The following is a 68,728-nucleotide window of genomic DNA, read 5'->3' on the forward strand; positions in this document are numbered from 1 at the left end:
AAAAATACTCGAAAAGTACTCGGGTAGGACTCCTAAGCTCGTATCTGGTTAGGATTTTTATGTAACCCTGTCCTCCTAGACTACCTCCTAGACTATATAAGGGCGAGTAGGGACCCTCCTCCAAATAGGAGCATGAGGGACTGTGGCAGAACCAACCTGAATTATACCGGCTCAAGTACGCGAGTCCACTCCAGAGGGCTCCAACGTACTTCAAACGGTATAATCCCTTAGCTTGTCGGGTAGCGTCCCGATAAACCACCGATACACAGGATCAAATAAGATTACCTCACACGAAGGTGAGTCCAGAGATACAGTCACCATCATATTTTACATCACAGGGAAATACATTACAAGAGTTTCCAACAGTAGTACGAAGTTTCAAACTTAGAGAAAACATTACAAACTGTTAAAGTTATGGTTTTTGGCAGCGGAAAACATACGCGATGATTTACAACACGTCGTCAAGACGGATGTCATGCTAAACCCGGGCACGACATCACTCGGCATCATCAGCATTGGCCGGGGACGGATCCCATTCCACGGACCAATCATCTGGAAGAGCACAGGGCCAAGACAAGGGAAGAGTAGGGTCTTCAAAGACTTTACCTGAAAAACAAGTAACTAGCAAGACTGAGTATACTAATACTCAGCAAGGCTTACCCGTCTCATGGTATACTTAGCCATGTAACTAGACTTATGGAAGTTTATAATGGTTCTGGGTTTAATTTCAGCTGAAAAGCAATAAAGAGTAGATCCTTAATTTCAACTTTTAGTTTTCAGGTTCTATGTGATTATCCATTCTAGATAAGCACTTATAACTAAGCAAGCATGGTATATCCTTTAGCCAAACATCATCTTTGATAACCGTAAAGTTACTCTTGTACTCTATGTGGTAAAGGGATCAAGCAGTCTCAATCTTCGGGAGAAGCGGATGATTTTGAATCAAATTTTCAACCTTGCAAGGATAAGCCTAACTCACACGCTTGGAACACTAAAGGGTCGTTCCGAAGCAACCGTTTGCCTTTCATTCCGACTCGTGGACAGGTCCACCACAAGCGACTGCAGGACCATACGCACTTCTAAAGTGCAGGACGTACGCCTATAGCGTGACTACATGTCCGTACTCCTGGTTGCCCTTGCAACACGTATTCCCACACGTCGAAATAAGTAACCGGAAGAAGCAAGACAAGTGGTGGGAGGTATGTCCACTCCTCGGGCCGATTGGTTACTAGGCTTACCGCTTACCATATTTCGCGGCATGTGGTTAGTACTTTCAAACACTTAACCCGCACTACCACACGCTGCGACCTTATCAAGTTTAACAACACAGACGGGGTATCATCTCAACCATGATACCTCACAAAACTCCCGTCCATCCTCCTTATAGTGATAACAGGAATGTAAACATTACAATTCCTATATCACGCGAGTGACAGGAAATCACCCGACTTCTACCGGTCCTATTAGCATAGCGGCTAGTCGAACTCAAGTTCTAGTGTTCAATACATTGGTTCCTGGAATTATGCAACTAGGGTTCCAAGCAATTCCTAAGAACGCAATGCAAAGATAGATATAAATAATATAGGTTGCAGTATAAATAAAGTAGGGTTTATGTCCGGGGCTTGCCTTTACTGGTGGGGCTGGAGTCAGGGATGTTAGTATTATTATCTTCCGAACTTTGGTTCGGGGCTTTCGATATTCCCTTGGTGACGTTCATTTGGTCTTTAGAAACATCCTCTGCAGACTCTTAGGAGATCTCGTAGGTACCGTTGCGGAAGTAGTCATATCTACATGCAATGCAAAATTACATTCAAAGTGTGCATATGAAACTATCTTACTTTACAATAAAGTTGCAATTCAACATTCATACTACTCACATAACAACCAGAAAGATCTGAACTAAACTTAGACAGAGCTTTAGGAGGACAACTAATTGGAATCGGCTACTGGTTGAAGATTATGACAGAGCCGATTAGAAACAACAGGGGTTTAGCTGATAGAATTGGTAAAGAAGGGAACCATCTACACAGTATTAGGAAATCTGCTGATTTCTATTCGGAAGAGAATCAGCATGAGTAGTTTCTGGATATGAGCAGAAGAGATTAGCCGATTTGAGTTCACCTGGGGTCAAATCAGCTAACATGGAGAGGAACGTTGAAGATACAGTGCTTCAAGTACAGAAAAAGGAAGGATCTTGCCGATTGGATTATCAGCATGTCTTTGGTCTATCTAATTGGTTGGTGTATTGGTCTTGGCCTTAACCGATGAGGATGCATCAAGTTTAGCCGATTGATGTGCTTTGGTTGTGCTTAACACAGGCATGTCTACTATGCTATCTTACTGATCTAGGGTTGTGTACTTTGGCCTGGGTAGCCGATTGATAAGTGCATCGGGTTCCTAAATGATCGATGAAAGCATCGATTACTTTAGCAGAGGGGTGATGCCTAAAGCCGATGTGTCTTAACTGAGATGTGCTGAAGTGTTATCCTAGGTAACCAGGTGTGGTTGTATCGACTTGATTACGTCAGCACAACAATTGAGTGACGTACAGCCGATTGGAGTGGGGTTAAGGGCATGTGATCGATAGATATATAGCCGACATCTCAGCCGATAAATCGGCTGACAGAAGTGTGTGGATAAGGATGGGAAAACTAAGGATTGACCGGCCATAACCGATATGGAAAACAACTAGAATCGGCTTGGATCGGCCGATAGCAAGAACCCTAAGATCATCTGTGCATCTCTGATACATCGACTATGTGCAGCCGATGTAGGACAGAACAAAAGAATTGTATCGGCAGTAGCCGATATTAGAAAGATAACAACCGTATCAGCTAACCAGCCGATGACAGAAGCATATCAAAAGAAATGCATCGGCTGACAGCTGTTACACAGAAACATCATAGATTCAAAGGAAACGGATGCTTAGCGGCTGAACTGATAGCCGTTGCTAAAGCATAGCTGCAGAGATGTATTGGGTAAGCAGCAGATACACACGGACTAACAAGGATCCCTATACGAAAAGGACCTTAAGGAAACGGCAATCAAAACAAGGACAAGGTCTTGAGGGCAGGGATACGAGTACTCGTGTGAAAAGATTGACTAGATATCACACAGTTCTACTTAAGACATACATCCTATAATTACTTTTCAGCTATAACACATGCATATAACACAAGGTACAAATAAAGCATTCATTCCCTAATATTTAACTTAGACCACAAATTAAAGACTTTCCACTCAAAATCACAACATAAACTTGTAGATTTTGACCTAAGGATTTAAACAAAACTAATTTTGTATTTTTATGAACTTCTTACGAAATTCTATGAAATGTAGAAGTTCACTGATTTGAAATAAAGAAAGCTCTAGAAATTTTACAGAGAACATCCTAGAACCTTCTAAAACGAAGCAATTAAGTCCCTGGTTGGGAAAAATAGAGAACAGGAAGATAACGATGATATTCCGGCAAAGAGGGTCGCCGGCATTAGGGAGATTTAGTGGGTCAGGGCAAACCTTGGGGTAGCCTTGGTTGTGGAGAAGAACGGGTGAAAAGTGAATTCCCGTGGCGAACAAGATCGGCGATGAGAAGTGCTCGACAGTGACGAGGTTCCGTGGGTGACGAAGAAGCTTGCCAGGGGATTGTAGTGGGTGAAGAATAGCTGGAGAGATATTCCTCACGGTGACCCATGACGACGATAGTCGGCTTTACCACGGCGACGATGTTTCAGCGAAGGGATCCGAAGAAGCTCGATAAGAGGGTTCACGAGCTTTCTTGAGGTGTTGTGGTCTTGCTTGAACGATCGGCGAGGAATAGGAGCTGCTGGATGTCGTGGACTCATGGGACAAGACGATGGAGCCGAATTGGTTTGCTATGCCAACTCCTCCGCGAACCTCAGGGTTTTCCTGCTCACAGACTAAGCCTCCACTGCTCACGCGCGTGTGCTGCAAAAACACGGTCGGCACACCCATGTAGCCTCCTGCAGGATCGCCGCACCCGGTCGCATCTCTTGTGCACTGTTCCTGTACTGCTCTCACACCACTGGCTCTCAACCTGTTCGCGTGTGGCCTGTTGCCTTGCACGCGCACTCGCCTGCGGAATCGAGCCGAGCCGGCCACTGGCAAAACACTTCTGCTCGCACTTGCGAACGCGCCGGTTCAATTCCGCTCAGACCTCCAGGTCCTGTAACTCCGTTGTCTCTCTTCCCGGCTCGCCGCGACATAACCGCCCCTCCGCCTCCGCGAGGGCCATAGTCTGCCTGCATCAGGTCACCTCCATGTTCTCCACAAGCAGCTCACAGTGCCGCCTGACCTCGTCCGCTGCTTTCTCCTCAACAGCCTCCGACGTCCTCCACGCACGGTCCCGCCACTCCCATGCGGATCCGCTTGCAGCCGCCGCGCTGTAGCTCCTCCCGCACCGCGCGTGACTTCCCTGCACACCGACCCGGTCGCGGCCTGAGCGCGTCCAGCGGAGACACCGCTATGCGCTGCACGCCGTTGCCCTGCACGTTGTCGCCCTGCACGTCATCGCTCTGCACGTCGTTGCCCTGCACAGCCCCTCCTGCTGCCGGACCCGCGTTCGCTCCGGCCTTGCCGCGCCACACCTGCGCGCTGCTCTGCATCACTGCCACTAGCTCGGGGAAAGGTGGCCCCGGTCGTCGCTGGCCCCGAGCCCTGCACACCGCCGACATTGCGCCCCGGGCTCGCCCAGCCTGCACGCCGCAACTCCCACGCTGCCGGCCCGCTCCAGCACCGCCCGCGAGCCGCTCCTGCGCCGCCAGAATCGCGCCGCTCCAGTGCCCGCTCTTGCGCCGCGCTTGCTCCAACGCCTGCTCCTGCGCTGCGCCTGCTCCAGCCCACACCTGCGCCTGCACACGCCGCCAGCACCGCCTGTGTGCTGTTGCCGCTCGCGCGCCTGTGCCGCGTGCCGTCCGCGTCTGCGCCGCCCGCTCGGCGCCCGCTCGCGCGCACCTCCGGCCTTGCGCACGCCGAGCCTGTTGCGCCCGAGCCGCGCCTGCGCCGCCCGCCGCGCGCCCCGCACCAGCGCCTGCCGCCAGCTCCCGCGGCCCGAGCCCGCTCGCGCCTGCGCCCGCGAGCCGCTTGCCCACGCAGCGCCTCCGCTCGCCCGCGCGCCTCCGCTTGCCCCAGCTCGCGTGCGCCGCGCGCTGCTCCTCCTGCGCGCGCCTACTGCGGCCGCCCGCGCTCACGCGCTCGCTCTGGCGCCTGCCGAGCCGCCTGTGCTGAGGAAGGGAAGCAGGGAGAGAGAATCAAACGGAGAGAGAGGAAAATAGAGGAGGAAGGGAAATAGGATTTCCCAAGGACTTATGCGCAAATTTAGAAAATTGCAGGGACATTTCTGTAAAGTAAAATTTCTCATTAATCTAAAACCCTAATGAAGAAATGCACAAAACGAAAGTTGGAGAGTTTTTCAAACTCTACAACATTGCTTTAGGGCCCAAATTCAAAAACTCAAAACTTATATCTTTTCACGTGAAATTTTGAACAAAAGTTGGATTTGAATTACTTTTGTCCTAAAGAGTGTAACTTTATAATATTTAGGACGTAAATGCAAGAATTTATGACACGTCATGATGACGGGATAGGCACGTCATAATGATTGGATAGACATGTCATAATGACTTGCACCTTTTACACTTTAGTCCTAAGTAATTTTGAAAATTACTTTTGTAATTCAAATACTTGCATAAAAGGTCTTGTACTTTCATAAAATTACATAAACACCCTTATTTTCACAACTTTACCCAAAATTTTTACACACTTCAACACATACATTTCAAATGAAACTTTTGGATAAATATATATATATTTTTTACAGGGAATAAAGTAAGAAAAATATGTTTGTAAAACCACCCTTCACTTATTTTGAAATTACCTCCTATCCAATTACATTTTGCAAAAACAACCCTAGTTTTTCCATAATTACAAAAGTACCCTTTTTACTTGCACTTTAAATTTTCAAAAGCTTCACATAAACACACACAAGCTTTACACTAACAAGCACATACTTCACACTAACAAATATTGCGCCTAGTTTACAAGTACATGAACTGTCACAGGGACAACTCGTGCCTCATGCAGGAGATCACCCGATCACCACCTAAGGTAATACAAACCACACAGGATGTAGGGTATTACGCTCTCGGTGGTCCAAACCTGTCTAAACTTTGTGTTCCTTGCACCTTCAAGTTCCTGATCTTGGTGACACCCTACCTACAAACTCACCACCTCGGGGGTATTGCCTTAGATATTGACATTGTGTCTGTTATTTGGAAGGGGTCCCTGCCCACCCTTATATAGTTTGGGAGGACATGGTTACATCGATGTCCTAGTCGGATACGAGCCCAGGAGTCCTACCCGAGTACTTTTCGGGTAGTTTCCTTATGTTCCGACTAGTTCTACTACTGTTCAAGTAGTTACAATGGATGTAGGGTGTAGGCCATGTCCCATCCCTTATCGTAGAATATGTACGCTATGTGCACATTCCCGTGGGCCCGGGTCTGAAAGCTCGAGGTCCGGATCGGACGAGAAGGTCGGGATGACCCGAATCGCTGCTTGAGCAGGTCGGGCGAGGGCCGCTAGGGCTCATCTGCATTTTCTTCCCTGGCTCTGTTTGACGCGAGGCAGCCTCGAGTCCTCCACGGACCGGCCTTCGAATCTCGATCGCTCGGGTTCCCAAGTCCGGACCCATAGGCATGCGCCTTTTCGGATCTCAGGGTATTCCAAAAACCAAATGATTAAATGCGAATATCGAATGTGGACGTGGCCTGTTGAAGCTTACCCGGGAAGTGGGAGCACCAGTATAGTTTTTTAGGGATGCACTCCGGAGGCGATCCCACCACGTCACAGTAGGCAATGGGGCGCTTGGTCCGCCATGATTTTTGAGATCGACGGGAGTAACTGCACCTGGTACTTTCATTGTTTTGATTTAATTCGAATTGGAAGGGGGAGAATTCGAACCTTTTCCTCTTCCTGCGGAGGTTGAGGGGTCGTGTGCTGTGTGGCGCCAGGGACTCATTATAAGGCTCCACCATCCCGGCCAGACGCTCTCACCAGCGAAAGTGAGCTTTTCCGTTCAGAAGAGAGGGAGCGGTTCTCATGTTTTCCTTGCCCTTTTTGCGAGATGGTGGGAGAGAAGCGCTCGGCGGACGAGGGCTCTAATGCCCCACCTCGGGGGCCGCTGTACCTCGGGAGATCATGCACCGTCAGGGGTAAGCGTTGTTCACCCTATCACTGTGCTCTTGGTCGTGATTGGAGATGTTTGGTTTCACGTTTGTGTAGGGCTATCTCGACGGGTCCTTGAGACTTCATCGCCGCGTGCGGAGCGGTTGGAGAAAGCTCCACAGCCGCGGCGTCAGCGTCACTGGTGTCATCCTCTTCCTCTGAGTCTGAGTCGCATCAGCGTAGGGAGATGCCAGACATTGTTCGCGAGGCGTCCGAGGCTAAGGGCCGGTACTCGGATGCGACACGAAAGATTGGCAAGCTGGAGTCTGACCTCACCGCCGTCCAGGCCATCCTTCATGCTTCGGAGGAGGAGGCGCCTTCGTCCTTGGCCGAGGCCGTAGATGCCCACGTGCGGGCAGCAGGTGTGTCCCGTATGCCGAGGCCTTCCATTTGTTTTTATTTCCAAAGTGGTTGTAGCGTATCTCCGTGTTTTAGGTTTGGAGGAGTAGGTGGCCGCTTCTCGTCTTGAGGCGGTTGATCTGTGCAGCCACTTGAATGACCTAGAAGGCCACCACGAGGCTCTTGCCTGCGCGGCTCTTAACGCAGTGCAGGTGGTGAGGCCGGAGGGGCAGCAGCTACCCGACTGTCTCCGGTTGCTGCCGTGCGAGGTCAAGGGCGTGGTGGCGTTAGGCATTCGCGGGGGGCCACCAGCGTGCTGGCCTCGGCGCAGGTTTGGTCCGGCTGGGATTTAGGCCGGCTGGAGCCCAGGTTCTCAGCAGAGACCAACCCCCAGGAGCGGAGGGCGCTTGTCATTGTGTTTGCTAGAGTTGCTGCTGCCATCGCAGTGGAGGTCGACATCGATGACATCCTCACGAGGGGTGCTGATCCGGGCCAAGACGGTGTCTAGGGGGGCCTTGCGGTTGATGTAGCAGCGGTCGTGTCAATCTTGGAGATAGTTTGTACATATATTTTGAACAATGTATGGGGGGACTTGAAGGTCCCCCGAGTGAACAATTCTAGATGTTTGGAATCGTCCTTGTTTTAATGATGTTTGGGAGGCTCGTGCCGCCTGCTTATTAGATGTCGTTATTGATCGGTGGTGTGGCCCAAAGAGACTTACTTGGGAAGTTAGAGCGTTGCCTCGCTTCTCGCGCCCATCCCACGATCGTGATGGGCCCCCACGCCGCATGCCATGGCCTGTCGGTTGGGCTTCCGCATGGCGCCCCTTTAAAAGGGGAAGGGCCGGAGGTCACCGTCCTCCTCATCTCGCCCTTGCCTCGTTCCAATCTGCCGGAGCCAGCCCCTTTCCGTTGTTCCGCTAGCGCCGCCGCCCCCCGACCCTTCTCCGCTCTCACGTGGAGAGAGAGAGAGAGAGAGAGAGATGAAGGTCGTTCTGCTTCCCTCTCCCATAGCCGTGATGTCGCTCTAGAGGCTGTCGACCATGGAGGAATCGCAGCTCGAGGACTTCACAACGAAGGGGCTGCTACCACCAAAGGTGGTGGCGCACTGGAGGGCTCCACCGGCGGAGCACGAGGAGCCGCATCGTGAGGACGACGAGATCGTAATCTTCCTCGCATTCCACGAGCACGGCCTCGGGTACCCGACGCATCCGTTCCTGCTCGGTCTGCTGAACGAGTGGGAGGTGGAGCTGCAACACCTCAACCCGAATGGGGTGCTGCACATCGTGGGATTCGTCACTCTCTGCGAGGGCTTTCTCAGGATAGATCCACATGTGAATCTATTCCGAGCCTTCTTCCACGCTCGAGGCCTGTTAGTGAAAGGAGGCCCGGAGCTCGCGCCGGTTGAGGGCTTCGGCTTGCAGAAGAAGCCTCGCAAGTTGGGGGACTACCCGGTGTACACCCCCGCGGATTCGAACCGGGGGAGGCACGAGGAATGGTTCTACATCAGGAACCCTGCGGAGGCGTCGTTCCCGGCATTCATGGGGGTGCCACATGAAGAAGGATAGCTGGACACGGGGCCCCTTACTCCGGAGAAGGCTCGCGTGGGGGTCCTTGAGAAGGCGCTGCGCGACCGCATCATGAAGAAGGGCCTCAACGGGGTGCGTCTTTTCGGCACCATACACTACCGCCGCATCATCCCGTTGGCCGTTAGGATGACCAAGATGTGGGAGCACACCGGTATCACGGATCCCGACGGGGTGTCGACGGCAGTGGTGCCTAATGATGAGGTGTGGTCGTGGCTCGATATGGTGCTGAAGGTGGGGAATCAGCGGACCGTCGGTGGTTCGCGAGCCTTTGACAACGTTCAACCGTCGGATCTGGTAAGTTTTTTCCCCTCTCCTTCTTCATGCTAGTCCTCGAGCGCCCGACCGGCTCCTGACCTTAGCTTTATCCAGGGACTTGGTCGTGCCCAATCCCGCCCTCATCTCCCGAAGGGGGTGGCAGGCATGGCCAAACAGGCCAGCTAGGTAGAGGCCTCCCAGGCTAGAAAAAAGGAGAAGGCCGAAAAGGCTACGAGGAGGCAGGAGAAAGAGATGGAGATTGCACGTCGGGTCCGAATGGGAGAGGATCATGATGCCGTTCAAGATGAACATGAGTCCGACGATGGTGAAGAATCTGAGGAGGCAAAGCCGGATGACTCTGTGTTTGTGGTTGGAACCCTTGACACCGCGGCGTCGGGGACCACGAAGGCCCCTGGGGCATCTTCCAGTGCCCCTGAGGCGAGAAAGTGTGCCGCCGATGGGGGCGCGACACAGGAGGAGGAGGCAAAGTGGGCCCGAGTGGGGCAATGCTCGAAAGTGGTTGCGCGGAGTGGTCGGAGGAGCGTGTTCACCCGGAGGCGCGCTCGAGCGCGGCTGGCCCAACGAGTGGTCAGGAGGAGGAGGCCGTGCCGGGCTCCCTGGCTGAAGGCGTCAGCCGCGGCGCTCCACCGACTGGTCGGGGAACAGCGCAGCCACTTCCCTCAGTGGCTAACGCCCCGCGGCTCAGTCTGCGGCTGCCGTCGGGTATCCGCGGTTTTGGACTTCCCTTGCTCAGTCGGGCGTCAGGGTTACTCGTGGGAAGGAGGTTTTGGTATCGATGATATGGATGTATATGATGGCAAGGTGGTTATCAGTAGAAGTCCCAAGTTGTTTGAGATACACCCTAAAATCTCACATGAGATGGTTGTGGCCATGGAAAAGGACTTTGGTAAGATTGTAATAGAAGTTCTTAACAAATTCCGTCGTCGCAAGACACATGTGCCATATCTGAAGCCATTTCGCATTCTGCTGAGTAACATCAGAAGGTATGCTACCTGGTGGTGAGACGGAGTCAAGGCGGAGTCTTTGCGGGAATGGATACAGCACTATCCATTTCTGAAGGTGTCGATGGCCCGTTCGAACTTGTTGGGCGGTATCCATACTGCTTGCAGAGCTTATGATGCAGGTGATGGTACCGTTCAAATCACTCGTGGAGACTGAGATTGCAAATGAGTGGACAGAACATATGAAGAGGACAGCAAACCCACTACTTTTGGCTATTTTCCGTTCCAAAGATCCTACACCAAAAACTTTTTATTACCGAACAGAGCTGGAATTTTTGTTTGAGTATATGAGGCACCTACCTCAACATGGCGCTGAGCGTTCATTTGTGCGTAGGTGATGGTCCCCGTAAACAACGCTTGCAGTCGCTGGACGAGTTAGAACTTGCCGGTGCCTATTATCTTGAGTCTGCTGTGGTTCAGGCTCTAACCATTCTGATAAATTCAAATGCCATGAAGGGAATGTAAGATTTTTATGCTCTCTGCTATTGCATTATACTTCTGTTTTCTGTTTAATTTTGTTGGCTGCTAATTTTATTCTATCTCTGTAGGTTGTTTTCGGTATGGGACTGCTATAAAAGGTGTAACAGTTCGTATCGAGAAACCTGATCGCAAATGAACTAAATCTCTCTTTTGCTGCTGGTTGTGCTGTGTATAGGATCATCTCATTATAATATATGTAGGGTCAATTTTTGATGAATTGTGAACTTTATCTCATATGACAGATTTGTAAGGCTGATGATCCATGCAACTGCATCATCTGGAGAGCTCGTTGGTTTGTCGCCACAGCTTTCCATCGAGGGAGCTGATGGCCGTGGCCTTGACCAGAATTTGATTTCTTAGCCTTCAACTGCTTCAGAATGTTGCCGTGTATGGTCGCATGATGGCTGTTGGTCTTAGCTGACTAATGACTAATGTAAATTGAGATGCTGCTTTTGTTTTTTGCTTGGTCGTTCTGTGTCTTTCCTGGCATCTGGAGATATATACATCAGGTAGTGTCACCTTGGGGCGTCACTGACTCATTGCGTGATAACTGCTCTTGCTACATGTTCCAAGTTCCGATCTGGTAGATCTGGTTGGGTCAGCAATCAACCCCTGAATTGGCTAGCTTAACCTAATTAATCAACAATCCATGAGAAAATGCTGGCTGATCACATAAATGCAACTACTTGGTAAAGAGTTCGTTTTACAAAAACAGAGATCCTATGCTTCAGAGTTCTTTAGTCGGCTCGTGTTCAAATGAAAGTGTCTGTGTAAACCTTCATGCAAGAAAAATTCAGCAGATACTTCCTGTGAATACGGACAACATGAGAAGCCCATTTCGCCTCTCGTCAAGCAAACCTCACAGGCTGCTGCTCCACTCCTCCATGGCATCTCTTCTTCCAATGAGCTTGCGGTCTCCATACCTGATTTCTAGAAAACCGTTGTCAATCTTGGTCGTCGCCACTTTCGTCATCATCGTCGTCATCATAAGCCACCAGAGAGCCCAGCGTGGCCTTGGTGGCATCCGATGGTGGCTTTTGGTCCGCGTCGTGACCATTCGAAGGCCACTGCTCCTCGGGTGCAGGCTTAGCTTCCTCATCAACTTTTGCTTTCTTGGCTTGCGGCTTCACAGAAATTATTACATTTTTCAGGAGTGCAGGCTGGCTCCTCTTCGTAGGTGGCTTAGGCCTGCTCTCCTAAAGAGGGATAGTCACATGCACAGCTCAGGCTCAGCAGGATAGATTTGTGAAACACATATCTTGATGCTCCATTTATAGCAACATGATGAGGAATGTAACTAAAAAACTTGCACAGAGAGGAGAGGAGCACAATGTGTTTCGTGTATATTTTGTTCATCTCATCTTAAAACTTTGACAAGATCGCAAGTAACACAATTCTACTTTTGCATTTGTATATTCCAACATACCTCTGGTCTAGAGACTGTAGGAGTCTCAAGTTCATGAACAATATTGGATCGGGCAGCCACAGCCTCCTGAAAAGAAAAACACTTATATAAGTCAGTAATGTGACCTGTGCTTGGTATATGAGAACAGATGTGAATTGTCACGTGGTAATGTGGTATACAAAAAATTACTGAAATTTACTACTACCTTGCATCCCAAATACATGTCCATTTAGGATTGTCCTAAGTCAAGCTTTTGGCTTTGACCATCAATTTCTAAAAGAGATCATATGGATTGACATTACTAGATTCATCACGGTACATATTTCATAATATATAACTCTTTCTACTTAGAATAATATGTTTCTTAGATATTGTTAGTCAAAGTGTCGTATTGGAGATTGTAATGGACTTATATATTTGAGATCAGAGGAAGTAGCTTAAGATAAAACTAAAAAGTAGCACTATGGAGCATCTAAAAGCTCCACAATGTGCTGTTCTATGCTACTACATTTAGATGTTACTCACATGGAAACTGCGGAGTTGTTCCGCTTCTTCATTGGCCACTTGCTGTTCATATTCCCTCCTTGACTGCACCGAAGTAACATGAAACAAGGAACTAAGATGTTGCAAATAAAGCTAATATACTTATGAACCAATATGTTTACATCTGAAATTTTTATGTATTCATATAGTAAATGCGTACTAACTATGAAGATCATAATCAGGCTAACCAAGAATTAGGTTTCAGATTGTTTTGTTACACTCAATAATTTTGATGCAGTAATAAACACCATGGGCAGATTATTTTCAGTACGATTCATGGATAACAAACACTGATCCTCATTACGAGGAAAATAAAAGCACGTAATTTTTTGTCCCCCCTTAGCATACTCACCTGGAATTCCTTTTCCGAACATGAATAATACAGCTCATGTTTCTCATAATGTTAACCAAAGTAGTAAATAATATGGAAATTGCAATTTTGCACTACTTAACCACTCCCCTCTCAAGAGCCCCTAGTTTCCCCAAATCCTCTTATCATTGATCCAGTGCGATTGGGAAACCTCTCCTTTTATGAACCGAGGACACCCCCATTTCCGTTACAAGAACGGAAATACAAGAGTTCTTACAAAAGAAGGAGAGGGGGGGGGGGAGTGGGGGGCAGGGGAGATCAGCCAGATGGGAGGAAGCGCCTTGGGAAACCTCTCCTAATACAGAATATCCATAAGGTTACTACTATCAAGTGGCAATTGTCCTATTAGGATGACACGAGACATAATCACAAAAGTTCTTCAGCAGCTCAAGTAGTCACTAGTCACTGCCTTTCACAAACTATAGCACTGTAGTCTAGTTTTAGTCCTATTAGAAACTATCACTATTATACTATGTTAAACTTTGTTCCTGCAAGTTTGGAAGGCTTCTGATTTGAAGGTTTTTAGTATTTACCCCTCATAAATGAAAGGGGAATGAAGAGTGACAGAGCAATACAAAGGTCAGGATAACAATAATCTATTAAATCCTTTAATATCTTATGAATGAACAAATGGTGTTCTCATTATTAAAGTATACACAGCAGCCGTCCACACCCCAATTTTGTGCTCCTAGCAGGTGGCAATAAGGGCTGGGGGGAAGTTCCCTTAAGCAGGTGTACACATAAAAATACATCAAGAAGCATCGAAAATACGATCCTACTGTTGTTAAATATTTCAGCTATACAATCCTACTGTTGTTAAATATTTCAGCTTAGTGATATGTAGACAACCATACGGATAGGTAGAAACATGCAGTTTTGTTTTGGAGCTTCAACTGAATTTCTAAGCAATCTATGTTACATTAAATGCTTACCGATGCCAATTTTTCAAGAAACTCTGTCTCATCCTCATCCAAAGCTTTTGGAGGTCCTGGGTAGAATAGATAGCGAGAATATCAAAACAAGAGACAAATTTCAATCAACCCGGAATTTTAGTGTTCCTGTTCCCTACACTTCACTCGTTTCACCCAGGCAGGAACAGAATAGCAATGGACATGTAGATAGCAGGTTAGAAAAATTAAGCACAGCTGCAAACTTTCTTTTAATTAATCCCCACTAGAACAAGGACAGAATCCTCTGTTACTAAAGTCAAGGCAAACAGTTGAGCTGCAGATGTTTAGTCATACTAGGCAAAATAGCCGTTGTGGTCCCTCAACTCCCTCAACTTTCAAATCGGCCAATATAGTCCCTCAACTTTTATCTTTGGGTCAAACTCATCCTTGTGCTGATACTATACTCCATAATAACATGAGATTTATGCAGAAAGTCCTCTTTGCCCTTGGCTCCTTTCCCTTCTAAATTCCGCAACAGTTTATTATTACTAAAAAAAGTATTTATCAAATGCAAGCAAATCAGTGTAGTGGCATCTATGCATTTAGGAGCCAAACATCACAAGTGTTTACTTTGGAACATAGAATTTTATTTAACGATGCATCGCATTGTATCGCGGAAGCATTTAGAGTAAAATTAAAGATATAACTACAAACCACCATATAAAATGTTGCGGAATGCTGAGCGAACAGTGACACAAAATAGTGGAAATTGAGGAGGGGGAGAAGAAGTCAAGGGTAAAAAGGACCTTTTGCATTTATCTCATGATATTATGGAGTATAATATCAGCACAAGGATGAGTTTGACCCCAAAACGAAAGTTGAGGGACTATATTGGCCAATTTGAAAGTTGAGGGACGAACTTGACCCTCAGAATAAAGTTGAGGGACCAAAATGGCTATTTTGCCATCATACTACTACTACTCACATGCTTCAGTGACCAATAAGCATTTTGGCTCCTACAGGTCATGCTTTAGCTGGGACATAGCATGGCAGAATCACACGTAATTGTCCAATTTCTTGGTGACTACATTCTCATGAAGACTATAACTAACAAACTCCACCTAAATCCAAATGACAGAAACTGTGTCCACATTGTGCAAACAGCCAAACACAGACCATAAGATGGTATCAGGGCATATGAGTGGCAGACATACTGTGTTTGAAGCGCTCGTTGAACTCCGCATCCTTCTTCTCCTTGTTCTCCTGAAGAATCTGCACAGGGGAGGGAGACACGAGAAGCCGCATTAGCTGCAAAACAACGGGTGGGCCTAAAGGGTTAAGAGGGGGCGACCTCACCTGGAAGAGGGGTTTGTCCCGCTGCGCGGTGCCGTCCTCCACCCGCTCCCCTCGCGTCCGCTTCACCTCATCGAGCTGCGATTTTCCACAGCCACCAAATCTCAGCGATTTGCCCACAAATTTCAGCGAGATTTCTTCCTAGGTTTTGTGAATTGCTATTCTACTTGCTAGGGCGGCAGGCGAGCGGGGAGCAAGAGGGGCGAGGAGGCCGAGGGGAGTGGCCAGGGCCTTGCCTGGTCCTCGGAGATGAAGTTGACGAGGCGGATGGTCGCCGGCGGCGCCGCTGCCTTTGAGCTCGGTGTCGTCTCCTGCCCGGCCATTGCTCCGCCGCTGATTTTTTTTCCTCTCACCGCCGCGTTCTAACTGCGCTCTGTTATCCCGAGCCCGGCCCGAAACGGAACCAAACGGCGCGCTCTGTAGGCTGTTGGATGGACAGGATGGTGACTATTGGCAAATGGCAAAGTCTCGAACTCGTGTCAATTACGCGAAGATAGCTACCACCCTTTCCCTTTCTTTTGTTCCGCGAGTAATCACCATTTGTTTCTCTTATCAAAACAAAATCATCCTTTTGTTTCTAACGCAAGCTATCACACTTTTTTATGGTGATTGGTACTAGTTTTCCGTAAGAAATTGCAAAAGCTGGCTATTGCACCTCAGTGAAGGCGAATAACTAGTTTCTTATTGGACTAGCCAAGGTTATTAAAGCGTCACCAATTTAGGGTGCCGGTGAAGAACAATTAAAGAATAAAAAAATAGACAGAAAATAAGATGTAAAAAGTTAAGAATTGTTATGAAATAGTTTCTTAGACTTTAGGTCTTCGCTATTTGACTTTTTCAATATTTCTCACTTTAATATCTATATTTTTCAAAAGTTTGTGTCCTTAAGAATTTTCGAAGTCTTTGTCAATGTTAGTCATCATCATCTTTTGATAATCATAACTCTTACATTGGGACTATAAATTAGTGAACCATATGTTTCAATCATCTCGCGAAACTTTGTCATGGTTAACTCAAATATGTGATTGGATCTCATCTTGTTGTTAGTTTAAGTGTTTCTTTATGACTCCGATAAAATTAGCCAAAATATCTATATGAGATCTTGTTGCTGTTTCACAACTTATAAAACTACTAAATTTGGTTGTCAAAGAATATATTCGGTGGATATGTAGCTTATGATCTACAATAGAGCTATTCAAAGAGATAAAGACATTTCAAATTTGGGTGCTTGCTATTCTCACCAAAGTTTATAACTTATCAGTAGATAAAAATGCAAAGATAACAATGATGTATTAGAGACTTCATATAATTTTGAGATGATTACTCAGTCTTATTGCAACTCAAACTCTACTTGATTTTATAGACTAATGAAATTAAGAAAAAAATAAATACATAATCATCTTGTTTAGTTAGATTTAGTTTAACAGATAAATATTTCAAAGCAGCTACTTCTTTGGCTCGCTCTTCAATGTTTTCTAAAATAACTATCTAATTTATAATATAAATACAAATACAAATTTCTTTTCTTATTAAATTGAAAAAGATTGTAATTTTCTAATTTGAGACTTGAGAGGATGGCTTATTGAGTACTCAGTGTGTGGCATGTGCATTTTTTTTCTGAATATTTTTGGATTTGTTTTAAAGTTCACAATGCTTCAGACTTGTGCTGCCTAGCATAGCTGAATAGCTGAATGTTTCACAATTTTTTTTTTGCGAGGAGAATGTTTCACAATATATTGGTGTTAAAAGTAAAACCGAAATGATCATATTGCCTGCGGTGGGCTTACAACTGGGCTGGCAAGCCCTCTATGCTAGGATCATCCTGCATTGCACGCAGAAGGCAAAGTCGAGGATCCTGCATTGCACGCAGAAGGCAAAGTCGAGGATCCTGCATGGTACACAGCAAGTAAAAGGCGACCGTTGACTTGAGTTGACCCATCTTCTCCACCCGCAAACGGTAGTGGGATCCCCGGTCACGCTCGCAGGCAGGCAGCAAGCGCTGTGCTCGCTCGTAAACCAGGGAGGGAACCCGCGAGCCCCCGGCCAATAGCGAGCCGAGATCCAGCCGCAGTGACGTCGATTCGACGCCCGAGCCGGGGCGAATCCGATCTCGCCGCAGCCCGTCTCCCATCTCCAGCAATAACCCTCTCGTCTTCCTCGTCGCATTCCTCGTCCGGATCCCCAATCCTCCGAGCCCAGCCGCCCCCCGCGATCCCCTCCCTTCCCTCTCCAGATCCACGCGCCGCCGCCGCCGCCCCCCGGTCCCCCGGCAGCGCGGCCACGGCGTTCGGCATGGAGGAGACGCCGCCGGGGCAGCGGCCGCAGCCGCAGCCGGCGCACGCGTCTCCTCCCTTCCCCGCGGCGCCCTTCACCCCGCCGCCGCGCGTCTTCTCGCCCACCCTCGCCGCGCGGGGCACCCCCAGCCCCGGCTCCGGGCCCGGCCACGCGCCGGCGCACCTCAGCACGCCCCCCGGCCCGCCCGTCTTCTCCTCGCCGCTGCGCCCCGCGGCCGTGCCCTTCCGCGCCACCCCGGCCTCGCCCCACCCCGTGCCCTTCGCCGCCGCGGGGGGCGGCTACTCCTCGTCCTCCTCCGCCACCGCCACCGCCTCCCTACCCACCTCGTCGGCGCCGCACTTCCTCAACGGCGCCGCCACGCCGCACGGGGACCTCGACCCCGCGCCGTCGGCGCTCCAGGGCGACGGCCTCGACAACCCCTACGTCCAGTTCTCCGCGAACAAGGTACCGCTCAGCTCTCTGCCCCTCGCTCCAGTGATGATTGCCCTTCTCCTATAGCTCATCTCTAATGTGCACACATAAGCACGGTACCATTTGGATCGAGAACTGAACATAAAGCTGGAACAGATCCTCGTTCATGGATAAAATTATACAATCCAACCCCTGCTTTATACGCACACTCGCAAGGTCTTGTAATCTGTTCTGATTGTGGAGCACCTTTGTAATTATAGGTGCTGAAGCAGAAGAAGCTGCTCAATGCCCCTAGCTTGGGGTTTGGAGCTCTGGTTTCTCTGGGGAAGGAAGTGGCGCCTGGGCCAGAGGTAGTGGAACGTGACCCCCGGCGATGCCTGAACTGCGGGGCCTATGTCAATTTATACTGTGACGTCTTGATCGCCTCTGGGCAATGGCAGTGCGTCATTTGCAAGAAGCTCAATGGCAGTGAAGGGGAATTCGTTGTCTCCAGCAAGCAGGACCTGCTCCATTGGCCAGAGCTAGTATCAACGACTGTGGATTATGTTCAGGTGGGGAACAGGCGGCCAGGCTTTGTCCCTGTGTCTGACTCAAGGGTGTCCGGTCCCATTTTCATCCTCATAGATGAGTGCCTCGACGAGGCGCACCTGCAGCATCTTCAGGGCTCCTTGCATGCTTTTGTGGATTCACTCCCTCCTACAGCAAAGATAGGAATAATCACCTATGGCCGAACTGTCTCGGTGTATGATTTTTCGGAGGGGTCAGCGGTGTCAGCGGATGTCCTACCTGGAAATAAGTCGCCTACACATGAGTCTTTGAAGGGGCTAATCTATGGCACAGGTGTTTACCTGTCTCCTATACATGCTTCGCTGCCTGTTGCGCACACAATATTCTCATCCCTGAGACCATATCAACTGAATGTGCCAGAAGTGTCAAGGGACCGGTGCCTTGGGGCAGCCGTAGAGGTCGCCCTTGGTATTATTCAAGGTCCATCAGTGGAGTTGTCTCGTGGAATTATCAAGAGATCCGGAGGCAACTGCAGGATCTTGGTGTGTGCTGGTGGCCCTTGCACCTTTGGACCAGGATCTGTGCCTCATTCAGTTAAACATCCGAACTATGCTTACCTGGAGAAGACAGCTATGAAGTCGATGGAGAGTCTTGGGCATGAAGCACAGAGACACAGTACTGTCATTGATATCTTTTGTGCTGGACAGTGTCCTGTAAGGGTTCCTGTTCTGCAACCATTAGCAAAGTGTTCTGGAGGTGTGCTTTTACTCCATGATGACTTTGGAGAGGCCTTTGGGGTCAACTTGCAAAGGGCATCAACTAGAGCAGCCGGTTCCCATGGCTTATTTGAGATCAGGTGTTCAGATAACATGCTTGTTACCCAAGTTATTGGCCCGGGTGAAGAGGCGTCTCCTGATTCTCACGAAACATTCAAGCATGATAGTTCGTTTTGTATCCAGATGCATAGTGTTGAGGAGACACAAAGTTTTTCTGTGTCTATGGAGACAAAGGGTGATATCAAGAGTGATTTTGTTTTCTTTCAGTTTGCAGTCCATTATTCCAATATGTATCAAGCAGAAATCACTCGGGTGATCACTATGAGACTGCAGACTGTTGATGGTTTGTCTGCGTATCTGGCAAGTGTGCAGGAGGATGTTGCGTCAGTTATCATCGGTAAAAGAACCGTCTTGCGTGCCAGAACTGCCTCTGATGCTATTGATATGAGGCTCTCGATTGATGAAAGGGTAAAGGACATAGCTTTCAAATTTGGTACTCAGGCCCCAAAATCAAAACTTTACCGCTTCCCAAAAGAACTAGCATCACTCCCAGAGTGCTTGTTTCATCTGAAAAGGGGGCCACTTTTAGGTAGCATAATCGGACATGAAGATGAAAGATCCGTACTTAGAAATCTATTCTTGAATGCTTCATTTGACCTTTCACTCCGTATGCTGGCACCTCGGTGCATAATGCATCGTGAAGGTGGTACATTTGAGGAGTTGCCAGCATATGATCTTGTCATGCAATCTAATGCTGCAGTGGTACTTGACCATGGAACCGATATTTTCATTTGGTTGGTATGTTACTCCTGATCCATCTCCTGTACTGTTATCTCAACCTTGTAACTTGAAGTTTACCTTACTTTTTTCACTGTTGCCTTCAACTCTTCTACATGGCTATCATTTATGAATCTTGATGATAGGTTTTGATCACCAAACACTAGTATTGAGCTGCAGATGGTACATTTTTGCCCTGCATGCACTGTATGTCTGAATCTGTTAGGATGCCTTTATTCTAGATTGTCATATTTGAACCATCTACACATTCTGGACAAACAAAGGGCCACGGTGCCACATAGCAGTGTGATTTCGTAATCGATTGTTCACTTTGTGCTCCTGTAAGATGAAAAGAGATGGAGGGAAACTTCTGCCAGGGTTATGGGTTATGTAACGAGTACTGACGAATTTGAACCACATAGTGAATGTAATGTGAAGATGAATGAACTGAAATTATTAAATTATCACTGATGGATACCCACAAAATAGGACACTAGTCCATGCTTATTTAAACTGGAAAACATATATGAGTATATCCTGAGATTAGGATGTATGGAGATCTATTTTTGAATCCGTTTAGGCGTTTCCTTTGTAACTTACTCATTCGCGGACCATCATTACTGTATCTTTTCAGGGTGCTGAGCTAGCAGCCCAAGAAGGACAAAGTGCAGCAGCTTTAGCAGCCTGCCGTACACTGGCAGAAGAGCTCAGCGAGCAACGCTTTCCAGCTCCCAGGATACTTTCATTCAAAGTCAGTTTGCCTGTTCTCGTTCTTCACTGTTACTTCTAGATGCTTTCTTCTTGTGATATCTGGGCAAATTCCTGCGAGCACACTTTATAGCACCCTATACCAGAATTCATCAAATATCGCCACTGTCTTAACTAGTCTGGGCCATATCTGTTGGTTTGCAACTTATTGATTATAAATTTTGATGCTACAATATCATTACATTTGCTCACTCCAATGTAAACCTTAGTTTGCTTTGTAGTGCTTAGTTTTTGCTATGATATGCTTTATAGTTAATATGGCATTTGACTGAAGATAACTGTGGCATGGGATGTTTTGGCGCATCAACATGGACATTTTTTTTTTCAAATCATTGTGTCTTTTAATACTTGCTTAATTAACTAAACTAGTGTGAAAGATCGCTTACAAAAAGCGTGACACGCTTTGGTGCATCAATGTGGACATTTTTTTACAAATCAGTCTTTTAATACTTGCTTAATTAACTAAACTAGCGTGAAAGATCGCTTACAAAAAGCGTGACATGCTTTTCTTTTATAATTGACTGTTCTTTCTTATATTTTCACAGCAAGGAAGCTCTCAAGCTAGATATTTTGTGTCGCGCCTGATCCCAGCTCACAAGGACCCTACTTATGAGCAGGTATGTGTTTCTGCTAACCTCACAATTTGGTTCACCCAAATTCATTGCTATGGTTATTTCGCTGATATTTATAACCATGTTTTATCTCTGTGGTCCTTAATAAAGTCAACTGAAATGAGCAGTCCTGCTGCCGCTCAGTTTGTTAACAGGAGAACTTTTGCTTGTTTCAGGAGTCAAGGTTTCCGCAATTACGGACGCTTACACCTGAGCAAAGGGCTAGGCTAAAGAGCAGCTTCATCCACTTCGACGACCATAGTTTCTGTGAGTGGATGCGCAGCCTCAAATTGGTCCCGCCAGAACCAAGCTAACACAAATAACTGGAGCAGTACACTTGGAAGCGGCTTCTGACAGAGTTGCTCAAATGATAGCTGAGATCTTTGTGAGCTAAATTGTGGTGTAGTGAGACATGCCCGAGCCGATCGCATGTTTGGTTTGGTGAAGCGCCATTTAGGGTGCGGAGGAAATTGTATGATTTTGCCTGATTCTTGCCCCCCCGACCCTGATGTGGTAGCGTAAGTTCATAAATGGTCCCTTGTCAGGCTGAGAAATTTACACAATAAGAGCGTCACAGATGTTACATGTATACAACCTTTTGGCGGATGGTGTCATTATTCTTTGAAATCCATTCATTCATCGGGGGAAGCCGCAGCTCTTGACTTTCTGGGTGGATCAAAGACTGCAGTATAACTTTGCAATTAGTGTTTACTCTATTTATTCAATGTGTCTGATGTGGTCGGCTTTGTGGAAAGAGGGTAGTGCCAAGGAAATCATGGATTATCAATTTATCACAAATCTGGGGCCATATTGGATTCTGCTTTTCCAGTTTGAATCTTGCCTATTCTCGCATGTGTTTCGTCCAGGTTTTCTGCGTATCACGTAATTTCAAAATTCTAAGTCTGAATTCAAATGGTCCCGAGCAATTTACGTTTTTTTTAGAGGAAGGTAGAAAGTCTTTATTCATGATTCATCACAATGTTTACATTAAGAAAAACAGGAGGGGAGCCCAACCATACATGACGACCATCTCCTAAAGAACATGCTAACTTTGCTAACATATGGGCTTCCCTATTTGACTCTCTACCTTCATGCACGAACTGTGCACAATCAAACAGTTTTGTTCTCTCTTCATAATTTGAATCATCATGTAAGAGCATCTGGACTTGTCTCTATTATTCTTGATAACACTTAAGCAATTCGAAACGACTTTCAACTTTCGAATCCCACAGTCCTCAGCAAGCGCAAGAGCCTCAACACATGCCATTGCTTCAAGAGTTTCAGCATCAGCCAATGAGCATACGGTCGCACTTGCTGCTACAAATATGCCTTGATCATTACGGCACACGGCTCCTTTAGTACCTGTCAATCCTTTCCTGGAAACAGCAGCATCAACATTCAGTTTGTGCAAACCTGGTTCAGGGGGAATCCATATATGAGTCCTCTTTCTGATGTTTCTTTTACCAGAGTTCCGTCCCTGAAACTCATTTGAAATTTGCAATTCATTGATTAGCCGGTTAACTGCTCCCATAGTTGCTAACGGGCTCTGAAATTTTCCTTCATGTATAGCTTCCCTTCTTGCTTGCCATATTGCCCAACAGGTAATTAGGATTCTAGTACCATCTTCTTCCGGTATATTGGTACACATATGCTTGTGGTTTTCCCATCTCCTATACGCTTTATTAGATCCTGATTAAGAACTTCCACCCCATCATGAATTGCTCTCCATCTCTTAGAAGGGTTGTTTCCAATTGTTGCATTAAGAACATCGTTTGTTGGATAAGTATCTCGATTTAAGTTCACGGGCAATTTACGTGATTTGGCTTGGGCCTGGGAGGAGCAAAGCGTCTTCGTAAATCCAAGCCGGTCTAGCCCAGTCCACATGGGCTCAACTGACGATGGGCTCTGCCCACGGCCCACCCACTTCCTTATCCATCGTCCGCTTCACCTCCGTCCACACTCCACAGCCACGCCACAGCCGTTGCCCACCACCCAGAGCACGCGGCGGCTTGTCGCCGTGCGCGCCACTGCCGCCACACGAAGCGCCGGAGAGAAGCCATCCAGCGTGCGCCATGGCCATGGCGCCTAACGCCTCGGCGGCCGCCACCCCCTCACTGCGCTTTGCCCACCCTTCGTCGGCCACCGGCCTCGCCTCGCCTCTCGCTGGGGGCAGCGGCGGATTCCGGGTTCAGTTCCACCCCAGCCGGCGGGGCCGGGGTGTGCAGGGGCGGCGGGATGGTGGCTCCCACGTGGCGCGCGTGGGAGGTCTGCTGGGCGGCGTATTCGGCGGGGGCGGCCGCGACGGGGGGGAGGCGACGCGGAAGAAGTACGCCGACACCGTGGCGCGCATCAACGCCATGGAGCCCGAGGTCTCCGCGCTTTCCGACGCCGACCTGCGCGCGCGCACCGCGGCGCTCCAGGAGCGGGCGCGCGCCGGAGAGTCCCTTGACTCCCTCCTCCCCGTACGTACCCTACGTTACGGACTCTCGCATCAATGCTTTAGTAGTGTCAAAATCGACATCAAATTGACCACATTACCATATTTGTAGCCTGCGATCATGTGTACAGTGTTTTAAACTGCGATATTGCGGTATGCACTATGCAATCTTGAATATAATGTTTTAAAGAGGAACTGGAAAAATCATACATTTCTGTTGACTAACAGTAACAAAATTAGTTCGACTTTCTGAGTCACTGAAGTATATTAGCATTGAAAACTTTGCCTTCAATTTATTCTCGAATCCGTTCGTGGGGTAACACTTAACAGGAACATGACTGACTGTACATAAACCAAACAACTAGAACAAGAAAAAACAGCACTTGGACACACAGCGACAGCTATTGAATATAGCTTATAGCAACAGCACCTAATAAAAGTAAAGTTGATATCGAATGGTAATTCGTGTAACTATAAGAGCAACATATGGAAACAAGAAGTTCAAATTGATCCATTTTGCTCGAGACAATGGAGAAGCTTGATGTATTTGAAAATTTATCTGTGAAGAAAAATGTCACTGACCAATTAGATGAACCGTGAAATTCTTCATTGGTGATTATGTATTTAAGCTGCAATAGTCAGAGAGATAAGTAAATAGAGTAGCACACTGTCCCTTTTCATTAGCCACTATAAGGCCCCGTTTGGTTCCGGAGGGCTAAAGTTTAGCCCTGTCACATCAAAGAGAATCTTACTATTTAGGAGTATTAAATAAAATCTGTTTACTAAACTTTTTCATAGATGGGTGCTAATTCGCGAGACGAATTTAATGAGCCTAATTAATCTATGATTTGCTACATTTATGCTACAGTAACCATCCGTTAATCATGGATTAATATACCTCATTAGATTCGTCTCGCGAATTAGTCTAGGGGTTTTACAATTAGTTTTGTAAGTAGACTGTATTTAATGCTCCTAAATAACAAAATTCTCTTTGATGTGATAGGGCTAAAGTTTAGCCCTCCGGAACCAAACACCCCCTAAGATGATCTAAGACATGTTAAGCATGGCAACTCCTGTAGAATGATATCTCAAGATGCAGTTTTCTTTATTGTTTCGGCAGGAAGCATTTGCTGTTGTAAGGGAGGCTTCCAAGAGAGTTCTAGGCCTTCGTCCTTTTGATGTTCAGTTGATTGGTGGCATGGTTCTTCACAAGGGGGAGATTGCAGAAATGAAGACTGGAGAGGGGAAGACGCTTGTGGCCATTCTGCCAGCATACTTAAATGCTTTGAGCGGGAAGGGAGTGCATGTTGTCACTGTAAATGATTATCTTGCAAGGCGTGATTGTGAGTGGGTTGGTCAAGTTCCCCGATTTCTAGGACTGCAGGTTGGCTTAATTCAACGTATGTCATCACATCACATTGTTCATTACGGCTGTTTGTGCCATCTCCAATTGCGCATATAGTTCAGTAACTTCTTATTTCCACCTTAATATTAAAAACATAAATTAAGGATGCCTCTTTACCATTATGAGCTCTAACAGGCGAAAGGTTGATGGAAGTACCAGCATTTTAAAAAAAATGAAATTAAATAAGCGTAAGAGGATGGCTTGTCTGAACCATGAAAAACCTCACAACTCCTACTGTGAATATTCAACTTGGTTATTATCATTCTGAGTTATAGCATGTACTTTCATGCACTATCATGTACCAGCTTTATATGTCCTAGCCGAACTAGCATTTCGATTACTTTTTTTTTAATTTTCTTATTGCAGGCGTCATATATTGGTTCTGTTTCTTTGTTTGCTAGTGATGCTTTGTTGAACAGAGTCTCACTCTTTACTTTGACAGAGAACATGACACCTGAGCAGAGGAGGGAAAATTACTCATGTGATATTACTTACGTCACAAACAGTGAGCTTGGCTTTGATTATCTAAGAGATAACCTTGCAATGGTATGTGTTTTCTTTGCTATTTATTAGTCAAGATCATATGTGCATGTTTGCACCTTAAGGGGTGGAAGTGTCATTTTCGTTTATCCATGAAGGAACATGGATCACCAGATCTATCTGTAATTAACTGAGCTTTTCATTATGGCAGACCGTAGATGAGCTTGTCTTGAGGAACTTCAATTACTGTGTGATAGATGAAGTTGATTCAATCCTTATTGATGAAGCAAGAACCCCTCTTATAATATCAGGCCTAGCTGAAAAGCCAAGTGATCGGTATTACAAAGCAGCAAAGATAGCTGAAGCTTTTGAGCGAGACATTCATTACACTGTGAGCAATAAACTAATTCTTAACCCTGTTAAATCACTTCTGGATGGATATTCAATCATCTTTCGGTTGATTATGTAACATCATATGGCTTCACACTTTTGATTTTTTTTAAGTCCCATGTGTTTTAGCCTCCTGATTTCTCAAACTTTTATTTGCCTTTTCTATTTGAGGTTAGAAATGTGCATGCTTGAATTTTCTATTGCCATTTTTCTAGACGCATAAAACATGTATTGATTGCATATGTCTATTACCTTGCCATTTGCGTTTATTCGTATTTACTAGAATATGATTTTCCCTCTTTTTAATGATTATTTTTTCAGGTTGATGAAAAGCAGAGAAATGTTTTACTTACAGAGCAAGGCTATGCTGACGCTGAAGAAATACTGGACATAAATGATCTATACGATCCTCGTGAACAGTGGGCTTCATACGTGCTTAATGCAATCAAAGCTAAGGAGCTTTTCCTTAAAGATGTCAATTACATAGTTCGTAGCAAGGAAGTGCTCATTGTGGATGAGTTCACTGGCAGAGTTATGGCGGTGAGTGTCCATATAATACTTAAATTTCTAAACAAATGAGTGCATGGTGTTCTATTCTAGTATATTCATCAGACTGTGCTCAGTCTATTCATGTTCAGGTCTCGAGCAATTCTTTGATATCTATAGATAAGATTTTTTTCGTTGCTTGCTATATTCTTTGGTGGATAACCTTGACTGGTATATCAGGGTCCAACTAAAAGAACTTTCCTTTGAGCTAGCATTACAACATGTGAGCTCACACCTAGTGAAGTACACACGTACCAAGCAAACTTAAGAAGTGGGGTAGGGTGTGGGAATTGTGTAGGCAAGTGTGAATTTTGCATAAATGCCATCACATTGTATGCTCTGGGTGCAGGGGTTCTCTGTCTACATTGTTTGTAGCATGTGAAGATAGAGGTTTCAAGATTAATCTCACTAGTCTGCTCTCCTCCGTGTTCGAGAAAAATAGCTCATTAGTCTAGCTTTCACATTTGAGGTTTTGATATTTTTGGCAGGGCAGGCGATGGAGTGACGGTCTCCATCAAGCAATTGAAGCAAAAGAAGGTGTAACTATACAAAATGAAACAATAACTCTGGCATCAATAAGTTACCAAAACTTCTTTCTTCAGGCAAGTGACAATTCATTTGATTGAAACCTCCAATTTTAAAATACTGGAAAATAAACTCATCCACCAACAGATTTGTTTATAATGCCATTTTAACTCTAATGGCCACTAACCATTGCTGAGCCTTTATTTTACAGAGGTCTCAGTGTGCTAGATGAACAACTTCCACCTTTTCTTTTATTTGTTCTATGTTCAATCTGTTACTTTCTCAACAAACTAATATACTTTTGTGACAGTTTCCCAAACTCTGTGGCATGACTGGAACTGCAGCTACAGAGAGCCAGGAATTCGAGAGCATCTATAAACTAAAAGTTACTGTCATTCCAACAAACAAGCCAATGATACGGAAGGTATTTGCACTTTATTATTGTGATGATCATTTAAATCATTGTAATAGTTAAGGATCTGTCTTTTGTTCATTTCCTTTTAACCTCATTTTCTATGAAAGGTTGATTTTACTTCTTTCATTGCAGGATGACTCAGATGTTGTTTTTAGAGCAACAAATGGAAAATGGCGTGCTGTTCTTGTGGAGATATCGAGAATGAATAAAGTTGGGCGTCCTGTGCTTGTTGGTACCACTAGTGTTGAGCAAAGTGAATCTTTATCAGAACAATTGCATGAAGCTGGGATTCCTCATGAGGTATTCCTGTTAGTTTCATTAACAACAATAAATCCTTTTGGTTTCCATTCAGGAATGCTGTTCTTGGTGCTCAGTGCTCACAGAGAATTTTTTTTTTCATAACTGACCTAAGTCCTAGTATAGTGTGAAATGACAATATATCATCTTTTAACACATTGTTATGTACATGACTATATGGCAACAAAACAAAACTAACTCAGAAAAAATGTCTTTCTGAATTAATATAAAACAGGACTTCAATTTTTGTTTTCCTTGACTCCATATAGCTAATCATCTAGAATGCTATTCTATTATGCGCTTGTAGTAGTAATTTTTTATGGCAAATTTATCTGCTTGATGCTACAGCTTTGCAGCTAAGGAAGATTTATACCTTTTGGCCCTCAAATATTTGACTCAAGTTCTTGAATCACAGGAAGGCAATGAGTGAAAAGAAACTATTTGAAAGAAAACTAGCTGTAGCCTAGTAACATGCTTTAAATTTGTATCCTAAGGTTCTCATTTCTTAAGGTGTCCAAAGCCATCTAATATTTTCTTGTCTGTGCAATTTCTATTGAAGGTCCTGAATGCTAAGCCTGAGAATGTTGAGAGGGAGGCAGAGATCGTCGCCCAGAGTGGACGCCTTGGTGCTGTGACAATTGCCACCAACATGGCAGGACGTGGAACTGATATTATCCTTGGAGGCAATGCAGAATTCATGGCCAGGTTGAAGTTGCGTGAGATCCTTATGCCAAGGTATTGATATTCTTTGTCAGAATCCCTAATAGTATTCTGCAGTAATTCCAATACCTGGTTTTAGTGCATATTTGATTCATTAGCTGAGTTCTTTATATGCCTGTTATTTGCAGTGAATTAGGAGAAGTTATATTTTAGTAGATTGACATATATTAGTTGTTCATTCGTTTATTGACAACACTTTATTCGAATGTATGGAACCAAATATAAGAAGATTTTAGCCTATAGAACACTAGGGAAGCTGTACTGTTCTATATACTTGCTTGACATTTCTCTTGTGATGACTTATGCTAAGCTTTACAACATACTGCCATGTAGTTACAGGACCCTGTAGTTGTTATCCGCAGTGGGACTGCGCTCATGAGCAACAAAACTTGGTTCTGTAGCTGTGGTACTGTATCAACTTCTAAAAGTTAACCTATGTTTATTTCTAAATAAGTTTGTCACTATATTTGCAAAGAGAGATTGAGTTGTGATTTACACCTATAATCATACAGATATGATTCTTTTTTTTGAGAGAGATGGAGGGCTGTATCTCTTTTAATCAAGCAATGAGGAAGAATTAATCTCATCTCATCTCATCTATAGTCTATTCTCTTACCCAGAGGCCAAAGCAGCCGCTGCAACCAGCCACCCTCCTGTTGGTTTTTGCTTCTATAGATCATTCTTGAAGTATTGACAACAGTCCTGATTTCTGTCATTTTAAAGTTCAAAATCATAGCTAGACAAACTTCATTACCTTGAATTAGAAGCTACCATGGAACTACCACGTCTTTGCAACAGACTTCTTTGGGAAGCCTATGCTCCTATAGACAGACATTATTATTTTTCAGTATATGTAACTGAATATAATCCTCACAGTTTTATCTAAGAGTTTAGGTTTTCTTACGCACTCTTTTGATTCCGAATATTGCAGAGTTGTCAATCCAATAGATGGTGTCATTGTATCAAAAAAGCAGATGCCACCAAGAAAGACATGGAAGGTAGATTGGGCTACATGTTCAGTAGTAACATGAGCCAGCATGTGATGTTCTCAATATTCTGGGACTCTTGCATCAGATAGTTGTATTATCAATTATTTGTTATAAATTGAACAAATGACTTACTGCACATATTCTCCTCAGACAAATGAAAGCTTGTTCCCATGTGAACTTTCAAAAGAAACATTATCATCTGTCAAAGATGCAGTTGAAGTGGCTGTCAAAGAATGGGGAGAGAAATCGTTAACTGAGCTGGAAGCAGAAGAACGGTTGTCCTACTCATGTGAGAAGGTAGGCCTATCTAAGCAATCGTAAAGGTCGAACCTTAGTTTGTGTTTATTGAAATATTCAATCCCAGATGATCCTCTTGAAGCATGATTTTAAAAAACATATTAGGGGAACACCATATGATTTTCTGCATTGTTGAAGTATAAGTGAATCGCCCATCTTTCCCTATCAGCCTAAGCTTTTTGGGCTGAATTGGTCTCAATACGGCATCAGAGCCAGAGGTCTCAAGTTCAAATCCTGGTGGGCGTGATTAAATAAAATAATTGTAGCCGACTCCTAATTTTCCACGTTTGAGGCCTGAGGGAGCCTGCACGTGAGGGGGAGTGTTAAAGTATAAGTGAATTGCCCACCTTTCCCTATCAGCTTAAGCTTTTGGGCTGAATTGGTTGGTGCATGCAATTCAATATGCATGCCATATCTTGTATATCTGCTGTGTGTTGGTGATATATAACAATATCAGATATCTGAAAATCTTGTCAAATTTATGATTATATCATGGTATAGTTTATTTATCATTCTTCCTTAAGTCACTTGTTTATACCACACAAATGTTAGATACTTCAGAATTTTAGCTGCGGTATGATTCAGATTTTAAAATATCAGCCTTCACACCACATTGGAATGTCAAAATTACATGTCCAGAAATGTGAATGATTGGAGGCAACTTAGAAAATAATTCATGATCCTGAAATAAAGACTGGAATAAACATATATGAATATTGCAATAGCTCCAGACTTGGTTTAAGAATCTCTTCAAGCTGCTGGATGTTCTTATATTGTACACCTAGCACTATTCGACCCTCTAAACTGGTATATAAATAGCAAAACTATTTTTAGACTAATATACATTTTAGTAGAGATATTGTGTTAAAGCTTTTTGTCTCTTCGGTGACTTAACTGTGTTTCTTTATATGTCAGGGACCAACACGTGATGACGTGATAGCAAATTTGAGAAATGCATTTATGAAGATAGCAGATGAATATAAAGTTTACACGGAGGAGGAAAAGAAGAAGGTTAGATTGCATATAAAAAATATTCAAAGCTCTATCTGTTGCTATTGAATATAGCATAGTGCTCATGCGATCATTATTTTTAAATTCAGGTCATTACAGCAGGTGGGCTTCATGTAGTAGGGACAGAGCGCCATGAATCACGCAGAATTGACAATCAGGTAATATAATATTGAAGCTTGCTGTTAATACGTAGGGGATAGCTAGTGTATTTGTTCTAAGCTAGATTTAACCAGTCAGCCTTACAATGATGTTATCTTTCATGGCAAAGCCCAATGGTACATGTTTTTTGTTTGTGCAAAGCTAATAACAAATTAAATATCTGTTTGTTACAATCATGGCTGAGCAAGTGAGCATGATTGAAGATTACTTGCTTTTTTCTCTATGGTTTAGCTCCGAGGTCGAAGTGGCAGGCAAGGGGATCCTGGAAGCTCTCGCTTCTTTCTTAGTCTTGAGGATAATATCTTCCGGATCTTTGGAGGTGACAGGATACAGGTTTGTGTTATTTTCTCTAGTTCTATACCTGGTTTGCATGAGAGATAATATCAGTGGCTGCACTGTGCAAAAGTACCTTAGTACAATATTGCATTCAGAAGTCCCTCCTTTAGTATTCCCATCTATATGGTGATATCGATTGCACTTTACTAAATGCTTCTGATGCAGTTGAATGCCTGTATTAAGTTGCATGTCATATTTTTGAACAGTTATGGATACTTTATACATAACCTTGGAATAGGATATACTCAAATCCATTAACTGCCAAAATTTTCGAAGGATACAATATGATAATCACATAATTTTAGTAGCAATCATGGGTCCAACACTCCAACCGTGTTTTGCTCCAGATCTTTCTACTAACTATAAACTGGCTGCTTTGTAGTGTAAATACTCCTACAAATTTTTTATTCACCTGTGTAAGCCTGCATGAGTGTGTCTTGTACCGCCAAAATTGCTGTTTCACTTGCTACTAATTGCATGCTGCTTCGAGATGTACTCTTGGCATGACTTATCATATTATTTCAACATTTCTTGAGAGACAAGAATAAATCTAAATAACATTAAATTTTTGTTTAGGGTCTTATGCAAGCCTTCAGAGTTGAGGATCTTCCTATTGAATCAAAAATGTTAACAAGGGCCCTAGATGAAGCTCAGAGGAAAGTTGAGAACTACTTTTTTGACATCAGGAAGCAATTATTTGAGTATGATGAGGTGTTGAATAGCCAGAGAGATCGTGTATATGCAGAAAGAAGACGTGCCCTTGCATCTAACAGTCTTGAGTCCCTTATTGTGGAATATGCTGAATTAACAATGGACGACATATTAGAGGTTAGTTACGATCACCATCTGATAGTTATCTTCAAATATTAAAGCTGAACTTAATATTTTTTTTATTACCTGAAGTCCCAATGCTAGAAAATTCTTCTCTCTTGTGGGCAGGCTAACATAGGCCCTGATACTCCAAAGGAAAATTGGGACCTCAGCAAGCTTATAGCCAAGCTACAGCAGTGAGTTTTTCAGATAGTACATATGCTCATAATGCATATGTATTTGGTCAATTAAATCTTTCGGCTCTATTGACTGGTGTACTGCCACCTACTTTATAATGTTATCCATTTCTTTTCTGCTAGGTATTGCTATCTTTTGGATGATTTGACACCAGAATTGTTGGAGAGCAAAAGTTCAAGCTATGAGGATTTGCAGGAGTATCTTCGTAAGCGAGGACGTGAAGCATACTTCCAAAAAGCTGTTAGTTGTTTATCTTTTGGCTTTCTTGAAAAGTGTTATCACGTGGTTGAAAGATTATCAGAGTCTTAATGCAAAATATTTCTTACAAACAAATTGAAAGTGTAAGCAGGCATTGCATTTAACACATTCTGAATTACTCGTATCAATTTACCAGTGCTTCTTATCAGTAAAAGGGGTAAAACCAAATCTCAGCAGAAACCATAGCTAGATCTAATAAATAGATAATCTAATGACAGCATGCTATGACAAAACAATTGAAGTCTTCCGTTTTTGAAATGTAAATTCTTGTTTAGAACAAGCGCATCATATGAGCATGACAGTAGTCTGAACTTTTTTGAGCTATACCTTTTCCTTTCTCGAAAGTCTATTCACATGTCTAAACGTCCAAGTGCATTTCAACCTTTCAAACTGTGTAAGACTCTTCAGTTCAAATATCAGAGGCTATTTTCTCCGAAATGATGTTTGGGACTATAACGGATTTAGCTACTAACCAGTTATATCAGGAATGCAGAGAATAGTGACATGTCATTCCTCATTCCATAAATTTTATTCTTTGTGTCAGGAAATTGTGGAGAAGCAAGCTCCTGGCTTGATGAAAGAAGCTGAGCGGTTCCTAATTCTAAGCAATATTGATAGGCTCTGGAAAGAACACCTGCAGGCACTAAAGTTTGTGCAACAAGCTGTTGGTTTAAGGGGTTATGCCCAACGAGATCCCCTTATTGAGTACAAACTTGAGGGATACAACCTTTTCTTAGACATGATGGCTCAAATCCGGAGAAACGTTATTTATTCGGTATATCAGGTTTGTTCATCCACCCCTCCCAAGAAAAAACCTCTCTTTGAGTATGCTATATTTTGATCCCTTTAAGTAACATTTTAACCAGTTAGTTAGGAGTCATGTGGTTACAACTTCCTTGCAAGATGATTTCTTGGGTTTGGGTTTAATCAACAGACAGTTCCCCTTTACTGTCAACTAGATCCACAAACAATAGATAATGTACTGTGAAGTATCATGATTTTGCCTGATCACATGCTTTTTTGAACATGCAATCCACATATTTATTTATCTTTCACATGCCTATTTTTTTATACCTTGCAGGCTCTGGTATGATTATTTTTTACTCTTCAATATATACTTGCCCAGATACCTTATGGTTCTATTCATTCTTTCTTTTCCAACAGTTCAAACCAGTGGTGAAGAACCAAGAAGAGGAAAAACCCCAAAATAAGGGGTCCAAAAAGAAAGTGGACAAAGGTGCTAACAAACTTGGTGCTGCCCAAGCTGCATCATGATCGACCTTTGAGAAAGCAAAGTTGCATTTTGGTGGTTGCAATCTCCATGTGTATACCCTCTCTTACACTGTATCACGGTATGTGATGATTGGCATTTCAGTGCATGAGAAATGTGAAGAGCAGTTCATGATACGAGTGAGATGTGGCAGCTTCTACTGGGACACAGCTTCAATATGTAACTTTTTACTTGAATTGTGGGTCCTGCCAGCAAATTTTGCACAGCAACCGAGCACACTGTTCATAGTATGCATAGCTTCACATTTTAGTAGTTGTACAGAAATAGAATTTGCCACAGGAAGAGTTTTTGTTCCTGTACCCACGGTTTTGTATAATGTTGTAATCCATTCTTGCTGGCAGAAATCACATAAGTCTCATTTACAAGTTTTTGCAGGGTTAACATGAGCAGCCAGAAAGAATTCTAATCTACATAACATTTGCTGGTAGTATGGCAACTGGCAAGAATGACAGATAGCGACTACAGGGTCCACATGATTCCATGTATTCCATTGAATGGATCTTCATGTGTCTGAATTAACTGAAGGAAAGCTGTACTCTGCTTTAGAATTCCAATGTCTTTATTTCTTGTGCTTCTCAAATCAATGTGATATACCCTATTGAGAACCCATATGCTGTGCACACTGCAAAACTGAAAGGTGGATCTTCTCACATGATGTGGTGGCAATATTTGTCGCATGGATAGCGGCAATCGACCGCCTTAACTTCAGCTCGATTGTAGTACCAGTCACCGACTGATTTTGCAATACCCTGTTGCACCAGCATGATGAACATAGATTCTTATATCCCCTTCAAGTTCATCTTCTAAATAGAGATTTTCTTATGTATATGATGCGTTGTCACTTCTTACCTTGTTCTGAATGGTGGGGGAGCGACCTGGAACATTGTTCCAGGTGCCCAGCTGCTCTGACTGGCAGTGCGCAAAGCAGGAGCTTATGAACAACCCGTTGCTCCTGGACTGGGAGAAGCCCTGCACAGATGATACCATCTGGTCCCTGAAACCTACACTTTGTCGCGGTATTCTCAGTTCAGAGCATTCAGATCACTGCTGCATGAAGTTCGACTTATAGTAAGGTGAGTGCAGATACAGATAACAGTTCAACCTTGCAGGAAGTTCATCTGGGACGCATTGCAGGCTGAACGGTTGGACTTGCAAGTTCGCCAAGAGCCGCTGGGATCAGCTCTGTCCGGAGCCAGGCTCAGCGAAATCTGACCGATCGATTGCATTTGCAACATGTGAGACAACAAATGAGCTAGGGAGGGTGTTTGCTCCATACAAGTTATTGTTTACCTGAATGACGTCGTATGCTGCATTTAGGATGAACAATGGGGTCTTCATGTCTTTGATTATGTTTGGGGGGAAGAAACACTGCATCATTTAGCTTTCCAGGTTCAGAGAACTCATTCAGCAGCTTGAACTCTATAGATTTTTATCAAGTTTTGTAGTTGCTTGCTCTACTTGTAGGGGCAAAAAAAATTGTGAGAGAGGAGAGGAAGAGGAGACGAGAGGAGAGGAGATGAGCAGCAGCACACACCGAGGTGGCGTCCAGATGGGCGGTGCAAGACCCCGGCAGGCTCTGAGGTATCCCCTGCAAGGCCACGATGTCGCCGAAGTAGGATCTCAAGCTGCGGCCTCCGGAGATATCCACGCTGCAGCAATGCGAAACCTGTCAATTAACCGGCTTCTGAGCCGCCTCCCTGTGATCCATCATCCATATGCGAGCACGGAAGGAAGGTTGAACCACACGTACGCGTCGAGGTAGAGGCCGCCGTCGGAGAGGCACTTGACGGTGGTTTGCCGGCCGCCGGCGGCGGGCGGGAAGAAGGCCCGGAGCTGGTCGCAGTGCAGTATCACCGCCAGCCCACCGGAGGAGCAGCCGGTGAGCAGCACCTGTTTGATCGGCATCCACACAAGTTAGATGGATTGAGCTGGAGGAGGCGATTGGTAAATTGAGAAAGATGAGGGGGTACCTGATCTGCAGAGGCCATCCCAATGGAGAGGAGGTGCTTGATGACAGCGTTCCAGATGCGCTGGCCCCGGAAATAAATCCCAGCCTGCTGTAATCAACTCAAGCAAATCGATTAGTACTTAAAGCTGAAGCTTAACTTTATGGCCATGAGATTGAGAATGGAAATAGACTCATGGAATAGGGGTCAAATAGTAGAGGAGTTAACCGATCATGGCTTGGATGGAGTGTATGCTAGTTTTATGATCTTTGTCTTAAACGAAATTGGATGGTAACTTAATTAGATTTCCCTGAACTTTCAGATAAACAAGGTGTTTATTTTGAACATAGTTTTCGAACAAGGTTTTAGAAGAAATTGTACAGAAATCTTTGCAAGGGAATGAAGCTTGTTCACCTTGTTGTATGCATCGCCGGCAAAAGATCCACCGTCGCAGTAGCGGATCTTCACTCGGTTCCAGTTGTAGAAATCTGCAGGTATGCATTTGTTTATCAGGAGTTGAGGATTAGAGATTTATCAGGTATGGACGTAGACGATGCAGGAGAAGAGAAAACGGAGAAACCGGGATTGACGGCTCGGCTACTGCTCATGATGCCGGTGAAGGCGATCTCCTTCTCCATGTGGTCCGACGAGCCCCGGCCGGTCCCCTTGCTGAGCCGGCATGTCTTGACGCTGTTGCACCATGCCCCTCCCTGCATCGCCCATGGCCGGCATGTGCATATACGCGAGGCAAGCATCAGTGTATTTGGGGACATGGGTTTAGTACTACATACTTCAGCCAATCAGTCACAAACCCACTATGTCCATAAGGAGATGATGATCAGGTGAATGAAGAACGGAGAATGATGTGCGCATGGTGGAATGTTTTGAGAACAAGAACGAGACTCATCGTTTAGGCGAGGGTGAAGATAAAAAGAGAGAGAGAAAAGGATCCTTGCTTTTCATCAGGATTAAACATGGATCAAATTTTGTATGGGGGAGAGTATCTATATTAAACTGACCTCTAGGTTGACAATCCAGCTTCTGCTCCCTGCCCCAGAGCCAGGATCCAAGTTGTAAGCTGGTGGTGTTCCATCCATGCACACTGCATATAGATAGATATATGTAGATGCAAGTATATGAAGTATCTTCACAATGCAATGACCCATATGGATTTTACTTGCTGACATCATTTCAAACATCTGTTCCCTTTGCTCCACGGCCAATTCCTTTCCGTTGATCGCGCCCAGCAGCTGTTTCCGGAACATCACACTATTGCTCCCATTCTTCACCCGATACCAGGAAAACAAAATCGACCCATAAATGTACTAGTAGCAATATCGAAAAGGATTCAGACGGTTCCAATTACTAGCTCGAAACAGCTTCCAATGGAGGCTGCAGCGATCTCGATCTCAAGCCAAACCTGCTGTCTCGATCCTGAATGAGGATTAGAGGAGCAATGATGCAGCATACTACGCACGTACCGGCGCCCTCGCTGACGGCGGACGTGAGGATGGTGATGGGCACCATCACCGACGCCGCGCGCCGCCGCATCCCTCCACCGCCGCTCAGCTCGTCTGCCGCCGCCGCCGCCGGCGACTCCGAGGTCTCCGCGGAGCAGCAGCTGCCCACGAGGACGAGGACGGCAACAAGAGCAGGGAGCGACGGCCGCCGACCCCACATCATCCTTGATCGATCGACGTCGATCACCGGCCGCAGCTGCGTGCGATCAAGCGTGGGACAGTGAAGCAGGCAGCTGCTGGCTCAGGAGCTTGCTAGCTACTTAGCTCTAATTGGCGCACGCGAAGCAAGGGGATTGATTAGCTTAGGTAGAGTGCGCAGAGCACTAGGCCGCGAATCAGATAACAAGTCAACAACTGAACAAGCGGCTTCGATCCCTGCGCCGACGAGAAAAAAAGGTACTGTTGCGTCGCTGCAGGTGAACGTGCAGGCCATCTCACTTTGTCAGCGCAGGGACTAGATAAATGCAGGGGCAGATACAGTAACATGATCCGACCAAACGATAACCGAATAAAAAATAGGAGCTACTGTTCTGATACCTGGGCGCCCTTGCAGCGAAAGGTCAGCGTAGTAGCGTAAGTACCGAGACCATTTATAGTACAGTAGATTTATACCAAATCAGTAAATTTGCTAACACTTTAACACTTTAACAGAGTTATTATGAGAAAAAACTAAGGAGAGTTTTATGATATGAAAGATGAGTTTCATGTTATAATACTTATTTAGCTTGGTTACCAAATTCTCAGTCTTAATAATTGGATAATAAAATCATACATTGAGACTGACCTAAGATATCTCCACTAATATTTGGTGCACCGTTTGAACGGAAAATTTAGGGCTCTGCGCCTCTGCTCCCTCACCCCTAAATAGCGGGAATCTTAAATGTTCTTATATAATTTTTGACGATTGAGATTCATGCACTCCGTATCAGCAGGGGTGGATCTAGCGTAGCGTGGGGGTTGGTGGGCTCCAGGCCCTACACAGCATGAAACTCCACCGAAGCATGAGGTGAAAGAGGAGGAGAAAGGAAGAAGAAGAAAGAGATGAATGTAGAGGAGGAAGGAGAGGAGAGCCCCTATACAAACTAAGGCTGCATCCGTCCCTGCGTATCAGCCCTTGGATTCACTTCCTCTTCCCCGCTCCCTCCTAACCCTAGTGTTGTTGGCTTTAGCGCACTGCTGCTGTCCTCGCTAGTGCCAGCAAGAAGCCTAGGAGTTAAGGTTGTGCTTCTCCGGTGTCCACCGATTTAGAGATAGAAGCTCTGGGTGGTTGGTTTGCCCAACATTGTGGTCGGGTAAGCTGGTGGTGGGAGCCGTTAGTAACTAGATGAACTGGTCGGTGGTAGAGGCAAGGAGCTACTCCCTCCATCCCAAAATACAAATACAAGTTATTCTAAGGGGCTGTTTGGAATGCTGCCTAACGCGTCATAGCCTAAGGTTAGCATGATGCCACACATGTGGCGTGCCTAAGCTGCCTCGCCTTAGTTCTGTGTTTGGTTCGTTGCCACGCCTAACGTTAGGCGTACGTGGAAAAAGTGCGGCAGCCGTTTGGTTTGCTACCACAACGCAAGCTAGGCAAATCAGTACATGTGTGGTAGCTGTTTGATTCCCTGCCTAACTTCATTTCGCGCCAAACAATTTTGTAAGCAATTTTGCAAGGGGAACGTCAACTTTCACTAATATCCATAATATTTCTCACGCTATAGCACTGCACGGAATAAAAAGGATTAGCAATATGTCACACAGGAGGACATGACCAAGCTAGGTGTGTTGCTTCATTGACCTGTCTCTTAACATCCATGCCTAAATGCAGAAACGAAACTGCCTTCAACAAAGTCAGAGGACAACTGGATATTCCGTTTCTTACAACTAGAAACCTAGTGCAACCAATAATATCCAGTGGTTTTGAAGCAGAAACGACCATGAATTTTCATCAGTCATCAAAAGAAGCGCTCATTCATTAACAAAAAAATATTACTTGTGTGCAGGAAATGATCAATTGGGGGGTTAGACAATTGCAAGAAATATCAATGGGGGGGGGGGGGGGGGGGTAGACAAATGCAGCAAATGATCATTTGGGGGGGGGGGCCTCTGCCCCAGGGAGGGGGGCGCGGCGGGGCGGCGGGCTCTGCCCCGGCGGTTGATCCCGGGGGGGGGGGGGGAGGGGAGGGGGGCGCGGCGGGCGGTGGCCCGGCGGTGGCCTTCCGCGCGCCCTAGGGAGGAGGGCGGCCTCTGCTCCGGCGGTGGATCCCGCGGGGTGGGGGGGGGGGTTTGGGGGCGGCGGGCTCCGCCCCGGCGCTGGATCCCGCGGGGGGGAGGGGGTGCGCGGCGCTCGCGGTGGATCCCGGGGGGAGGGGGCGCGGCGGGCGGTGGCCCGGCGGCGGCCTTCCGCCGCCGGGAAGGAGGGGGTGGTGGGAAGGAGGGGGCGGCGGGGAGGAGTACCTGCGCCGGCACGGACGGGAGGAAGGAGGAGAGGATGTGGCGTGATTTTTGGGTGCGGCAGCCAAATCCAGTGGTGCAAATGGGCGTGGCGAGCCGTTCCACCGCGCCTAAGAAAAGTGTGGCGCGTTAACGTTAGTAGCGCATCTAAACGCTTGCCTAACATTATTTGGCACGCCTAAGGTTAGGCTGTGGCGGGTTAGGCACCATTCCAAATAGCCCCTAAGTTTGTCCTCAACAAGTTAGGAAAACCTCTGGTCGTAGAGAACAAGACACATCATTGTTAACGTCATTTGGCTCTATTAGAAGAGTATACAGAAAATATCAATGTATGATCAGTATGCGTAGTTGACCCATAAGATTATAGAATGTATGAAACAGAGACCGTAAAGGACATCAACTTGCTGGATGCGACTACTAGAAATTCCACATTTCCTTTCGATTTTTTTTAATTTGCATAGTTATACTGAAGTACTGAACCCTACCAAGTTTAACAGAATATTCAGCCAAGTTTGAGGGGGGCTTCCGGTTCATTTTGACTCCTTGTATCATTGTTCAATTAATGGCTGCACCCATTTGCTTTCTTATCTGTCTCACAAATCGTCATGATCTACTCTCTGTTGAACGCAAACGATGTGTACAACACACAAAAACCACAAACAGGATCAAGATCTTGTCATATGATGTGGCGGCATGTTCCGTCGCAGGGGTAGGGGCAGTCGATCGCCTTCACTTCAGCCCGGCCGAAGTACCAATCCCCAACTGATCTTGCGATCCCCTGCGCGGCAACAGCAGCAGCACACATAAACATTCGTGTACAAACATTTACTTTTATTTTTACACATGTATGGCTGGCTGAAGATGCTATCACTGCATTGCTACCTTGTTCTGAATGGCGGGGGAGCCGGCTGCTGCGTTGCTCCAGGTGGCCGGCAGCTCGGACTGGCAGTGCGCGAAGCAGGAGTTGATGAACAGGCCGCTGCTTCCGGAACCGGAGAAGCCTCTCACGGATGCGACCATCTGGTCCCTGAAATCTGAATTTTAAGTTGGGAACTTCAGAAAACTGTACCATTTTCTGATCGAACTGTAGATATTAAGCGGTTTGATTGATCACGTATATATATTACGGGTCATTCATTTGGTTAAATAACCTTGCAGGAACTTCATCTGGGACGCGTCGCAAGCGGAGCGGTTGGACTTGCAGGCTCGCCAGGCGCCGCTGGGGTCAGCTCCGTTGGGCGCCAGGCTCTCCTGTATCTGATCGATCAAGAACAATTGCTCGGACGACATGAGTACTAGCGTTTGATCATCAGGAGGATACAGCAATGTAATACTAGTTTACTACTAGTTGTCAAAAAGGATAGTGATGTAGAATTAATTACCTGCCAGACGTCGTACGCTGCGTTTAGTAGGAAGATTGGGGTCTTTATGCCGTCGATCACGTTCTGAGGGAAGAAGCACTGCATTGACATGCACAAGGAGGGAGGTTCCATTCAGGCAATGTTCCGAGAATTTGTAGCAGGAGAAGAAGAGCAATGACTTTTAGTCTACACAAATCTGGAAGGGTTAGCAAGCTAAGTGACCGAGGTGCTGTCGAGCCGAGCGGTGCAGGCCGGCGGCAGGTTGGGAGCCACGCCCTGCATCGCCACGATGTCGGAGTAGTAGGATCTCAGGCTGCGGCCACCGGAGACGTCCACGCTGCTTGCAAGCAACAAAGCAAAAAATGGATGCATTTAAACAAAACAACGGAGGAAAAGGAAGAAGGCAGTATTGAACAAACGAGACGTACGCGTCGAGGAAGAGGCCGGCGTCGGCGAGGCACTTGACGGTGGTGGTGTGCGGGAAGAAGGCTTGGAACTCGTCGCAGTGGAGTATCACCGCCAGGCCGCCGGCAGAGCAGCCGGTGAGCAGCACCTGGTCTGCAGAGGCCATCCCGATGGAGAGGAGGTGCCTGATGACGGCGTCCCAGATGCGCTGCCCCCGGAAGTAAAACCCGTTCTCCTGCAATAATCTCAGCTCCACAAAATCAAAATACTTACAAGATCACTAAGTTAACAACGGAGAAATGAAGATGAATCCTAAAAGAAAAGCAGAGGACTTAATGAAGATATATAGGTTATAGATAGGAAGATCTGTTGTGCCTTGTCGAAGCCTTCGCCGGCGAAGGAAGCGCCGTCGCAGTAGCGTAGCTTCACCCGATTCCAGTTGTAGAAATCTGGAGCAGCATGTGTGCATTGATCAGTAATGCGTTACGAGAACTGCAAGAACCTGTAAGGTCGTCGGACGGACCAGGATTGTCGGCGGGGCTGCTGCTCATGATGCCGCCGAAGGGGATCTCCTTCTCCATGAGGTCCGACGAGCCGCGCCGGCTGGTCCTGCGGAACTGGCAGGCCCTCACGTTGTTGCACCAGCCGCCTCCCTGCGTGCTCATGTACATAACAAAATCAGCGCAATCTGGCATTTACTCCATTCGTCCTACATTACGAAATTTTATCCTAAATTATGCATTTTCAAATTTGACTGTAAATGGTAAAAAAATTATAAGAATTGAAAACATATAAATGATGTCAGCATTATCCTGAAACCAACTATCATATTATGTAATTTTTCTACTTAAAGTAAATAATTTTAAGGTATTGTTGATTAAAATCGAAAAGACTTAACTTAGGACATCCTAAACATATATTCTAGGATAAAAGAAGTATATATATACATGAGAGGGAATGGTAGTGACTCGGTAGGTGAGTCAGCTAGCTTATCAGATTTTATCCATATGGAAGAGAGAAAGAAGAGCTATCTCTTGTTTAAGAGATAGTCTAATGCACATATTCCTAAGTTAGTGAGGTTGACATGTGGGTCTATCCAGATGTATGAGTTAGTGTCTAACTCTTAACTGTTGGAGGACATATCTCTTGCACTATCTTTTAGATGTATAAGCTAGCAACTATCTCTAACCTTTGGATGAAGCTTAAGTCGGTTATGTAGTACAGATCAATTTATAATGCACTTATGACTTGATGAACTGACCTCAAGGTTTACAATCCAGCTGTTATTCCCTGCCCCGGAGCCAGGATCCAAGTGGTAAGCAGGCGGCGTTCCATCCATGCACACTGCACGCGCACACACATTACAGATTGAACAATGAATGAAGGGGCTCTTTGGAAATGGAAAATAGGTGTCCCAAAAGGCCAAAACACATCAATTGGAAAGCACATGGAACTTAAAACTTAAAATTGCATCGGCACATCACTACCCCGCATGGATATCGTTGCTTCTTTTTTTTTTTGCAAAATACCGTTGCTATTTATGAAGTATCCGTTGCGAGCATCCTATGTTCTAAAGTTGCCATAGAAATGCTTGGTTTTGTTATGATTTTCAAACGAACTGTATTAGGATGCCAACCCTATTTTCGAAAGCCCCTTGCAAGGAAATTTCATCCATGTTTTTTTAACTGTCAAAAGGCGGAGTAAAATAGTCAATATTACCATTTTACTACTACTGAGCTTCCTCTGGTAAAGTAGGGAGTGGGTTTGACTATACCACACTCGGATGGAGCTTCACTAGCCCTTAAGAGGCGCCTGAAGTTTTCTTTAATTTGCAGTTGGATCTCAACCTAACAATGAAAGTGCTTTGTTCTTCCGATCATCCCCTAGCTAGCTGAACCTTCTTCTCCCGTGAACGAGGTCCCCTAGTAGCAAAAAGAATTCGTGGTTTCCCTATCGGTCCAGTAATGGATGGAGAGAGAGAGAGAGAGAGGGAGGGAGGGAGGGAGGGAGGGAGGGAGGGAGAGAGAGAGAGAGAGAGAGAGAGAGAGAGAGAGAACACTCGAATATTGCTTAGCTTTGAGAATTGTCTTTCGTCCGGGTTTGCATCGAACCGGCCATATATTCCAAAAGCAGCGGAAAGAAGCGTAGGTGAAAGGAGCAGCCAAAATGACGAGCCACACTAGCAGCTCGTGACGGGTCACTACTCACGGGTGCATAACGCAGCTTCTTTTGGAACCACACGCGCGTGCGTATGTGCGCGATCCGGCCGGCCGTATCGCATCGTCCACCACGCGCCGACCGCACTACCGGAATGCATGGCAGGGACCGTGCCTACTGATCGGATAGATAGATGGATGGGTTTGGACATTGATGTGAACATCACAAGCAAGAAAGGGAAGTTCTAATGGTGGTACCACACTCTCGAGAATCATGCAGAAGAAAGTTTTTGGAAATGTGCTGGAGGATCGGACTCCAAATTCAAATGGGGAGTCCTGCCGGTTCATCGTTGTTCCACATGATCTATCCACCCTCGCCGTGGTGTTTCTGCCGGATTTGCATGCATACGCGTGTGTGAACTGAACAAGCTGGTGTCCTAGTCGAACAGATGATGGCTAGCTGGTGCGACGCGGATCGGAGGAAGAAGGAGATCGAAGAGCAAGCATGCGTGCGTGCGCACCTGCTCCGTCGTCGACGGCGGACTTGAGGACGGTGATGGGCACCATCAGCGGCCCCGCCGCCTCGGCCCGCCGCCTGCTGGTCCTCCTCCTCCTGCTGCCGCCTGTGGCGCCCTTGCGGCTGCTGCTGATCTTGTCATCCGCCGCGGCCTCGGCGCAGCAGCTTCCGAGGAGGACGACGGCGAGGACAGCGACAACGAGAAGCGGCCTGCAGGGTCGTCTGCCAACAAACCCAGCTTCCCCCATGGACGATGGATCCTAGCTCCGATTCCTCTTGGTCGCGTCTAGGCGCCGGGCATTAGCTGCGACGACAGATTGAGCGTAAAGAAAGCAGTGTGACGGAGCCGTGATTAAACCAGCCGTCGGCTATATATATTTAACGCGCGCATAGCAAGGGGATGACACACCTAGCTAGCGTACTACTCCTAGCGAGCGGCAGCACAGATCACCGTGCATACCATAGCAGCTCAAGCCAAGAATTCAAGGAGCAAATTAATTAGATCCATTTTAAATAATATTACATTTAGATATATAACAAGAACTATGCATTGAGATTTGCCGAAACATCTGCAATTTGGAACCGGAACGGAGGGAGCCGTAGGCAAGCGTATGTTCATCTCTTGCCCAGGTCAAAGTAGATAAGCAGATGTATCTCTATTAATTAAATCCTTTTGTATGTTACACATGCAATGATTTGGCAGATTATTATCGCGCGGAATTCAATTCGCCAGCTAGCCAGGAAATTAATCCATCAAAAAGGACGCATGCATGCATGCATGTGCGTATCACTGTACGCGTACAGCGCTACGGCGAGTGATGGGAGGAGTGGAGAGCACAGGGGACGAAGAGGTACGCGCATGCAGGACCGTGTCGTCCGTGGCAACGACGACGCTGACCTGGCGACGCCAAGCAGGCCACGATCGAGCGTATGGATCCTGTGCGTCGACGTCCATGTGCGGCGCGCGGGCAACCGTCGATCGACTTCGACGGCTCACTCGCCGCCTCATCACCAGCTTGATTGATTAAAATTAAAGCCGTCATAAATGTATTACGTCTCCGTCTCAAAAGGCTAAATAACTCTTCGACCTCGACGTCTCGCCTGACACCTCACACGTCTCGCTTTTGAATATATGGCGTACGAGAACCAACACTCCTGTTCCTCCTGTGCTCCAGATTGCTTCCGGTTTGGAGTTTTCTCCGCTCATAAATAAATATCTCTTTTTTCATGTACCCAGACGCAATTAAACTTTAAAAGCCAATCTGTCTTTTTTTAATATTTTAAATGGACTTTTGAAAATTCTATGGTGATTAGATTTCAAATGTTCTCTATATCTACGATCCTTTTTAATATTTTAAATGCATTTTTGAAAATTACACGGTTAGATTTCAAGTGTTCTCTCTCTCCCTCCAAGACCGGTAAGTAAAAAGATCTGGTGAGACCCTTACTGTTTACGGTAGGGAATTATTTGTTTAGGCCCTGTTTAGTTCCCACCTCTTAAACGCAAAAAAACTGTAAACGCAAAATTTTTAAAGAAATCTTACTAATTTGAAGTACTAAATGAAGTCTATTTATAAAACTTTTTGCATGGATGAGCTGTAAATCGCGAGACGAATCTAATGAGCCTACTTAATCCATGATTTGCAACAGTGATGCTACAGTAACCATCCGCTAATTATTGCTTAATTATGGATTAATTAGCATTATTAGATTCGTCTCGCGATTTACAACCCATCCATGCAAAAAGTTTTGTAAATAGACTTCATTTAGTACTTCAAATTGATAAGATTCCTTTGAAAACATTTTTTTGCCTTTACACCCACGGGAACTAAACACAGGAACTAAACAGGGCCTTAGTGTGACCGCAGGAATCTTAATTCACGGTACAAGCACCGGTTGAATAATCAGAGTTATGTACAAATTCAATGTGTCAAGCGAAAGCAGAATAAATAAAAACTTCGCAAAAGAACATAAATAAAGCGAAAAAAATGACGAAGCTGCTGGAATTGTAGTGGGCTTGGCCCATTAATAATTTTAGAAATTTTAAGTAAATCTTAAAGGCCCATGTATGCAAAAGGATGTGGTGCAAGTTTAGTTCCATCTTACTAGTGGAAAAGATGGATGATGGTTGGCTTTTCTATATATATATATATGACAAGTTTTATCTACACTCGCGTATAGCTACTCTCACCATCAGTATACCACTGTACGTATATACGTATACTTATTTATCACTTTGAGTATGTTCATATACTAATTCTAAAATACTTCAAAAGAATACATATAAATTTTTTTAAAAGCATCACTATTTTTAAATATATTATAATTATACCTTAGTACCAATATAAAAAATTAATATGTCCATATGTATGGTCACGTACCTTGAGATGCTAAGATCTTATCTACTTTTTAAATATGTACCCTTAAATCCTAACTATGCTATTTACGTTGTCCAGTATATTAGATGATGCTAGTTCATATTTTATCATGATTTATTTTATACAAAATTTTATACTCCAATTGGCTATATTCTCAACAGAAGCTTCTGTGCAACGGGCCATTAACTCAGGCCCAAGTGCGTCGTGGGATCGTTAAACAGAAGGCAAAAAAACTAATAAAAAGGTGAAACATGTGGCTGCTGGGATTCGAGCCCAGGTCTCCACGGCCACAACGTGGAATTCTCACCACTAAACTACAGCCACATTTTGTGCTAAGACTCCTTCAAGACGTTTCTTATCATGGGTACCCGTGTGACAAACAGCTCAACGCCGTAGGCAGATTTAACCTTGTTGGGACAGCGTCAATATGTTTGAATGAATTCATTGCCCTACATCAAGGGCCTGTTTGGTTACTTGGAATTAGGATGAATTGAAATGTTTTCCAGTAAAATTCCCATGGCTCGAGTATTGGAATAATACAGTTCCAACATGAACTGCGTAAAATACCTGCGAAAAATAAACTTTGTTCCATTGTCTTTATTCCTCCTTTAAAAAACTTGTACAAATAAAACCCCACCACTATTTGGTGAAAGGCTACTCTGAGCACATTGTACAATCTCCTACTTAGCTCATCCAAACAGACTTTACAAACCAAGAACACAACCTTTCACCTTTTTAAACCCCAAATATGAATGAACTGCCAAGCTCCCAAGAAAAATCAGCTGCAGCCGACAATGAACTATTTGGCATGTCCCCAAACAAAAGGTAATCTATGCAGTACTAGATGCTACATCAGAATAATCGTCACTGAAATTATATTGCTCATAAACTTGGAACAACATCTTCATTGGCTGCGTTATAAGTGTTCTTGCTGATTGTCTGCTTGATGCGGACATGCACATAACAGATACGAAAGAGCCGTGGGATGCATAGGTTGCAAAGTATGATGCGACTGATGCGGGCAGTGAACTGTATACCATGGAGAGCTTTTATGAGTTCAAAATGGTAAACAACCGTTCTGTGGTAGAGCAGGCTCATGAGATACAGATCCTTGTGAAGGTATTCGAACTCCTGAAGTATCTTTTACCCGACAAGTTTGTGGCTGGGTGCATAATTGCAAAGTTGCCTTCCTCATGGAGGAACTTCGCCAAAGCTCCGAAACACAAGAGACAGGAAATATCAGTTGAAAACATGATAGCATCTCTTGTTGAGGAGAAGGCTCCGTCTAAGGATGCTTCTAAGAAAGGAGGTAAGGGTCACTCCATCGCCAACATGGTGCAGAAGAACCACTCACACAGTATGAACAAAGGGAAGGCTGCCACCAAGCCTGTCAGGACTACTACCTTCAAGAAGAAGAAGATTACAAACGCTAAAGAAGCTTGCTTCACGTGCAGTGATGGGGGACACTTCTCGAGGCACTGTCCAAACCGTGCAGATCGCAAGGAGAAGGCTAGCAATGGATCTGGATCCAACAATCTCAACACGGTGACCGCGAGCAACACTGGAGACGGGTATGGTAATTTACCTACTGTTTTTTCAGTATTTCAATCTACTAGTTGGTGACTTGTTACGGGTGTTAATGTTCATGTGTGTGCTGACATCTCTATGTATTCTTCTTACCAGGACGCTCGGGGTTCTTCCATCTTAATGGGGAATGTGTCACATGCTTTTGTTCATGGTGTTGGCACGGTAAATCTGAAGTTTACTTCGGGAAAGATCGTGCAGCTGAAGGACGTACATCATATCCCTTTTATAAACAAGAATCTCGTGAGCGGCTCCCTTCTGTGTAGGGATGGTTTTAAGGTAGTTTTAGAGTCCCATAAATTAGTAGTGTCTAAGCATGGACAATTCATCGGTAAAGACTATTATAGTGGAGGCTTGTTCCGCTTTTTCCTTGCAGAATTTTGTAACAAGTCAGTGAACCATATTTGTGGTGGCATTAATGATGATGCGAGTGTTTGGTATTCTCGTTTATGTCAGGTTAATTTTGGTTTAATATCTTGGCTTTCCAGCACCGAATTTCACCATTGCCAAAGGTTCTAAGTGCCATAACTGTGTGCAATCGAAGCAATCTTGAAAACCTCACAAGTCGGCTGAGAAGAGAAACTTGGCACCTCTAGAACTCATACATTCTAGTATCTACGAGAGGAATGGTGTGTTGACAAAAAGGTGGAAAGAAACATTTCATGATGTTGATTGATGACGTGACTAGATTTTGCTATGTTTATTTGTTGCAAACTAAGGATGAAGCGTTAGATTATTTTAAAATCTATAAAGCCAAAGTTGAAAATCAACTAGAGAGAAAGATCAAACGTCTAACGTCTCATCGTGGTGGCGAGTATTTCTCCAAAAAATTTTGATGAATTCTGTGAGAAACATGGTGTTATTCATGACGCCTCCCTATTCACCCGAACCAAACGGGGTTGCTGAGAGGAAAAACTATACCCTCACTGACTTGGTTAACGTCATGTTGGACACTGCTGGTTTATCTAAGGCATGGTGGAGGAGGCTCTGTTGACTTCATATCATATTCTGAATAGAGTTCCAAACAAGAATAAAGATCAAACACCATATGAGATGTGGATCGGGAGAAAACCATCGTTTTCTTATTTGCGCACTTGGGGTTGCTTGGTGAAAGTCAATATACCTATTATGAAGAAATGCAAGTTGGAACCTAAGACAGTGGATTGTGTCTTTCTAGGGTATGCTTAGCGGAGCATTGCTTATAGATTTTTAGTAGTTAAATCTGAGGTACCTGATATACATGTTGATACTATTATTGAATCTCGTGATGCAACATTTTTTGAGAATATGTTTCCAATGATAGATATATATAGCATTTCTAGATTTTATACTGAGATAACTCCTGAACTTAGTGCACCTGTTGAGTTTTTTGAACAATCTGTTGAGAATGAGGAAATTCTTGAGAAAGATGACAGTGAAGCTCCTAGGAGGAGTAAGAGATAGAGGGTTGTAAAATCCTTTGGTGATGATTCATTGTGTATCTTGTGGATGACACTCCCACGTCTATTGCAGAGGCATACACATCTTCTGATGCCGATGATTGGAAAGAAGTTGTTCATAACAAGATAGACTCGATTCTATCCGATGGGATCTGGAAATTAACTGAACGACCCTATGGTTGCAAACCAGTTGGTTGTAAGTGGGTGTTCATGAAAAGGTTAGGCCTGATGGTACTATTAAGAAGTATAAGGCTCGGCTTATGGCAAAGGTTACACATAAAAGGAAGGAGAAGACTTCTTATATACTTACTTATCCGTTGCTATATTCGAGCACTACTTTCCCTGGCCGCCTCATATGGTTTTATTGTCGTTAAGACAGCTTTCCTAAATGGAGAGTTGGATTTGGAGATTTATATGGATCATTTAGTTGGATTTGGAGATTTACATGGATCAGCCAGATGGGTCTGTAGTTCAAGGTCAAGAAAGCAAGGTGTGCAAGTTGTTAAAATTCTTGTACGGTCTTAAACAAGCAATGGCATGAGAAGTTTGATAGAACCTTGACTTCTGCGGGCTTTGTCATTAACGAGGCTGATAGATGTGTGTGCTATCGCCATGGTGGGTGTCAAGAAGTTATGTTATGCCTGTATGTGGATGATATATTGATTTTTGGCACAAACAATAAGGTGATCAATGATGTCAAGTCTTTCTAGTCAAAGAGCTTTGATATGAAAGATCTGGGAGAAGCTGATGTGAGCCTCAATATTAAGCTTATTAAGGGTGGGAATAGGATTACTTTTTCACAATCCTATTGTGTGGAGAAGATTTTGAGATGATTCGGTTACATGCATAGTAAGCCATCTCCAACACCTTATGATCCCAGTATAATACTTCGTAAGAATAAGAATATTGTTAAGAATTAATTGAGGAACTCTCAAATTATTGGTTCACTCATGTACTTAGCTAGCGTAACGAGGCCCGACATATATTTTATTGTGAGCAAATTGAGCAGGTTCATGTCAAACCCGGGTTTCTGATCATTAGCATATACTCGATCGGGTTATGCGCTACTTGATAGGTACTACGAGCTATGGGATTCACTATTCTGGGTACCCCGCTGTGCTAGAAGGATATAATAATTTGAACTTGATTTCTGATGCAGATGAGTTGTATGCCATGAGTGGGTATGTATTTACCCTAGGAGGTGGTGCGATATCATGGAGGTCTTGCAAACAGACCATTTTGATGAGGTCACCTATGGAAGCAGAACTTACTGCTCTAGTCACAGCCACTGTTGAAGCAGAGTGGTTGCGTGAGCTCTTGATGGACTTGCCTGTGATTGGCAAACCAGTGCCGGCTATCCTTATGAATTGTGATAATCAAACAGTAATAGTCAAGGTTAACAGTGCTATGGATAATGCGAAGTCGTCAAGAAACATCAAGAGACGACTGAAGCCAGTTAGAAAGTTAAGAAACTCCGGAATGATAAGTGTGACTTATATTTCAACGGATAAAAACTTGGAAGATCTCGTCACAAAAGGACTTTCACGGAATGTGATAGAAAATGCATCAAGGGAAATAGGTATGAGACCCGTATAGTTTTCCATAGTAGTAACTCAACCTATATGATCGGAGATCTCGTGAATTAGGATCTGCGAAGAACATGCTGTTGGTTAAATAAGGAGAGTAACTTTTTTAACCCTAAGCAATACTCTCAAATGCTGTAAGGCAGGTTGGCTATACGTCTTAATATATTTCTATGAGGCTTTTGTCGGTACATACAGACAGGGGTACCTCCTACTAGAGTGTCCAGCCCGAGGGGTGCGAGTTTATCTGTAACCTCGTACTATGCCTTTGGGTGACGGGGCGTACGGCCCGAGCCTGACAGCTGGGAGCACGGTCTCCGGACCTCCCCCCACGCTCTGGCAGGTCCGGCGCCTCCACGTGCCCACGAGGATAAGGTGCTCAGGAACGGCTACCGCTGTGACATTCAGGTACTTAGGATTAAAACACACTAGATTCTAGTATAAAGTGTGTGTGTTTGATCTTTTGTATGTATGCTAAAACTTTAATGCAAAGGCAAAAGGATCTTTTTATAATTCTGGAAAATTTAGGTCCTTTGGTGTAAAATGGGTGAGAATGGGAGGTAAAATCAAAACATGTGAAGGTTGTTTTGCAAAAAGGCAGAAACTTACTTTTAAACCACAAATAGAGGTGAAACTACCCTAAGGATTCAAGTGGAGTGTAGATTTTAAATAGGATTTCTCCGAAGTTTAAAGCTTTGCCAAGTTTTAAATTTGATTCAAATCCTTAGCTCTTTTGAAACTGAACCTTAAAGCAAGGTTGTAGATCTTGTTGAGCTCTACACTTTTGCTTTTGGTCACATTTTCATTTGAGCTATGGTTTGAAAGTTAACTAGGCTTTACAGTAGAGTCCCTACACTTTTGGAGAATTGCAGATTAGTCCTTCTTCGTCTACCTCCAGTCCTCCTTTCTCTGTTTCTCTCTGCGCCGCCCCCGCCACCTTCGCCGGCCATATGCCTGAGCCCTAGCTGCCCCGCGCCGCCTCTCTTCGCGCCACGTGCCGCTCCAGTACCGCGCCCGCCGCTCCCCACCCCGCGCTGGCCCTCTCCCTGCTCCTCCACGTCGCGCCGCCGCTGCCCGAGCCTCCACGCGTGCCGCCGGCTTGCCAGCAACAGCTCTTGCTCGTTTTGCCTCCTCCTCGACTTGAAGCACGTCCCTGAGCTCCCAGTGCACTCCCTCTTGCATTCACGCACCCACATTTGCACTGCCTTTCTTCTTCCCGAGTGCGACGCCCCGCCGGAGCTCCGCCGCAGCTCCTGCTCGCCGTCGTCAGCCGCCTCCGCCGCCTCCCACCCTCGATCCAGTGCTCCAGTAGCACCACTGCCACCCACTGATGCTCACAGACCTGCCCAATTTCGCTCTCTCGCAATAGATCGATCGGACCACTGCGCTGGTGAGCTCGGAGCTCCGCCGCCGCTCGGTCTCACCGTCGTCCCGACGATCTACTGCCTCTCAGCCCCAGACAAGCACACCATTAGCACCACATCATCGCGAGGAAGCTTCCTAGCTACTTCCCCGCCACTCTCCTGCCCTCCGGCCACCGGAACTCAGCCGTCATCCCTCGGAGCCCCGCCGTCCGCTTCTGTTCGCCGTCGATACGCCGCCTCGGTCTCTCTCTTCCCCAACACCGGCCACCCCCGTGACCGCCGTGAGCCCCTGAACCTTTTCCCCCACTTGCCCCTCGCCGCTAATGAGCCCCCTCGCCGGAATCTGATCGCCACCAATTGGCATCCCTGTGTAGCCCGGCCAAGGATCCAATTGCAAGGATTCAAAACTTTTCAGGGGCCTTTCTGTGGAAAAAATCAGAAACCCCCCAAATTTCAAATCAGCCAAATTTGAAAATCCATAGGAATTCGTAGAAAAATCCAAAAATTGTCAAACTAGTTTTGTTGTACTCTAGGAGTTTAGCTCGACTACTTTTGTTACTAGAGTTTGGTTTGAAACTAAATACTTTTTGAGTTATTTTAAAGTTTAGCAAAACGGTATCTTGAGTATAACTTTTGCATGCTAGCTCTATTACATGTGATTTTTGGTGTGTAGCCTTGTTATGTTATGAGTAAGCTTGTGTGCAAATTTCAATTACAGTACTGAATCCTAGCTTGAAATAGATTAAACTTATGCAAATCAAGCTTGAATTGGTTAAAATTTATTCAAGCATGTTATTAAGGTTTTCATGCTTAGATCTTTTTACCATATGATGTACTATAAATAAATAGTTCATAGTAAATCTATCAATAATTTAGGTCAGTTTTTTGCCCAAGATCAAATGCTTTAGTTTCTATTTTCAGAAAATTATAAAAAATTCAAAGTAAGCTCATCCGCTAGAAATAAGCTTACCCACAAAAATTCAAGGCCATAGCCTTGGTGGATTTCAAAATAAAAATCAAACTTGTTAATCTAATTTGATTAATTTAATTAATTATGATAATTGAATTAAGATACCAATTGTATAGTGGAATTCAAATTTCTTGTGTTATGAAGTTATGTGTATTCATTGTTAGATTGCAACTTTATCGTGAAGTGAAATTCTTAACTCAAGAACCACCTAATTCAAATCATTGCATATAATATAGAGTCAGCAACACTCGACGACGGAGACTACGAGCTAATCTCGGAACACGAGCAAGGGTTTTCTGAAGACCCAGAGAAGGTCGTCGAGAATTCAACTGAAGCCCCAAACCAAAGTTCGGAAATCTTTGACATCCCTGACCCTAGCCCCGCTCAAGAAGGCAAGCCCCGATGCATAACCCAGTATTTTAAATTACTGCACTATACAGTTTTATACTTATATATCTATATTATGCATTAAGTCTAGGAGTTGAAATAGATCCCTAGATGCATGAATCCTAGGAGCCTATGTATTGTGCCTGAGTCCTTATCCAATAGATGCTCTGCTAATAGGACCGGCAGAAGTCGAGTGATTTCCTATCACTCGCGCGATATAGGAATTGAATGTTTACTATTCTGCAATCACTATAAGGATGATGGATGGGGTCATGTGCAGTATCATGACTTGGAAGATTGCCCCGTCTGTGTTGATAAAAGTTGATAAGGTCGTAGTGTGTGGTAGCTGTGGTTAAGTGTTTGAAAGTACTAGCCACATGCCGCGAAATATGGAAAGCGGTAAGCCTAGTAACCAATCGGCCCGAGGAGTGAACATATCTCCCACCACTCGTAATTTGGTTTTTCGCACACGCACCGACGTGTAGGAATACGTTCCGCACAGCGGACAGGAGTACGGTCATGTAGTCGCGCTACAGACGTACGTCCTGCACATTGGATGTGCGTATGGTCCTACAGTCGCTTGTGGTGGCCCTGATCCATGAGTCGGAATGAAAGGCAAACGGTTGCTTTGGAACGATCATTGGATGTTCCAAGCGTGTGAGTTAGGTTTACCCTTGCAAGGTTATGAAACTCGATTCAGAATCGTCCATTTCTCACGGAGATTGAGACTGCTTGCTCCTTCTGCCACATAGAGTAAGAACAGTAACTATTGTTGGAATAATATTGATGGATGTTAATCTCTACCTTGCTTGTCTAGTATAGGTGCTTACCTAGAATGGTTAATGTAACTAGAAGCTGAAAACTAAAACATGAAAGTTAGATCATACTCTTTGTTGTTTTTCAGTTGGAACTAAACCTAGAACCATTACGAGCCTTCATAAGTCTAGCTACATGGCAAAGTATACCATGAAACAGGTAAGTCTTGTTGAGTATTAGCATACTCAGTCTTGCTAGTCTGTAATTCACGTATGGCCTGTGAAAACCCAATGAATAGTCCAGCCTGGCCATTCTCTGTTCTATTTGGCTGGTCCGTGGAGTGGGATCCGTTCCCGGCCGGCAATGACCTTCCGGAAGGACGCCATGTTTTGGGCTGAACGTGGTGTCAACTTTCACGACGTGTGTAGTCGCGTGTGAATTTCTTCCGCTGTGACTCTGAACAAGCTGTTTAGCTTGTTGTGTTAAACAATATTTGTATAAGTTTACTTTAAGCTTGAAACAATTTGTAATAATGTTTACTATCTCTGTAAATTAAAAGTTGGTGAGCTGTGGTGTGATTGTAAACTCGCCGTGGTGCGAGGTAAACCTACTTCGATCCTGTTGAACTGTGGTTGTATCGGGCGGTGACCCCATAGACCAATGGGTTGTTCCGTTTGAAGTGCGTTGAGTTAGTATCGCTTGTATAGCGATGACTAGCGCACTTGAGCCGGAATAATTTAAGCGGTTCTGCCACAGCTGGTATCAGAGCTGTAGGTTTACTTTTACAATCAACACTAAAACTGCAACAGCTCTTACAAATATTTTTAGGATAAAATTTGCTTAACAAAAGAGTTTACAAATCACATTGGATTCGTTAAGGTTGGTGCTTAGATCGTAAAGCCCTAAGGGTTTATATGGGAGTTATCAGGTGGCTACTAGTATTTATATGTGTATAGTTCAGTTCTAACTTGCAGCACTACTTTCTGTCAAAACTTACTTTCGAGCACAACCAACCCTAGATATCTATTTGCATTGTCTGTTCCTCAACGTCAGATAAGAAGGTAAGAAGGTAAGGATCCTCAGCCAACTGAGGGAGATTGGCCTTCCAGTCGGTGATGCGAACCGAACGCTGTTTCTCAAGCAGTAGCTTACTTGAGATGCTGCCAATATATCAACGATTGGTTGATCATATTGGGAGTATATGGTTCGGCACAGGGTATGGTGATCGCTGTTCATACCCCCATTCTAACCGGTACCCCCGTGAATACGTTGCAGATGTAACGTATGCTAATGGCATCCGTACGGTGAAAATTGTATGGATACTATTTCTATAGTGAACAGTACTGTTTGGGAACGCTTTCATGTCGTGCTGCCATGAAAAGGTTCATGTTATATAAATATGGTCTTCTGCAGGTATACTAACCACGATTAAGAGGTTAAGATGGATAGGACTTATCGACTAGTTATTAGAGAGCGACGTATGTGTTATGCCACCGAAACTAATCCCATAAGTCCAAAGATATTCGGCAATTGTTTTGGTTGTGAGGTCAAATAGTCCGGGGAATTGAGGCAAACCCGGACAAGATCCGAGCAATCGAGGCAATGAGGCCCCCTGCACGACTCAAGGACGTGTAGAAGTTGATGGGGTCCCTTGCAGCCCTCAGCCACTTCATCTCAAGGATGGCGGAGAGGGCTCTCCCTTTCTTCAAGTTGATGAGGGGGTCCGGTCCATTCACATGGACTGAGGAGGCAGAGCAAGCCTTCCAGGAGATGAAGCAGTATCTCACCTCCCTCCCGGTTCTGGTAGCTCCGGACCCGGGTGAGACGCTGTTTCTGTACCTTGCAGCGATGACTGAAGTGATCAGCATGGTGCTGGTCGCTGAGAGGTCCGAGCAACTCATGTAGGGGGCCCCTATGGTCCCCCCTGTGGGAAGTGGTGGTCCGACCTCCACCAATATGACAACCGACCTTGCTTCGGGGGCTCCGGCCGGATCCCGACCCGGGGAAGAGCCAGAAGACCTAGGGTCCGATGCCTCCCCAGTTCAGGGAGGAGGGCCCAATCTCGCTGCCAAAGCCAAGACCGTCCAAAAACCGGTCTACTACATCAGTGAGGTCCTACATGAGGCAAAGGCCAGGTATTCCGAGATGCATAAGCTCCTCTATGCTATACTCATTGCATCTCGGAAGCTCCGCCATTATTTCCAGGCCCACAAAATTATGGTGGTGACCTCCTACCCATTGAGGGCCATCCTCCACAACTCCAATGCCACGGGCAACATTGCCAAGTGGGCTGCAGAGCTCACTGGATTTCAACTCGACTTCCAGCCCCGCCATGCCATCAAGAGTCAAGTCCTTGCCGACTTCGTTGCAGAGTGGACTCCTACACCAAGTGTCCCTGGGGGTTCGGACCACGGTTCGGACCACCCGCCTCCAGTAACCAGGGCTTCGGTGTTCACCGGACCCCACTGGACGCTCTTCTTCGATGGGTCCGCACGCTACAAGAAGGATGGAGCCGGCGTGGTCCTCATCGACCCAAATGGCGAACAAGTGAAGTATGTGGTGCTCCTCGACTTTAAGGCCACCAACAACATGGCGGAATACGAGGCCCTGATCTTCAGACTGACGGTGGCTCTATCCCTAGGAGCTCCTGGTCAAGGGAGACTTCCAGCTCATCATCAGGCAGGTCCGTGGGGAGTGCAGTTGCAACAATCCCCAGCTCACAGCATACCTCATCCATATGAGGAAGCTGGAGAAGGACTTCGACGTACTGGAACTGCAACATGTTTCACGTGAAGACAACTCAGCGGCAGATGCACTCTCCACGAGGGCATCAACTCAGGCATCCGTGCCAGAGGGCGTCTTTCAATGATGGCTGCTAAAACCATCCGCCCAGCCTGCCAAACTGGGCGAAGGGGGTTAGTCTAGCACCTCGAAGCTAGCGGTCCCGGCGGCACTTCATCCGTGGGGTCCGCCAAGGATTGTGTGCACCTTCGAGGGTCCCGAAGACCTCGAGGAGCCGCATCCAAACTCACAGGGGGGTCCCGATGCATGGATCTCCGAGATCCGGGACTACCTAAAGACAACATCCTTCCTGAAGACCATGTATCCACTGAGCGTATAGTGCGATTGGCTAAGCGATACGCGGTGGTAGAAGGGGATCTCTACCACCGTGGCGCTAATGGCATCCTCAGGCGGTGCATCACCCAGGAAGAGGGCTGCGACTTGCTCGCAGAGATCCATGGAGGCGAGTGAGGAAGTCATTCTTCATCCCGCATGCTGGTCGGTAAGGCCTTCTGGCATGGCTTTTACTGGCCGACAGCACTCCAGCATGCAGCTGAGTTGGTAAAGTCCTGCAAAGCGTGCCAGTTCCATGCAAAGTAGATACACACTCCAGCTCAGGCACTGCAAATGATTCCACCCTCTTGGCCTTTCGCTGTATGGGGGTTAGATATCTTGGGACCTTTCCCCAGGGCCGTCGGCGGGTACCGGTTCCTGTACGTTTCCATCAACAAGTGCACCAAGTGGCCGGAAGCAACCCCTGTGGTCAACATCACCAAGGCATCGGCAATCGCGTTCCTCAAGTCAATTGTGTGCAAGTTCGGGGTCCCAAACCGAATCATCACCGATAACGGGACCCAGTTCAAGAGCCACCATTTTCAAGAGTACTGCGAGGACATCGGCATCCAGCTCTGCTTCCCTTCCGTGGCACATCCTAGAAGCAATGGCCAAGTGGAGCAGGCTAATGCTAAGATACTCAGGGGCTCAAGATTCGCACCTATAACAATCTTAAAAAGCATGGTGCGAAGTGGGTAGACCAACTTCCGAGAGTACTATGGGGGAACCGGACCACACCCAGCCGAGCGACCGGGGAGACCCCTTTCTTCGTGGTCTACGGGGCCGAAGCATGCCTTCCCCTGGAGATCACCATGGGCTCATTACGAGTCCAAACCTTCGATGAGGAATTGCAGGAGCGGCAGCGCCGTCAAGATGTAGACCTCGTTGACGAGCGAAGATGGCGAGCAGCGGTCCGAAATGCATGGTATAACCAAGCGCTCCAGTGTTACCATCAACGGTTCGTGCATAGTAGGTAGCTCCGGGTCGGGGACCTAGTCCTACGGCAAATCCTGAACCGAGAGGGGCTCCACAAGCTCTCCCCCAGCTGGGAGGGCCCCTTCAAGGTGTCAAAGGTGTGCTGACCCGGATCTATTCGCTTAGCTACGGAGGAGGGCGTGCAACTACCCAACCTATGGAACATTGAGCACCTCCTTAAGTTTTATCCTTAGGGGCTTAGCCGAGAATAAATTTTTTTCCTTTGTAATATGGTAGCACTACCGTGCGGACCAGGGCGGTGGAGGTCCGTCCTTGTAAACTCGGCCCCTGGCCTTCCTCGCACGTTCTATCTGTACCAACTTATCCAGGAAAAATTTATTTTCCGCCTGCCTTTGAGGTTTATGCAATTCAGTTTCTTTTCTTGTCTCTCGCTTACCATAACCCCCACGTGGTCCTTTATCCCTGTGCCGTGCTTGAGGCTCGAATTGAGTTGCTGGGTTGTGTCTCCACCCAGGACCTCTCCTTCACAGGAAGGAAGGGTCCGGTCTTCTGGGGACCGGCTTCGGGGAAGCGTACTTGCCCTCAGCGGGGTCCAGAGTTGTGTAGCCGCTTAGCCTGGTTCCGTACCCTAAGCCTGCACGCTCTACCTCCCTAGGATAAGTACCGTAGTACCTAGAACTGTGGATCCGGAAGTCCGGACCCCTTCCATCCTTGAGCATGGGTCTTGGTCTTGGCGCTCTAATTCACTAAGCCCAATCTTACATCTCAAAGGACTTTTGCCGGCAAGGTCCGGGATCCCGTGGGAATGATTGCTAAGTGTGGATCCTAAGTCATGTGCAGGACTAAACCTTGTTTTTGTGTTAGCTAGTCCCAATCCCTTGTGACTACCTCCCAGGGGGCCAAGGGACCTCGGTAGTCCAGAAAGTACACGACAGAACAAGCAAATGGAAAAATGGCTAAGTTTTTATTGCAAAACAGTTAAGTTTTTATTGCTTGACATATACAGAATATCACATTACTTATAATGTATACATAAATAATTTGTATTACATAACTTTGTATTACATATCATATACAAAACTTTGTATAGCTTACAATATGCACAAAAACAGCAAAAAGACTACTCCTAGTCCTTCGGCGTCCGGAGGGGCCTCCTCCTTCTACAGGTCCGGCCTCGTGCTGTGCTCGAAGTGGGCGGCCACAATCTCCACCGCTTCTTGCACTCCTTCCCGGGCGGCGGCCTCCGCTTCTGGTATGGGGCCCTCCAGGACTGGAGTCAAGGAGATGACGGGGTTGTGACTCCGGAAGCAGGTAAGGACGTAGTCAACCACCACCCGAGCAAGCTCCCGTCCTTCGGCCTCCAGGCGTGCGACGAGAGTGGACTCCAGGCGCTGCAGACGCTCGGTGGTGGAGTCCAGCTCTAGAAGGACGGCGCCGAGTGAAGAAGGGGCCTCTGCAACCTGGATGGGACTTAGCCCAAGGGGTTCCAATGTGGTGCTTGCTTCACCGACCCACTTCACGATCCGCTCGACCCCGGCGCGCTGCTCAGCTAGGAATCCCTCCACCTTGGCCTCCCGCTCCTCGAGGTCCCGGGTCCGGGCCTCCAGGTCTGACCGGAGGGGAGTGAAGCGGGCCTCCTCCTCCTGGACGGCCACCTCCCGAAGGCTGAGGGTGGCCCGCTCATCATCAATCGTCTTTCCCATGGCCTTGGATGTGTCGATTGTGTGACGATCCGACCGTTCCTTCAACTCCACCTCCATCTCCTTCCGGGTCACCTCCTTCTCCCGGGTGGTGACCGCCATCTCCCGATCGATGACCCTGCGCATCTTCTCGCGCTGGACCTTGCAATCCCGCTCGAGCTGGGCCCATTCCTCGGCGGCGCGGGAGGCCACCACCTGGATGCGGTCCCCCAGACGGCGCTCCCAGTCGGAGAGCCGAAGGCGCTTTGCCTCCAGCCTCTCCCACTCCGCCGGAAGCCCGCTTTCGCCTCCTCCATCGCCCGCTGGGCCTTAACCAGGAGGCGGGGAAGAGGGACCTCCACCGGGCTCGGGAGAAGGTGCCTCTCGTACACCACCTCCGGCACGTCCTCCTACGCAGGCTGGGGGCCGGAGCTGGGAGCCCCTGCGACTTCTGCTGCTGCGGCTACCCCCACCGTCGTCGCAACCTCCTCCGCGGCTGACACTGCAGAGGGAGCCTCCGCCGTGGCTCCCAATGCGGCCGCCGTGGCAGTCTCTCCGCCTGCCATGGCTGGGGGGTCACCTCCGTCTGGGGTGCGGCCTCGGCCGCCGGAGCTCCGGCCCGTGCCTCTGCGGCCGTGGGCGGGAACGGTGGTGCCGTTGATGATGTCGCCGGCCTCCCAGCAGTGGTGGAAGAAGCCAGCTCGGGGCCGGACCTCCTGGCCGGAGAGTCGCCGGAGGATGCGGAGGTTGTGGCAGGGCCAGTAGTCCTGGCAAACATCATCAAGATAAGGACCTAGAAAATAAATGAATCAAGAACACATGAGGAGTCCCTCCTTCTTGAGGATGATGCCTCAGGCGACTGGCGGGGCCTCTCCGCCGAAGGCATCTCAGGTGACGGTGGCGGGGCCTGCTGCTGCTGTGGTGGTGGTGGCGGTGGCGGTGGGACCTGCTGCTGCCGCTGGGACGATGCTGGTGGCGGCGCCTGGCGCTGCTGTGGGGGCGCCTGGCGCTGCTGTGGAGGTGGCGGCGGCGGTCGATGCTGTGGCGGAGACCGCCGCGTCTCCTCTGGCCTCCCTTGCGGCTGCTGGCGATGCGGCGGCAGCGGCGGAGCCCGGGAGCTACTGTGCGCCCCCAACTCCGTCATCTTCTGGAGCTTGGGGGCCGGCTCCCCCATGAAGGATCCATCGCCACGGCGGAGCCTTCGTGACCTGTCCTCCTCGCGGTCCCAGCTGCTCTGCGAGGTGGCCGCCTCTGGCACCTTCTCCTTCCCGGAGGGAGCCGGGCCCCCGTGGCTGGACTCGCTGGGGCTTAGATCGGCGCGCTGGTGGCTGTCAGGCGAGGTGCCGGGGATCCGTATCCCACGATTGGGGTCACCCCTCACCTGCTGGACCGCCAGGCTACCCTCGTCCAGGGTCGACAGCGACGCCAGGACCGCCGTCCGCATCGCCTGGTCCTCGCACAGGGCCTTGATCCCTCTCGGCAGCACCAGCAGCTCCGGGGCATATGCCTCGCCGGTCATCGCCCGAATCAGGACCTCCAGCTCCGCGCCGGACAGATTTGAGCCGGCCCCGCGCACGATTCTGCTGCAGTCATTCACCCCGGTGAACATGCAGGCCATCCTGGATCGTTGTTGCAGGGGAGCGATGCGGCGCCTCAGGAAGTCGCCCAGCACCATCATGGACATTAGGCTGCCCCTCGCTAGAGTCTTGACCCGGTCCAGTACTGGGTCGAGCTCCGCCGGTAAGGACGGCTTGGCCTTCCAGTTGCTGCGGTCAAGGAGGGGCCCTTCAGTCGGCAGCTCGAGGTGGTCGTTGGCATCGGTCATGGCGATGACCCAGTCCATGCACCAGTCCTACCACTTGGCGCTGGAGAAGGCGCTGATGTAGGAGCTGGACATCCCGTGCCGAAGCTGGAAGTAGTAGGCGCCGACGGCGCACTTGCTCCTCCCTGACCCGACCAGGGCGTAGAAGTGCCTCGAGATGGTGTCACAGGGACGGACCCCCACGAACATCTCCATGAAGTGGATGAAGACAGACACGAGGAGGATGGAGTGGGGGGTGAGGTGCTGGAGCTGAAGACCGAACTCCTCTAGGAGCAGAAGGAAGAAGGAGGAGATCGGAGGGGCTAGCCCGCAGGAGATGTACGCATTGAAGAGGACGAACTCCCCCGTGACCAGTCGTTGAGGGAGCTCGAGCCTGCCCAGATATTCCTGGTGAGCTCCGGCGTGGTCCACCCCAAGAGGCGGCGCACCGCGTCGAGCTGTTCCTGACGCTGGAAGCGGCGGGGATGGCTAAGAGGAGACATGGTGGAAATCGCCGAGGATGCGAGGGGAAGGATTGCAAGGATGCAGGAAGAGAAGAAGGCGCCGGGCGCAAAAGGCAAATCGCAAAAGTGCGAGTGGAGACGAAAGGGCATTGTGGCGTCTGGAGAAGGCAAGTGCGAAAATGTAGCCGATCCCTGCGGCACTTGCCTTTAAATAAAGCTGATCCCCCTTGGCCTCCACGGCGACCGAGGGGAATCCGAAGAGTTGTTCGCACCAGGCGCCCGCCTCTCACCCCCTATGATCGGTGGGCCCGGGCCCGCCGGTCAAAGGTGTGGTCGCTGGAGGCGGGCCGAAAAGGTGGAATCCGAACCGCCAGTACGGCGGGACGTGCGCGAATAAGACAGGAAGCTGAACCGTCAGGTGCGCAGAACGCGGGCAGTGGACGACGCCTCGGAGATCTCACCGGAGGGGAAAGTCCTTTTTGCCCCTTCGCAGTGGGCGCAAGCTGTCCACCCGGCGCGACACAATATTATCGCCCCACCTGCGGGTTTGTTCCTCACCCGAGGTGGGCCCGGGGGCCTCTGTCGATACATACAGACAGGGGTACCTCTTACTGGAGTGTCCAGCCCGAGGGACGTGAGATTATCCGTAACCTTGCACTATGCCTTTGGGTGACGGGGCGTACGGCCCGGGCCTGACAGCTGGGGGCACGGTCTCCGAACCTCCCCCCACGCTCTGGCAGGTCCGGCCCCTCCACGTGCCTACGAGGACAAGGTGCTCAGGAACGGCTACCGCGGGCCCGGACCACCGCGGGGTGGTCATGGGCTCCTACATGTGGAAGCCGGACCCCAGAGGACCTGAGCGCCTGGGCAACCAGGGGGGCCCGGACCTCCCTTCCCACCGGGGAGGAGGTCCGGAGCCGCCACGTGCTTGCTAGACCAGCACCACCACGTGTCCGGTGGGAGCCGGCCTTCTACGAGAACTCAGCCCAACTACCGCATTAAATGCGGGTGGTTGGGGTGCGCATGCCCGAAACAGGGCATGGGCTTCCCACTGACACGTTGGGCAGGTATGCTGACACCACGGTAAGCCCGCCAGTTACCGAGGCGGTGCGTCGCATCACCACACCGCGTGCGCGGGCGAGGGGCGAGTAGTCACATCACGGCGCCGCGCGCGTGAGCAAAGGATCATTATGACCTGCTGCAGGAAGGCCGCGGCGTGCGCTGCTACAGTGCGCAGAGGCTACAGCACGGCAGGTCAGCATAGCCCCTTCGCCTATCAGCGGGAACTGACCCTACAGTGACAGCATGTCTCCCACTACGCATGTCACTGACAGCAGACCCTGTGCTAGCGAGACGGCACATGACCATACCCTGGTAGAGGATACGCACGGGGGCCGAAGAGGAAGATTTTCGAATCTGTGGCATTTAAGGCTCCAATGTGTATGTTATTTAATATGTCGCCGGGTCCACTTATTGGGACCCTGCTCAGTGTACGCGCTCCCCTTGAGCCTATAAAAGAGAGAGTGCGAATGTTAGAATTCAAGTCTCAAGCTTCCCAAGCTCACACAAGTTCCACAAACACAGAAGATTCACAAGCTCAGGCAATACATCTCACAGTGGACGTAGGGTTTTACGCTCTGGCGGCCTGAACCACTCTAAACTCTTGTGTGCTTTCCGTGTTCATATGCCCCTTGATCTAGCATTCCTTGATTTCCCCCAAACTCATCCTAAACTAGGATTAGGCGGGTGCACTCCACCACCCGGCTAAAGAAAACCTCCGACAGCTTTGATAAGCAAAGGTGCTGTCCTACAACATTTTAATAGAACACACTTATATGAGCCTGACGTTAAACGTCGCAGTCTATGAGATTTGGGTAATCTCTAGCAAGATTATGAAGAGATCAGGGAGTACGATGTATATGCTCCACCCGAGGGGTAGGCTACTAGTAGCTTTGTATTGGTTATGACTTTGAGTGAAACTTGTTCGTAAAAAAACTCAATTCCAAGGCATAGTCTATTGTCAAGTTGTGAATAAGCATACCTTGAAGCTCTAGGCAGAAGTTCAACTTACCTGTCTCTGCTGAAACACTAATATATTAAACAGTGGTAAGAACAAGCAAAATTGTAAATGGGTATTTGAGATCTAGTGGGGAATTGCTGGAATTTTAGTGGGCTTGACCCATTAACAACTTTAGAAATTATGGTAAATCTCAATAGCCCATGTATACAAGAGGATGTGCTGCAAGTTTAGTCTCACCTTGCTCGTGGAGCAAAGGGATGGCGGTTGGCTTTCCTATACCAACGGCCTCCACTAAAAATACATCAAAATAAGCTAGAGTTTTACCTCTTCTCACTGCTACGCCGCCACCGTAGCCTTCTCCATCCCGAGCGCTAGCGTGCATCGGCAAATGGGAGATTAGATCTCCATAACACTTTACCTTTAGGATCCTGCACCAGGAAAGGGCGAATAAAATTTTTGGGAAGCACTTCGCGCTACTCACGACACGTCTTCCACCCAACTCCGTCGCCTCACGGGCCAACTGCCTTCGTCGTCTCTAGCAGCGGCACCATATTCTGTGATCTCATCTACTTCTTAAGCATGTACAATGACATTCTAGCTATATTATTTATATTATCTAGTATATTAGATCCATACATGCTGGTTTTAGATCTATACATGCTGGTTTATGTATTCATCATAATTTATACTGCAATGGCCTATATTGTCAACAGAAGCTTCGGTGCAACGGGCCATTAACACAGGCCCAAGTGCGCCGTGGGATCGTTAAACAGAAGGCACAAAAAACTAATAAAAAGGTGAAACTTGTGGCTGCTGGGATTCGAGCCCAGGTCTCCACGGCCACAACGTGGAATTCTCACCACTAAACTACAGCCACATTTTGTGCTAAGACTCCTTCAAGACGTTTCTTATCATGGGTACCCGTGTGACAAACAGCTCAACGCCGTAGGCAGATTTAACCTTGTTGGGACAGCGTCAATATGTTTGAATGAATTCATTGCCCTACATCAAGGGCCTGTTTGGTTACTTGGAATTAGGATGAATTGAAATGTTTTCCAGTAAAATTCCCATGGCTCGAGTATTGGAATAATACAGTTCCAACATGAACTGCGTAAAATACCTGCGAAAAATAAACTTTGTTCCATTGTCTTTATTCCTCCTTTAAAAAACTTGTACAAATAAAACCCCACCACTATCTGGTGAAAGGCTACTCTGAGCACATTGTACAATCTCCTACTTAGCTCATCCAAACAGACTTTACAAACCAAGAACACAACCTTTCACCTTTTTAAACCCCAAATATGAATGAACTGCCAAGCTCCCAAGAAAAATGAGCCGCAGCCGACAATGAACTATTTGGCATGTCCCCAAACAAAAGGTAATCTATGCAGTACTAGATGCTACATCAGAATAATCGTCACTGAAATTATATTGCTCATAAACTTGGAACAACATCTCTCTGCAGGGCACAACTGCCCCAATCTTGATGCAAGCCAGGAATGCACCTGACAGCTTTCTATGCAGGCTGTAAACTTCATCTGGTGGTGGGGTCAGCCTGTGCTTCAACATGGTAGCCCCGAGATTGGAAACACTATGTGTGATATTGTTTGCTCGAAAATCATGGCCACCTGGCTTTGCAAACGGCACACCAACAATGAAGGCTGCTTGGACATGAGCATCCAGCATGACTTCTGGTTCCTCGCCAGTAAGGAATCCAAGTCTGCGGGACATCTCTAAGACAGCAGCCCGATCTTTGTTTGCACAGGCAATGACCTGAGCGAAAATACAAGAAATCAGAAACCAACCATCTCGAAAGCAGCAGATATGGCAGAATTCTGATAATGGAAGGGTGCATTGGTTCTCAGTATGTACCATGCGTAGATAATCATCTACAAAGCGCTTTGGAAAATCACGAGCTGCCCCAAAGTCGATCAGATTGAATTTCCTTGTAGCATCATCATACAGAAAATTACTCCAATTTGGATCAGTCTGCGCCAAATAAGTAACCAAAGGTCAGCATAAAAAGAGTAGTGTACATGACAGGTCTTCAACCTTTGACCATTTGCACTACAAATTAGCAATTGATGCCTTGATGGGACTTTAGTACGATGCAGATTATACGTACTGCAAGCTCTAAGTATTAGTTATTTAGGAATTTAGCAGATCGAATGAAAGCCAACACATGCCTGCATGAATCTGAAGACAAATAACTCCTTTATTGTAAGCTCAAGCAGTTTACAACCAACATAATTGCGGGTCTCCTGGCTTAACTGAGCAACCTTATCAATAGGGACCCCTGTACAGAACCAACAGGTAGGTGCAGATGTTAGGATCTCCCAACAAAATATACCAGTTCTCAATTTCATAAAGAAAGAGTGAGCAGCAGAAGACATCAAATACTGTTGCATAGTTTGATCCTAATATTAGAAGTATATTTAACATGTTTCAGTTCATTAATTTAACTTCCTTGCAGATAAAATAAACATAGGAACCATTTGCCATGAAGTCCAAAACTAATTAGCATAAACAAAATTGTTTTATTCTTCAATGGTTAGTGAGTTTATTGCCACATAGCTGAAACCTGAAATATGACAGTTCTATTCTATGACCATAAGAGGCTATTGAAGCATAATTCTAATTACAAAATTCACGGAGACAAACTAGTGAACCAGTCAATCCTTTTATTCAACTGTCTAGTAAAGGCATAATATGTTCAAGCTCTCTGTTGGAATGCGTACTGCAAAATAATCAGGCTTTATAAGGAACTCCATAACAAACACTTTTGCCTCTCTTTGGTTATATGGTTAGTTTAAGATACTGATATCTAGGGTAACTTCAAATTGTCCGTATGCCAGCATTTCATGCTCAACATTTAAAAGCAAAGTAGGTTGAAGTGGATACGCCATATATCACAAGAGTAAAGGGATCCCAAGTCTACTTATGGAATTACACTAAATAGTTGAACATATCTAAAAAATGTCATAATTTAATCCGGTAATATTAAACAATACATACACAGGGCAAAATCATAGCAGTTTTGCTCAAAATACCTGGAACAAACTCGGAGGTCAGTACTTTCTTGCTAGATAATTGATCAATGACCTTTGGGACATAGTAGCCATCACTATCAGATAGCAATTCTTTGTAACGCTTCTGGTTACTTGCTTCTAACACATAATCACATTCCCTTGCCAGCTCCTGCTTTGCCACCTGAATTATATAACATGAATATCAAGGAGCTTATTCTCTGTATGTTATAAATTTGCATCAATGTGACAAGTCATTTGGTTTCTATTAGAAGAGTAGAAGTTATGATACAGAAAATACCAACGTATGATCAGTATGCGTAGTTGACCCATAAGATTATAGAATGTATGAACAGAGATTGTAAAGGACAGCAACTTGCTGGATGCGACTATTAGAAATTCCACATTTCGTTTTGAATTTTTTTAATTTGTATAATGAGTAAAGATCAGCATTGGTTCATCTCATACAGAAAAGAGCTTATAACATACTCATATGTGCAAGTACATCACATTACAATGTCGTCCATTTGCACAACAAATACGATTTTGACAGAAAGAATAAACAATACAAAAGCATGCCAAAACGCAGGCAGAAATACGATGAGAAAAAAAACAGAGTGAATCATCTGTATCTCTATCAAAATAATGAAGAAAAGGATTTACCTTCATAGCTCTATCAAGAAAAAGACC

At 46.4% G+C, this 68,728-nt stretch overlaps 6 protein-coding genes and 2 non-coding genes across 12 annotated transcripts in view; 2 read left to right on the forward strand and 6 right to left on the reverse strand.

Annotated features, from left to right (window-relative positions):
* Window positions 1-11,436: 11,436 nt before the first annotated feature.
* Window positions 11,437-15,896, reverse strand: LOC112895957 (actin cytoskeleton-regulatory complex protein PAN1). Its single transcript, XM_025963977.1, has 7 exons — window positions 15,724-15,896; window positions 15,491-15,565; window positions 15,349-15,406; window positions 14,177-14,232; window positions 12,857-12,919; window positions 12,353-12,418; window positions 11,437-12,122 (listed from the first exon to the last, which is right to left on the reverse strand). Exons 1-7 carry the CDS (start codon window positions 15,808-15,810, stop codon window positions 11,871-11,873), a joined length of 657 nt encoding a protein of 218 aa, XP_025819762.1. The 5' UTR covers window positions 15,811-15,896; the 3' UTR covers window positions 11,437-11,870.
* Window positions 15,897-17,463: 1,567 nt separating this feature from the next.
* Window positions 17,464-22,430, forward strand: LOC112893951 (protein transport protein SEC23). Its single transcript, XM_025961490.1, has 5 exons — window positions 17,464-18,226; window positions 18,454-20,274; window positions 20,888-21,004; window positions 21,567-21,638; window positions 21,809-22,430. The coding sequence occupies exons 1-5, from the start codon at window positions 17,780-17,782 to the stop codon at window positions 21,944-21,946; spliced, it is 2,595 nt and encodes an 864-aa protein (XP_025817275.1). The 5' UTR covers window positions 17,464-17,779; the 3' UTR covers window positions 21,947-22,430.
* A 1,170-nt stretch (window positions 22,431-23,600) lies between these two features.
* On the forward strand, window positions 23,601-34,558 carry LOC112892131 (protein translocase subunit SECA1, chloroplastic). Its single transcript, XM_025959216.1, has 19 exons — window positions 23,601-24,094; window positions 25,190-25,469; window positions 25,917-26,020; window positions 26,166-26,345; window positions 26,666-26,884; window positions 27,379-27,492; window positions 27,726-27,839; window positions 27,963-28,130; window positions 28,687-28,862; window positions 29,779-29,845; window positions 29,987-30,133; window positions 31,049-31,144; window positions 31,234-31,302; window positions 31,535-31,636; window positions 32,216-32,467; window positions 32,579-32,646; window positions 32,770-32,887; window positions 33,450-33,689; window positions 34,070-34,558. Exons 1-19 carry the CDS (start codon window positions 23,705-23,707, stop codon window positions 34,178-34,180), a joined length of 3,015 nt encoding a protein of 1,004 aa, XP_025815001.1. The 5' UTR covers window positions 23,601-23,704; the 3' UTR covers window positions 34,181-34,558.
* Window positions 34,466-38,043, reverse strand: LOC112892132 (pectin acetylesterase 3-like). 3 transcript variants are annotated; one of them, XM_025959219.1, is made up of 11 exons: window positions 37,624-38,043; window positions 37,162-37,244; window positions 36,723-36,852; window positions 36,557-36,630; window positions 36,167-36,250; window positions 35,947-36,086; window positions 35,731-35,845; window positions 35,487-35,564; window positions 35,299-35,404; window positions 35,046-35,197; window positions 34,466-34,945 (listed from the first exon to the last, which is right to left on the reverse strand). In XM_025959219.1, the coding sequence occupies exons 1-11, from the start codon at window positions 37,823-37,825 to the stop codon at window positions 34,844-34,846; spliced, it is 1,266 nt and encodes a 421-aa protein (XP_025815004.1). In that variant the 5' UTR covers window positions 37,826-38,043; the 3' UTR covers window positions 34,466-34,843. The 3 variants fall into 3 exon arrangements, with proteins under 3 accessions (XP_025815004.1, XP_025815002.1, XP_025815005.1); XM_025959217.1 differs by having other exon boundaries at window positions 36,167-36,253; XM_025959220.1 differs by lacking the exon at window positions 37,624-38,043 and adding an exon at window positions 37,328-37,342 and having other exon boundaries at window positions 36,167-36,253.
* A 2,588-nt stretch (window positions 38,044-40,631) lies between these two features.
* Window positions 40,632-44,891, reverse strand: LOC112893830 (pectin acetylesterase 3-like). 3 transcript variants are annotated; one of them, XR_003228918.1, is made up of 10 exons: window positions 44,542-44,891; window positions 43,126-43,208; window positions 42,388-42,517; window positions 42,240-42,313; window positions 41,888-42,099; window positions 41,682-41,796; window positions 41,481-41,558; window positions 41,250-41,355; window positions 40,981-41,125; window positions 40,632-40,876 (listed from the first exon to the last, which is right to left on the reverse strand). XR_003228918.1 is itself a non-coding variant. In XM_025961332.1 (10 exons), the coding sequence occupies exons 1-10, from the start codon at window positions 44,783-44,785 to the stop codon at window positions 40,775-40,777; spliced, it is 1,296 nt and encodes a 431-aa protein (XP_025817117.1). In that variant the 5' UTR covers window positions 44,786-44,890; the 3' UTR covers window positions 40,632-40,774. The 3 variants fall into 3 exon arrangements, 2 of the variants coding, with proteins under 2 accessions (XP_025817117.1, XP_025817118.1); XM_025961332.1 differs by having other exon boundaries at window positions 40,981-41,132; window positions 44,542-44,890; XM_025961333.1 differs by lacking the exon at window positions 44,542-44,891 and adding an exon at window positions 43,584-43,806 and having other exon boundaries at window positions 40,981-41,132.
* A 2,276-nt stretch (window positions 44,892-47,167) lies between these two features.
* Window positions 47,168-47,239, reverse strand: TRNAH-GUG. The gene has a single exon. It is a non-coding gene; the product is annotated as a tRNA-His (tRNA).
* Window positions 47,240-65,817: 18,578 nt separating this feature from the next.
* On the reverse strand, window positions 65,818-65,889 carry TRNAH-GUG. Its single transcript has one exon. It is a non-coding gene; the product is annotated as a tRNA-His (tRNA).
* A 240-nt stretch (window positions 65,890-66,129) lies between these two features.
* The window catches only part of LOC112893829 (protein ABC transporter 1, mitochondrial), a 4,159-nt gene continuing 1,560 nt past the window's right edge, over window positions 66,130-68,728 (reverse strand). The window contains exons 4-8 of the mRNA XM_025961331.1: window positions 68,702-68,728; window positions 68,063-68,222; window positions 67,199-67,308; window positions 66,885-67,001; window positions 66,130-66,785 (exon numbers count right to left, since the gene is read on the reverse strand). The exon at window positions 68,702-68,728 is cut by the window's right edge and continues 132 nt beyond it. Coding sequence (XP_025817116.1) covers window positions 66,396-66,785; window positions 66,885-67,001; window positions 67,199-67,308; window positions 68,063-68,222; window positions 68,702-68,728 — 804 coding nt within the window. The 3' untranslated portion in view covers window positions 66,130-66,395. The remainder of the gene's footprint in view (window positions 66,786-66,884; window positions 67,002-67,198; window positions 67,309-68,062; window positions 68,223-68,701) is intronic.

This window comes from Panicum hallii, chromosome 5, assembly GCF_002211085.1.
Source record: "Panicum hallii strain FIL2 chromosome 5, PHallii_v3.1, whole genome shotgun sequence".
Taxonomy (NCBI): domain Eukaryota; kingdom Viridiplantae; phylum Streptophyta; class Magnoliopsida; order Poales; family Poaceae; genus Panicum; species Panicum hallii.

Excerpts from the sequence above, each read along its gene's own strand:
- LOC112895957 (XM_025963977.1), bottom strand. The coding sequence starts at position 15,810 with ATGGCCGGGCAGGAGACGACACCGAGCTCAAAGGCAGCGGCGCCGCCG. Across the intron at positions 15,566-15,723 it reads ACTTCATCTCCGAGGACCAG|CTCGATGAGGTGAAGCGGAC; the intron begins GCAAGGCCCTGG and ends GGAAAATCGCAG. Across the intron at positions 12,920-14,176 it reads TTCTTGAAAAATTGGCATCG|TCAAGGAGGGAATATGAACA; the intron begins GTAAGCATTTAA and ends ACTTCGGTGCAG.
- LOC112893951 (XM_025961490.1), top strand. The coding sequence starts at position 17,780 with ATGGAGGAGACGCCGCCGGGGCAGCGGCCGCAGCCGCAGCCGGCGCAC. Across the intron at positions 20,275-20,887 it reads CCGATATTTTCATTTGGTTG|GGTGCTGAGCTAGCAGCCCA; the intron begins GTATGTTACTCC and ends GTATCTTTTCAG. Across the intron at positions 21,005-21,566 it reads CCAGGATACTTTCATTCAAA|CAAGGAAGCTCTCAAGCTAG; the intron begins GTCAGTTTGCCT and ends ATATTTTCACAG.
- LOC112892131 (XM_025959216.1), top strand. The coding sequence starts at position 23,705 with ATGGCCATGGCGCCTAACGCCTCGGCGGCCGCCACCCCCTCACTGCGC. Across the intron at positions 27,493-27,725 it reads ACCAAAACTTCTTTCTTCAG|TTTCCCAAACTCTGTGGCAT; the intron begins GCAAGTGACAAT and ends CTTTTGTGACAG. Across the intron at positions 27,840-27,962 it reads ACAAGCCAATGATACGGAAG|GATGACTCAGATGTTGTTTT; the intron begins GTATTTGCACTT and ends CTTTCATTGCAG.
- LOC112892132 (XM_025959217.1), bottom strand. The coding sequence starts at position 37,825 with ATGATGTGGGGTCGGCGGCCGTCGCTCCCTGCTCTTGTTGCCGTCCTC. Across the intron at positions 36,853-37,161 it reads GCTGGATTGTCAACCTAGAG|GGAGGGGCATGGTGCAACAG; the intron begins GTCAGTTTAATA and ends TGGGCGATGCAG. Across the intron at positions 35,565-35,730 it reads CCCATCTGGACGCCACCTCG|TGTTTCTTCCCCCCAAACAT; the intron begins GTGTGTGCTGCT and ends TAAATGATGCAG.
- LOC112893830 (XM_025961332.1), bottom strand. The coding sequence starts at position 44,785 with ATGGGGGAAGCTGGGTTTGTTGGCAGACGACCCTGCAGGCCGCTTCTC. Across the intron at positions 42,518-43,125 it reads GCTGGATTGTAAACCTTGAG|GGAGGCGGCTGGTGCAACAA; the intron begins GTCAGTTCATCA and ends ATGAGCACGCAG. Across the intron at positions 41,797-41,887 it reads GCCGGCCTCTTCCTCGACGC|CGTGGACGTCTCCGGTGGCC; the intron begins GTACGTCTCGTT and ends GCTTGCAAGCAG.